At 36.5% G+C, this 72,089-nt stretch overlaps 1 protein-coding gene, 2 long non-coding RNA genes and 1 pseudogene across 4 annotated transcripts; 2 read left to right on the top strand and 2 right to left on the bottom strand.

Annotated features, from left to right (window-relative positions):
* Positions 1–538: 538 nt before the first annotated feature.
* Positions 539–30,496, bottom strand: LOC115991222 (annotated as a pseudogene).
* LOC115991696 (beta-galactosidase 16-like) lies at positions 3,964–5,280 on the top strand. 2 transcript variants are annotated; one of them, XM_031115554.1, is made up of 4 exons: positions 3,964–4,244; positions 4,327–4,429; positions 4,636–4,730; positions 4,833–5,280. In XM_031115554.1, exons 1-4 carry the CDS (start codon positions 4,161–4,163, stop codon positions 5,013–5,015), a joined length of 465 nt encoding a protein of 154 aa, XP_030971414.1. In that variant the 5' UTR covers positions 3,964–4,160; the 3' UTR covers positions 5,016–5,280. The 2 variants fall into 2 exon arrangements, with proteins under 2 accessions (XP_030971414.1, XP_030971416.1); XM_031115556.1 differs by having other exon boundaries at positions 3,964–4,429; positions 4,596–4,730; positions 4,833–5,279.
* LOC115991702 lies at positions 23,916–25,726 on the top strand. The gene is made up of 3 exons (XR_004092293.1): positions 23,916–23,933; positions 24,028–24,081; positions 25,398–25,726. It is a non-coding gene; the product is annotated as an uncharacterized LOC115991702 (long non-coding RNA).
* LOC115991703 lies at positions 26,527–28,654 on the bottom strand. The gene is made up of 3 exons (XR_004092294.1): positions 28,467–28,654; positions 28,196–28,281; positions 26,527–26,587 (listed from the first exon to the last, which is right to left on the bottom strand). It is a non-coding gene; the product is annotated as an uncharacterized LOC115991703 (long non-coding RNA).
* Positions 30,497–72,089: the final 41,593 nt, after the last annotated feature.

Below are 72,089 nucleotides of genomic sequence, written 5' to 3' on the forward strand. Positions count from 1 at the left end.
TAATGTTTTGAATGATTCCTTAAATTTAATGAGTCCAACAATTGTCACAGGTTTCTTTTAATATTTAAGAAAATGTCAATTTTTTAACTGACAAAATTAAAGTCTTTAGAAAGACTCTGATTCATCTGCTAAGTCTTTATTCAGACTTTGATTCTTCTTCTTCATTAACCTTAAATTAGGATTGATAGATGTGTTGGAAAATTTTGGCACCAAAACATTTTAGATTTGGGTTTATACTAATTGTGTTATGGTTAAATGTAGGCCAAAAGCTACTATAAGATGATGAGGTTAAACTCAAATTCTGAGGAGAAAACATAATTATGAGGAGAAAAGTTACCATATCAAATTCTGAGTAGAAAAGTTAACATATCAAGTTTGGCTAAGAACAAATCTTCTTGAGCCTGAATAATTAGAAAACCCTATCTCTATAGTGTTCTCCATGTGAGATCATTTTAGAGTTTTTCACCTTGAGCCATAACGAAGAGATTATAACATAGTAAGTGTTCTTTCAAACCACAGAAAACTTGAATTTCTGCTAATAAGTTTATTGGTAGAATACCATTAGAGTGTTCTATTGAAGAGATTATAACATAATAAGTGTTCTTTCACACCACAGAAAAGTTGAACATCTGCCAACAAGTTTATCAGTAGAACACCACTAGAGTGTTCTATAGAGTACCATAAGCATTGTATTTCTTCAAATACGAAATTGTAGTATAAGTAATAAGTGCATACTTCAACGAGCTTCAAGCTCAGAAATGGTTACATCATTGATTGAACCAGGTGCTCCTGCAGAATTTGATGAGTCTTGACCATTATTTATATTTTTTCTATTGATAAATGCTGGCTTGTTTGGTGCGGGAAGAGTTGTTTCATTTCCCAGCATGAATACAATTTCTACCATGGTTGGTCGATCTGTCGCTTGTTCTTGCACACATAAAAGCCCAATTTGAATACATCTTGAAATTTCATGAGTAGGATATGCTTGACCCAATGATGAGTCGACTATGTCCAAGGCTTTGCCTTCCATCCATAAGTCCCAAGCCTGAAAATTTAACAATATCATACTTGACACTTCTACGGTGAAGTTCATTAATTCAAAACAAAATGATAATATATTTTACTTACATGTCCTATTAAATTTAGGCATGGACTTGCAATATGATAGTGATTGTTTCTCTTGCCACTAATTATCTCTAGAGTTAAGACACCATAGCTAAAGATATCTGATTTGATATAATATAATCCTTCCATTGCATACTCTTGTGCCATATATCCACTGCAATTGAAAAAAAAAAAAATAATGATTGTGTGATTTTTATTTTTAACATTTTTTGTCAATGTGTTTGTGCATGTGTAGCCCACTTATCTTATCTTTGGTACAAACTCAATTCGTGTTCCTTACTCTTGAGTTTGATAGGCTGTGTTAATTAAGGATATGAATGCAATTGAGAGAGAGAGAGAGAGAGTTACTAGGTGCCAACAACTCTATTTGTATTTGCTTCAATTTGGCCATCTCCAAACATTCTAGCCAAACCAAAATCTGAAATTTTTGGATTCATTGCAGCATCGAGTAGTACATTGCTTGTTTTTAGATCTCTATGGATGATTTTTAGTCTTGAATCTTGATGAAGATATAAGACTCCTCGAGCAATACCAGAAATAAATTCAAATCGCTTACTCCAATCCAACAATTGCCTTCCTATTTCGTTTGGATCAAAAAAATGAAAGTTTTTATCCGTAAGGCATAATATAAAACAATTGAAGTTAAGATCATCATCTGTCTTGAACTTGATTTTAGTTATACTATAGTTATAATAATGCCTGAAAGAAAGAATCAGATAGTTGAAAGCCATAAGTGAAGGAAGAAATGCTATACCAAGGATGAAAAAGTGTAGACTTTTGTTTGGCATGTATTCATAGATTAACATCTTCTCTTCTTTGTGGATGCAGCAACCAAAAAGCCTCACAAGATTCCTATGTTGGAGTTTGGCTATTAGCATGACTTCATTCTTAAATTCTTCTGTGCCCTGCCTTGAACTCCTTCAGAGTGTTTTTACTGCTATTTCCTGCCCATTGGCTAGTTGACCCTAAAATTATAAATGAGACTTGAAATTATTAATATATTAATTGATAGTTACAAATATTAATAAATTATTATGAATTTTTTATACTATATATCACTATGCATGTGCCACTTTTACACCACGTCCATCACCTCCACCAAATATTATCTTACACATGTGGGGCTATTAGAAATTAAAAATAACAAATTGTGAGAGCTTCCTCCCAAAATTTTGTGCAATTATGATACTAGCTTTTCGACCTCAACATTGCCCCAAATGTACAAAAATTGTAGTTGTACAATAATAAGCATTGCTTCACATTTAACAAAGTTGTATAGTTATCTTAGATGCTTATCGTGTATAAGGTGAAAGTACCTTGTAGACCGGACCAAAGCCACCTTGACCAAGTCTTTTAGTAAGAGAGAAATTGTCTGTTGCTGCAAGTATGGTGCTTATATCGAAAAATGGTAGATCCTGTTTTCTTCTACCTCCATCAAGCTTATGAGAATCTTGAAAAGTTGTTGAACTTGCAGTAATATCGTTGAACATTTTGAACTTTCTTTCCCTTGTTGTTCTCATACAAGAATAGTTACAAAGGATGGTTGTAAATTTATAGCCATGTTAATCATTTATTTATAACTAGATAAATTACACCAACCTACCGAGAAATGTATTGAAATAAATCTTTTCCCAAACGTTTGTGTACAAAACTCCCCTCCTTGAAAATTTTGGAGGCTATTATTTTGTGAATCTTTAAAAGATATTGGTGCAATATTAATTTTTCTAAAGCTTTTAATGATTATTCAACTTTGAAGAAAATTGGTGATTTCAAGGTTAAAAAGAGATAAGTTTATCACTTCTATTCCAATGAAATCCAACTTGTCTCAGCTTGTCTTGTGTAGGTTTTTCCTATATCGAAGAGGAATTATATTTCTTAGCATGGTATTATAACAACTATTGGTATTTTTTGCGACTTCATTCCTCCATTTAAAAGGAATGGTAGTGCACTTACCTTGCCCTTGACTAGTGATAACTTTTACAGTTTTACCTACCCTACTAAGTCTTGTTCTAGCCCACCCAATCTCAAGTGTGCATGTAGGGGTAATATGTGTATAATATTTTCTAATATAAATTTATATTATTTATTTATATATAATATAACTTTTTATACATATTCTAGTACCCTCCATAAAAAAAAAAAAAAAAAAAAAAAAAAAAAAAAAAAAAAAACTTACCTCCCTCTCTTGATATTCTCAAGATCATCTCTCCCAATTCTTTCTCATTTCTCTCATTTTAATCCATGTCAACCCCACATATCAATAAAGATGAAAAATAACTCTAACTTGTCTTGCTCCTATCTTGCATGAGTTTTTACCATCTGGAAGAAAGGACAGGATGCTTGGGATCGATCCAACCCCTTCTCAACATGTTATAATCTATATATAAAATAATAGGTGAAGTAGAGAGAAACTCAAATTGCAATTTCAAATTAGAATTCTAATTTTGTGTCACGTGTCCAGATTGCAATTTCAAATTAGAACTCTAATTGTGTGACATGTGCCTAGATTCATGTGAGGATCACACCAATTTCAATATGAAATTAGAGTCTAATTTTGAGCCATGTGTCCCAATATATTTTTCTAAATTTAGGTGTCAAGTGAAGACCACACCATACATACATATACAAATTTCCTCAAATCACGTAGGAGTCTTTAATGACTCTCTCGTCTCTTGGCTTTTCACGTTTGTTTTTTTTTTTTCACATCAATCCCAATCACTCTAAAATCCTTTCTTAATTTTTGTGCCAAAGGAATTTTATATATATATATATATATATTTATAAAATCAAAGCTAAGAGAAAATATAATTTAAATTCTAAATTGGATAATTAATTTTGCATCATGTATCTTATCTAAAATTTTAAATTTTTGTGCATGCATTAACACCTAACACGGAAGTTAGAAAACCACAATAATCAAGTTCATTCACCTAAGCAAAAACATTTAACTTGCACACTATAAAAATCCCTACCATCCCATTCATTGTTCATATAAGCATAAACATACAACCTTCCAGAAACATTCAGCCACATGAATGAGGAGAATTAAGTTTTCGTTAGATTCCATTTTTTCAGAAAATTGCATCCAGTCATGCCTTTATTGTTTCATCCCCATCAGTGTATATTCTGTAACATTTATCTTATATATATGCTTTCGAGTTCAAAAATTGTATTGAGTTACTTTTTATTTGTGGCATGAAGGACTCAGGATCATTTCTTGAGAGAAGAGTTACTGGATTACGTAGAGTAAGGATACTAAACAAAAATGATGCGAAGATTTCACAGACTATACATGGGATACCAGGTTCATTTCTTATATCTATATTTGTATTTTCAATCTGTAATGCTTTATTTATCCACAAATTATATTTTCATATTATTCTTTCATATCAAGTGCTCACTCAAAGATTGTCATAACCCATTTTTCATCTACAAAGTTTATAACTAATGAGATTATGATCTCGAACTAGCTAATTCCATGCAATAATTTCATGGAGGTTGGGCTGTCAGGAGAGAAATTAAATATTCACACAGAACAAGGGTCAAGTAATATTCAATGGAGAAGGTTTGGAAACTCTAATCATCAAAGACTCACATGGTACAAGGTATAAATTCTGCTAATGCTTTGTCATGCTAATTATTCTTGCCTGAACTATTTCTGTATACTTAATCAGCACTAACCTTATCTTCATGGATTGTCTTTATAGACTCAATTTGATGCACCCAAAGGAAATGACCCTGTTGCATTAAACCTTGGTTCTATGGGAAAAGGGGAAGCTTGGGTTAATGGACAAAGTATTGGGCAATATTGGGTCTCATTTCTTACCCCAGAAGGGAGTCCTTCACAAACATGGTATGCCTTAGAACTTATGTTTGGTACTTTTGTTTGAATACTTAAAATAACAATACAAGCGATTAATTAGTAACAATACACATACAACTATTGTCACTGAGCAATAAAATGCAATTTTTCGTTTGTACTTAATAGTAAAAAGGAAGCCATTAGTTCTATGCTAAAAAATTAAAAATTTGGTCTTCCACCTTTACTCTTATTTCAAACCCATTCTTATACAGTAAAATATTTCTTCATACTTTCAGTCGTCAAAGTGACCTTGGCTTCATGAATTTCATTTACTATATATGTCAACATTTTTCATCAATTAGATGATGGTAAGGATTTTTTAAAATATTTTTAAATAGGGTAAAATTTATGTACAATATCTTAAGTACATTACATTAGATTTTTCAATTAAATTCAAATATAGAATTCCAAATTAGAGTTCTAATTTTAAGCCATGTGTCCCAATATATTTTTCTAAATTTAGGTGTCAAGTGAAGACCACACCATACATAAATATACAAATTTCCTCAAATCACGTAGGAGTCTTTAATGACTCTCTCTGTCTCTTGGCTCTTCACGTTGTTTTTTTTATTTTTTTTTTTATCAGTCCCAATCACTCTAAAATCCTTTCTAGATTTTTGTGCCAAAGGAATATATATATATATATATATATATATTTATAAAATCAAAATTGAGAGAAAATATAATTTAAATTCTAAATTGGATAGTTAATTTTGCATCATGTATCTTATCTAAAATTTTAAATTTTTGTGCATGCATTAACACCTAACACGGAAGTTAGAAAACCACAATAATCAAGTTCATTCACCTAAGCAAAAACATTTAACTTGCACAGTATAAAAATCCCTATACCATCCCATTCATTGTTCATATAAGCATAAACATACAACCTTCCAAAAACATTTAGCCACATTTTCCACAAAAAATAAAAAAAATTCCCACGCCTTCACCACTTAAAAGTTAAAACTAACACAAACTTTCACTCTCGCATAGATCTTCACATTTAACTTTCATCTATTTCTCAAATGCATAATCTTTTCTCTGAGTTTTTAAAGGCATTGAAGGTAGTTTCTCTCTATCTCCCTTGCTTTCATATTCTTTTGTTTTCCCCAATTTGGGCTGCAATTTGTGTAATCGTTTTTTTTTTTTTTTTTAGTGGTATGATGAAGATCAAAAAAGCAGAGTCTCCATTAACAAAACAAATCACACACTCCTAAGAAAAGGTGAGTAAACGTTTTCCTTTCTTTTTGTAAATTTTTTTTTTGAATTATATATTAATAATAATTAAAAAAAACATTATGAAGCAAGCAATTATCACTTAGAAAATAAGCAAGCAAAAAAAGAAAAAAAAAGTGCTTCACAATATAAAAAATTAAGAATTAATAAATTTTTTTAAAAAACAATATGGACAATTTACATTTTCTACCTAATAATATTCTTACAAGATTTTTTAAAGAGTTAACAAAAAAATAAGAATAACTATATATCAATAGCATTTAAATTATATATATAGGAATTATACTATGCACCTCAATGTGTATTTTTTAAGTATATCCATGCATATGCATGGGGTTACAGGCTAGAACCATAAAATTTGAATCATCTGCATTTTCTAATAAAGTTTGCTAAATCATAAATTAGAACCATCATTTGGAACTTAAAATCTCCAAATTTATACATATAATCTACCAAACAATACCTACTAAATAATAAAGCACAATCTTTCTTGTCCAAAGCATATTTTATGTCACTGTGATGACACTGAACCATACTCATGTGGAACCACACAATAATAATAAAAAAGTAAAAGGAAACCATCCATTGATCACACATCACATACCTCCCAGAAATCAATTATATGAATTCTATCAAACTATACTCATCTAAGCTAGAAGATAGACAATACAAATAGCATTTCATATATGCCCAACATACAATCCACCTATACACACAAACCACTCTTATGCCAATTATTTATAAGCAATTACAAGTAAAGCCCCAGTTGATAAGCCATATCATATAAGGTTTGTTGGTCTGCTCAACTGAAATTGTAAAAAAATTACATAATGCTAAGTTTTGTTAATAAAATTTTCTGGTTAATAATATGAATTTGGACTTAATTAAGCCTTCTAAACATGAATAAACTCATGATTAATAATAAAAAATAAAAAAAACCAATAGTAACACTTAACTAATAAAATGCAATTTTTTTTTTCATTGTCTTATTTAATTATATCCATTCCCGTGCGGTAGCACGGGTTACATACTAGTTCTAAAGATAAAGAGTAATAATTATAGAATGAAGGTCTATCTTATGGTTTTTTTTTTTTTTCTATTAACTTTTAGTCAACCATCAGATAGGCTAATAACTAAGATTGGTAATCCTTATTTTCTTTTGCTTTTTGCTAAGTTCGTAATTTTTTTAATCATATTGTTTTTTTTAATTAAAAATAAAGGGTTTTATATCATATTGTATCATGGAAGAAAGAGGGGGAAAATACAATATATATATATATAGGGTGTGTTTGTATTCGCGTTTGCTACGTTGCGTTTTACTTTCTACGTTTTCTCCTTCTTTTTTTTTTTTTTTTTTTTTTTTTTTTTGGTTCACGCGTTTTCTCCCTCACAAGCGGCTACTGTTCATGTACTGTACATGAACAGTAGCCACAATATTTGACCAGTTTTACGTGAACAGTGCATTCGTGCACTGTTCACGGACCCACAAATTTCATTTTTTATCAATTTTTTCATTAAAAATGGGTCCCACGATACTATTCACACATTTAAAAATTATTTTGCTACAGTGTTTTCAGTTTTCAGTTTTCAGTTTCAACAAAATAAGTTCTATCCAAACACACACTATAATGGTCAAGGTTCTTATTATAAATTGATTCAGCCAAGTTATTTATTTATTTATTGTTGAAAAGCTAATTTTTATTTTTTTTATTTTAGTTGGCATGTTTGACAAACAATTTTGAAAGCAAGACTTGGACTCAACTCATCAGTTCGATAAAAATAATGAATTGAGTTTTAAATTAGCCAAACCCAAGCAACTTGATTTGTTTATAGCTAAATAATATGAAAAAAAGGCATCTATGAGTTAAGAGTCATAAAATTTCAATAGTATTTTCAGCTTCCCATGAATGAGTAGGGCCACATGTACATGTCAATGTCATCGTTTCAAGGTCCATATTTTCCTTATTTCTAAAAGGAAAATGTTAAATTTATTAATTTTACTTAGAATAGAAAAATAATTAAAAATTTATACTATAGAGAGATTATAAGACAATAAAAATAAAATTACTTACAAGTCAAATCAGGGGCAAAGGTATATACAAGCCTGGGGGCTATGACCCCCAAACTTTTCAAGAAATGTTAATAAGAAAACATTATATTTCTATTTGTGGGTGCACAAAAAAATTTGCATAAGTAATTAAGAGATTTACAAGACTCATGAGAATCTTTACCATGCATCATCGTCCTTCTAGAGTATTCGTTAATTCATCATTTGATTCTGTTTGATTAGAAGAAGTTGCCTTGGACTGGTCTCTCCTTATGAAAAGGCTGGTCCTTTGGTAGTTGGCAGGTTCACAGTTTCAATATCAAACATCTTGATAACCTTCATCATAGTAGGGCGATCACCTGGATTCTCTTGTACACATAATAGACCAATATTTAGGCACTTTACAAATTGATTTGCAATACAAGTATCTTGTAGGGTCTCGTCCATTAAATCCAAAACCTTTTTCTGTCCACAGTCTCCATGCCTGTGACAATAAAATTGGTATGAATAAAAAAATGACCAAAGCGTAGCTGGTACACAATCTAGCTAATATAATGAAGTGAAAAAACCAAGATCCAATAATTAAGAAAAATTATGCACACTTACATAACCTAGAAGGCTCATTGCTTGTTTTGACTGATAAAAACTTGTGTTCTTTTTTCCACTTATAATCTCAAGTAGAACACTACCAAAACTAAAAACATCAGATTTGATTGAAATTCCTTCTAATGCATACTCCGGGGAGATATAGCCATTGCATTGCAACGATCATAATAAATTATAATATTAGCAAGGAAACTATGTGCATATTCTCTAAATAATGTTTTAGGACTCAATATTTTCAAAATGTTTTTTTGATATATAAGATATGCCATAATGTGTAATAATATAAACATCCAACTACGTTCCAACTATTTTAGTTGTGTTTGCCTTAGTTTGTGTGCCACCAACAATCCTCGCCAATCTAAAGTCAGATATTTTGGGGTTCATTTCCTGATCTAGAAGAATGTTACTGGTTTTCAAATCTCTATGAATGATCCTTAATCTAGAGTCTTGGTGAAGATAAAGAAGCTCTCGAGTGATTCCCCAAATGATATTGAAATGCATCTCCCAATCCAAAAGCACCCTTTGCTTTTGATCTTGCAAGTTTCCATTTCCATTTCAGAGAATAGGTTTAGCAACTATAATAAGCAATTGTTTACTAAAATAAGAAACAATGTGAACATAACATGGATAGTAAAATATTAGGGACACGGTTTGAAAACTAACCAAATATGAAAAGGTCTAAACTTTTATTCAGCATGTACTCATAAAGTAAAATTTTTTCAGTCCCTTTTATGCAATATCCATAGAGTCTAACAAGGTTTTGATGTTGAAGTCTTGCAATCAATACCACTTTGTTCTTAAATTCTTGTAAACCTTGACTCGAGACACTTGAAAGCCTCTTTACTGCAATTGCTTGACCATTTGGAAGTTTATCCTGTGACCAAAATTCCAATGAACAATATTACCATTAACCAAAAACAATTTGCATGACATGAACATTAATGACCAATAAATGTTGCTGAAATTACCTTGTAAACAGGTCCATAACCTCCTTCTCCAAGCTTGTTTTCATTTGAGAAGTTATTTGTAGCAATTAGTATGCTTTCCAAATAAAAAAAGGGCACATCTATGCCTTTTTCATCTTCTTCTTTGAATTCACTTAAGTCTTTCAGAGCTTGGACATGTCTTTCACTGTTTAACATGCTATGTGCTCGATTTCTTTGATCAATTTTTCTATTTTCTAAATTCAAAAGATACTTCTATATCTTAGTTCACATCTTAATCACATGGAAGAACTTATAAATATTTGTATTCATATTCAAATTAACAAAAAACTATAAATTGTGCATAGCATGCATTTTGTAAGGTAGTTACCTTGTCTCTTGGCTATGTTTCTACGCCATTTGTAAATAGAGCTAATGGCACAGAGAATAATCACACTAGTTATTCCAATAATCAGAAGCAATGTCATCCACTTTTCCGATGAAAAAAAAAAAAAAAACTTGTCATACTTTAATAAAATGAATGTGAACAAAAGCCTCTTAAATCATATTTTGTTATCGTGAACATGCGCAAATGATTGGTTTAAACGATAATAAGCAGGATTCAATTGATGTTGTTTTCATCAATTGTGTAATTATATTGTTACTGTTGTGCAAAATACAAACTTTGCAGTGACATAGCCAAAACTCTTTTTTATGGGACTGACTTTTAGGACCAAAATGAAATTTTATGAAACTCAAATTAGACATATTGTTTGCGCACACATACACACAATATATACTATCTTTCATATAAAACTGAATAAGTCATATATTATTGAGTAAGGAAAAATCTGTGAGTTTTATTTAAAAAAATTGATTTTAAATTGAGCATTTATATGGTGTTTGTAATGGAAAGACCAGTGAGTTTAATTTAATAATGTGTTATGAGATGATTTTTTTTAGACGAAAACACCATTTTGGTTCCTACATTTTGAGATCACGATCAATTTGGTCCCTACATTTTAGTAGCAGTCAATATGGTCTTTGTTATTTTCAACTTCCAATCAATTTGATCCCTACCGTTAACTCACTAATGGAAAATACTTAGGTGGCAAACGGTTTGCATGATTGGTGTCCATGTGGCTAACATAATAATATAAAATTAAATAATTAAACATCAAAAATCCAAATAAGTATTTCAATGAAGAAAAAAAAGGCCATGTCAGATAAACAAAATCTAAAAAAATAATAATAATTGAAAGAAGAAAAATTAAAGAAATTTTTTTTTTTTGGTTGTATATCTCCTATTTCTTCTAATTTCTTTTGTATTCTTGCACTTTCTTAGGTACCAAACATAGTACCCAGCGACACAACAATAAAAAAAAAAGTTCCACTATATCTTCAACAAATACCAAACACATAAAACGTAAAGAAACTGCAAAAAACTTGGACAAGAAATAATTCAATAAAATTGTCCAAGCTAAGAAAAGACTCATCTCTGAAAACCCAAGCACTAAAAAGATTCAATACAAACTATATAGTACATTATTGAACATTCTGAAGTTGACCCAAATCCTAAAGCATCATATAGAAACAATTGGAGAAAAGTCTCTATTTTTATAACGTTATTGGTCTCTCTCCGAATAACAAAAGTCACAGAATCAAAGGCCAAAAGGCTTTTGCTTGAGATTCCCAATGCCTTGCACTTCGATTAGTCAATTCACACCAACAGACAACCCAAATCAAATTCAAACGGCTTTTTTCCTTTGAATTTTTTGCATCAATGAAATCCACTATGGAGGCTGATTTGCCTTTGTCCTCAACCCAAGCATGTCGTACCGTCGCAGTTTAGCGTCGTTCAACTATTGGGCTTTCTTGTCGTCGTTTATGGCCACATCAATTTGACGTTGCCCTTTCTCTCTTTGACTTTAGGGCGAGGGTTTGTGCAAATGATGTGGATTTTGTTTTGTTAGGTTGTATTTAAGAATTTGGGTGAATGGTAAGGGGTTGGGGCGAATTTGTGCAGCCTAATATTATTGTTTTTTCCAGATTATTGTCTTTCTGGGTAAGCGTTTGGTAGTTAAGAAACTGGAAGAGTACAAAAGAAAATTAAAAAAAAAAAAATTGAGAAATTTTTTTTTGAATTCTTTTTTTTTTCTTTCAATTTATTTTTTTTTTTTAGATTTTGTTTATCTGACATGGCCTTTTTTTTCTTCATTAAAATGCTTATGTGGATTTTTGCTATTTAATTATTTAATTTTATATTATTATGTTAGTCACATGGGCGCCAATCATGCAAACCATTTGCCACCTAAGCATTTTCTGTTAGTGAGTTAACGGTGGGGACCAAATTGACTGGAAGTTGAAAATAACAAGGACCATATTGACTGCTACCAAAATGTAGGGACCAAATTGACTGTGATCTCAAAATGTAGGGACCAAAATGATGTTTTCGCCTTTTTTTTTTTATTGAAAATTTTAACTTCTTAAACATTTAAATTTTTATTTTTGAAAAATAGTGAACATTTATTATTCATAATACTAATAAACTTATGGAACACACTAGCTGCCTTGCATACATAAAAAGTATTTGACCCACAAATAACAAATTAAGAATACATCAATTAAACATCATCTTAGGAAATACTATTATTACAATCTATCTCTCAAAAAACTCAATTTTCTTTTAAATTGACGTGTCATGTAAGATTGCATTTTTTGCTATCCCAAATTTCAACAAACTACATACTAGAAAAAAAAATAACAATAAATAAATTCAAAAAATTATTTTACTCAAGAAAATTATATATGTTAACTAAGTATGATAAACACGCAAACCAAAAAGTGCATCGTTGGAATTTAGTTACAAAACCTAAAACTCAAGACAATATTTTATCACTCAAATCAAATAGGAATTTTATTTTAATATTGGCATTGAAATTTCTTTAGCTAGTGCCTTAAGGAAAATTATATTAAAACCACTGAAGATTTGTTATGCATATTTTCATAAAAATAGTGAATTTAAGGACTTTTATAAAATTTGTATAATTTACTTAGTAATCTTATTAATTTGTATGTGATATTACACTTTCTTAACATTTTTCAATTCCCTTTAAAGACTGTTTTATTTTTCTTAGGTGGGGTGACTTCATATCTTTTTATTTTTTATTTTGAGAAAGACTTCATATCTTTTTAGAGCCAAACTCTTAAAATAATAATAATAATAATAATAATAATAATAATAATAATTTTGATAAATAGCATGACACTGTAAATTATTAAAAATTATTTAATAACATGATATATAAATATATATATATATATATATATATATAAATTATTAAAAATTATTGGGACTATGGGGCCATTGCCCCCCTTAGTACCAATATAGTTCCATCCCTTACAAAACTATTATATATAATAACATATAACATTTATTACCTTGGTACAGGCAATTTGACCTCCCAACTTCTAAGTTTAGAATAAAAAGTGATTATTGGTAAGTAAATGAAAACTTCGGCAAAAAACAGGACTTATTCTTACATAAAAGATATTATATTTTATATAGACAAAACCCTTCATCATATAGGATTTATTTTTACATAAAACATAGGGAAAAATGCTCATACATCCTCTAAACTTTTAACTATTGGCTAAAACACCTCCTAAACTTTTTTATTAGCCAATTTACTCTTTAAACTACACACGTCCAACAAATCAATACCTCTATTAGTTTGGTGTTAAAAATCTAACAGGCACGCGTGAGATTTAAAAATTAACTCAAACCTTTCAAAGCTCAAATACCCATCTTCAACCTGAACCCCAAATCTCAAAAACCCAGTCAAGCTCTACCTCCATATCGCTGGAAACACCCCAATAACCAAATTGGTCTTCTCCAATAAACTCACTTCTTACTCTTTCATCAAGTCCTCTCAGATTTCAGATTGAAGAACAAGGCGATGGTGATGATGAAGAAGAACAAGAAGGTGAAGATTCTTGGTGGGTTTTGAAAGTTGGGTCCAAGATTAGAGTCAGGGTCAGTTGAAGACTTTTTGAGACCAGCGTTGTGTTGATTTTGTGGCTAATGGTGTTTGGGCAATGAAGTTCTTTACCAACGACAATGAGGACTATAAGGGGTTTGTAGCTAAGTTTCAAGACTGTAAGTCTTTTTGTTTGATAACCTTCAAGACTGTTTGTTTGAGAACACGTATGGTACGAGTAGAATGTGGAATGAGAAGAACAAGGTTAAGGTTTACGGAAAGGATTTCTAGTACGAGTTTGCTAATTTTTAAATCTCATGTGTCTCTAACGTGAGTGAACTGTTAGTTTTTTAACATGTTTGTACACCAAACTAACAGAAGTATTGATTTGGCAGCTGTGTATAGTTTATGAAATAAATTGGCCAATAAAAAAGTTAAAGGAATATTTTGGCCGGTAGTTGAAAGTTCAAGGGGTGTATAAGTATTTTCTCACAAAAGATATTACATTCTATATGGACAAAACCCTCCATCATTTGTGGATCCAGTTCGTCACTATTTAAAGGGTAGGATTTAAATGAAATATATCAAGGATTTAAAGGGTGGGGTCTATTTTTTGGTTCCTTTGATACCCTGGATTTTTTATGATTATTATAGTTAGATTTTGATGGAATGATGTAGATTAAATGACTTCTATGTTGGTTCTTGAAGATTTCCTGGTCAATTTGAGTTCAAAGTAATAATGTACGATATAAAATAGGGACTTATTCCACATATTTTATAGAATTTAATCTCTAAGTTAAATAGGCAAAGTCCTAAGAAACAAAGCATCCAATATCACAATTTAGAAAGAAGAAATGCAAAGTAAAAAAATCACTGCTTCCGCAACAAGGCAAACGACATAGAATTCTAACCTTTTCTACATTTTAACATTGCGCCATCCCATTGATAGCTAAAGGTGCAAAGACACCTCCTCTTCCCATCTCTTGCGGATTTGCAAGTCGAATGTGACCAATCATTGCAATTTGCAGATGAATTACAAATAGGTTCCAGTGGTGGCTCCCAAGCAATCTCAACCTCATCTGTAACTTCAGATGAAAGTTCAGAACTAAAGTTTCTTGGATTACTTAAATCAAATGGCAATGAATGGTTGAGCAGCAAATTTCCTTTGTCATTAACTTGGATTAAAAAGGTTCGTGTATCTGGATCAATACTACTGACTCGATATGTGCCACTTGGTGCCATGAAACTAACCTGGCGTGAGGTAGTATTGCAGTTGAAACTGAAGTAATTAAGATCACCACAACTTGGTCCAGTGCTCAATGGATAGGGGATCGTGTTTATGCCACAAGGCTCACAACTTTGTACAGTCGATTCTACAAACGTATCAAGTGTCAACAATCATTAAATACATACGAGTTATAATTAGCCCTATTTAACATGATGAACTTCAAAGTTCAAACTTATGACTTGTCTAGCTTTGTAGTACTCCTTTGAGGTTCCTGCATATCAAATCCATAAATGTTTTTTATATGACATGTCAAATCAATCTGTTGACACATTTGACAACCTATCAGCAGATGGGTGAGAGATTAGAGTAGTTTTTATATATTCCGGGAACGGGGAGAATGTTGCTCCCTCTTCTTATTAAATTCATGGTGAGGTCCACCATAAATATAAGAGGAAGAGGTACCATTTCACTATACTCAAGAAATAACTAAGAATTTTTCAAAAGATTATCATATAATGATTAAAGATAATGTTATTGTATTCAATTATCAACTCATCTTGACAAAATTTAGGTAGAAACAAGCTTTTGTAAAATTCATTATAAAGGTTGTTTTGTAGTCAGTACTACCATCATTATTTCTTCAGAACATCCACAGAGTGTGGCTGTCTCTTTAACAATTTGTCATTAGGCAACGCCCGAAAAATAGTTTTCTAACTTTCTTTTATGGGGGAAATTTTTTTTTTTTTCTCTTTTAGTTTGGTCTACTTCACAATTCTTTCTCTAAACTTTAAAATCAATCAAGTTCTCCCAAAATTTTTGGAAATAAGCAAATATCCTCTATTGTTACTTTCTCACTTAAACCCTAACAAAGTCTTTTGATTCCTAAAAAGACAAAGTTTAGCTACAACTTCACTCAATATTATTTTTTATTGGATGTGAATGTTCGCAAATCCACTATTGGATTACATTTCTTCTTATATCCTTCATGCTTGCAAAATTTACTAAAGAGCTATGTCAACAATCAAGTGTTTAAATTTTTAGTTTTTGTACTCTAAAATTATGAATAAAAAATAAGCTTAGGATTGAATAGTAAATAAAATTTGATTAACACAAAATTTTAGTTGTGTTAAAAATATTTTAAAAAAAACATGTAATTTTAATCCAATGGTTAGATTTTCAAAATTAAGGGCAAAGTTTGGCTATCAACTTGGTTTTAACTTAAGTCTACTACTTCACTTAATATATTTTTTGGATGTGAATTTGGTACATCCATTATTGGAATATATTTTCTTTTAATATTCTCCATGCAAACAAATTTTTTTAGAAGATTAAAGATTAATATTCATGTCATCAATTAATTGTTTAAATTGCAAGTTTTTTACTCATGGTTTAAGAGTATAAAAAACATGCAATTCAATTATTACATTTTCAAAATATATAGTTATATTAATTTTTTTTAATGGAACTTGTGGGGCCAGAGAATTTGTGATCCCGACCCACTTTCCATTATGGCCTAAGGCCCACGCCGAGAAGAGGTGTTGCTGAGGACATGCAACGAAAATCCAAGTGGCTTAGAGATATAGCCGACGACGATCCTGTCCTCGGCGTCCCAAAACCTCAAAGGAAGAGACGGCACGCCATCAAAGGCGGCCCTCAGAGCGCTCCTAGAAGAAAGGGCGAGTACATTGTAGGAGTAGTTCAAGGAAAACTGTTACCTCCGCATTGAATGCGCCAACAAACGCCCTGTCCGCCTTAATGGGTAAGGGACCCCTGAACAGTATGGCGACAGAGAACAAAGGAAAGATTGTCATTACTGTAATTAAGTACTTTGCGCTTGACAGAGTCATGCTCTTCAGCTTTTACAACCACCCTCAACTACTTTGGGTATGGGCTGATAAGACTAGTATCAGCCCTCTAAAGCTAAACCTACACGTGGATGTTCGAGAGAGGAAAAAAGCTAATATAAAAGGAGGAGGAAGCACGCCAAAAGAGGATGGTCTCTAGGGCCATTGAAATCTAGCGTAAAAAGAATAATAAAAACATTAAGCTCCTCGGACGAGGTCCAAGGACCGGAGCCACTCAGGCCATGCCGAGGAGAGAGTCTACTTGGATACGCTCAGCTCACCCTTGTGTAATCATCATGAACACCATGATTAACAACCATCCGTTCACCAAGGCCTAGCCTTTTCGCCCACTCTCTACAAATTTATTATTTGGGCCTTTAACGTTCGAACCCAATACCAATTTGGGATCGTTACAAATTGAGTCCTTACAATTGGCGTCGTCTGTGGGAAGGCTTGTGGGTTGGCACAGGCGGTGGTTAGTCATGGTGGGATCAAGCCCTTGCCAACAAGGGTCCCTCAAGAGAAATAGTTTTGGCAGTGGTGCAAGCTATGCGAAAGCTTCTCCATCATTTCCAGCAGCACGAGGTTGTTGCTCTAACTCAGCTCCCACTTAGGGCTACACTTCGAAGCGCCAATGGCACGGGCAGTCCTAGGGGCTTCTAACATCAAGTTTATGCCCCACACACATGCCAAGGGGCTAATCCTCGCAGGTCCAGTAGCCCGATTCATTGAATTCCCAAAAGTGTTGGACAAAACTAAGGTCTTGCATGGTTCTCGGACTCAAACCTGTGGGGAAACCAACTACTTTAAGAAAATATAAGTTTTGGACAGAACCAAGGTCTTGCATGGTCCTCGAACTCAAACCTATGGGGAAACCAACTACTTTAAGAAAATATAAGTTTTGGACAGAATCAAGGTTTTGCATGGTCTTCGGACTCAAACCTATGGCGAAACCAACTACTTTAAGAAAATATAAATTTTGGACAGAACCAAGGTCTTGCATAGTTCTCGGACTCAAACCTATGGGGAAACCAACTACTTTAAGAAAATATAAGTTTTGGACAGAACCAAGGTCTTGCATGGTCCTCGGACTCAAATCTATGGGGAAACCAACTACTTTAAGAAAATCTGAGTTTTGAACAGAATTAAGGTCTTGCATGGTCCTCGGACTCAAATCTATGGGAAAACCAACTACTTTAAGAAAATCTGAGTTTTGAACAGAACCAAGGTCTTGCATGGTTCTCGGACTCAAACCTATGGGAAAGCTAGGTACTCCAAGAAAATCTAAGTATCAGGTCTGGCCTAACAACACACATGGCACCTTGGATGATGCCTTTAGTTCCCCAGAAGTATGTTCAGATACAAGGTCAACGCCCCATGGGTGCGGGTAAGTTAGAATTCCGGGATGTGATCCTGAATATATCATATGCACAACCATTCATACATGTTAAGATAACTAGTTCAAAAATCATGAGATTCGCAACAATAATAAATATCGGCAAGGGCAACAAACATGTAATTTAAAGGAAAAAGGAAGAAAAGAATTTCATACATATGGTCAAAGAGTTTAATTACAAGCAAACTCTAAAGTCCTCAAAATAAAAGGGAAATTAATTAACAGTTAAACTAGAAACAAATACAAAAGTTGGCCAGGGCTTCTACTTCTTCAATTTCGTTTTGGCCACATCTTGGGAAGGCTGAGCAGGATTAGCTTCGGGGTCCTGGAAGACATCCCCTTCCTGGGAAGGCTGAGCAGCATTAACCTCGGTGCCCTTGGAGACATCAGCAAGGGGAATGGCCTGAAGGGGCTGAGCAAAGATGGCTGGCTCCTCGGCACCAGAGATCTGAGCACTGACTGTAGACTTGGCAGCCTCTTGAGGCATCTCAGGATTCAGACCTCCAGGTGCTTCTATGGCCTCATGAGGCTCTCCTCCCTCAGTCGACTCGCGAGGAATGGCAATGATCTGAGCAGCTTTTGACTGAACAGCCTCAGCCTCCTGTGGAACGCTCATAGTCTTGGAGCTGGCAGAGGCGGTCTCACGGATGGCTAGAGGATAAAATACGTTCTCCGCCTTCCACAAGTCGGACGAAACCTCCACGCCAGCTCGTTTGAGGGCCTCATCCCAAACCTGGAAGTAGTATAGCCTGCATACTCCAGGGATTTGAGCTTTAAAGAGGGCCTGGGTTTCAGCCACCCCCGCCTCGTAGCCCTTCTCCTCGGCCTTGTCCTTAGCAGTTTCGGCCTCAGTCCTGGCAAACTCAGCCTCTGTCTTGGCCCTCACGGCTTCATCCTTGGCAAATTCTGCCATCCCTTAGCATTGTCTGCCTCGATCAGTTTCTTCTTTAAATCACTGATCTACTCCTTGGCAATCTCTAATTGCTCCTCGGCAGCAAGTAAGCGCCTCGTCTGTTCCTTGGCCTGTTTTTGGGCACTAGTCAAACCTGCATCGGCACTATCCTTGGCTCTGGTAGCCTCCTTTAAGTCCTCCCTGGCCTTCACGAGGTCAGCCTTGGAAGTTTTAAGGGTTCGCGCAGCATCTATATGTTTATTGCGCTCAAGCTCTGCGGTCTTACTCTGCCCCTTAACTTCTTCCTCCATCCTATAGGTAACTTGGATAGCCTGCCAATTGAGACAAACACATTATGAACGAGAATCTAGGAGCAAAAATCGATGGAGTTATAGGTTTTAGGAGCCTTACCATACCCAGGTACCTCTTCATGCTGAGGGCAACCTCCTGCATCCTCATATTCTTCAACTCTCCCATATTAGTGGGAAGCAGCAGGGCCCTCTCTAGTGCGTCGGCTACATAACCGCTTTCGCCGTCTCCATGGTTCCTTATGGATGCATCTTCCAGCAATGGCTCCCCGTGGAGCATTGGGGCAGGAAGCCAAGCACTCGGCGCGGATTGGGCATTGACCCCTTTCCCCTGGCCTTGATGCCCGATCTTTAACTACTTTTTAGCTCGCAGGGCTTCGTCCCCCTCCTAAGAGGATTGGGATTTCCCCCCATCCATTGGTTCCTTACTCTTGGGACTCCTCTTTTTCTTTGGGTCAATGGGTTCAGGCCGAGGAGGCAGAGCTGATTGAGGAGGAGCAGGAAGTTTCGGGCATGGAGATTGTTGCTGCGACTTGGAAGAGGAAGACCTGGTCTAGACAGGCTGGGGTTGGGGTGGGGGAGTTGGAACACTGGATTGCGGCTTTCCCTGTGCACCATTCCCCGGCTGACCCTCAATGAAGTCGAATAAGCTGGTCGGGGGCTTTCTCTTAAGACCCATCTTGGCTCGAGAGGATGTTCCCACTGACAACAATTCCACTTCGGACAAGTCAGGGTCACCCAGATCACCAGGAGGATCCTCGGATGGGTTAGCTTGGTCAAATACTCCAAATCCCTCTTCAGACAGACCCAAATCACCTTCGTCCTCCGCTGCTTGGTGAGACGAGGAAGAGCCCGCCAACGAGATGCCCTCCGGGATAGGAGATCCTTCAGATATCAAAAACTCGTGCTCGACTACAGTGATTTTCGGAAGCCAAGGATTGTTAGCGCTAATCACGTGCTTTGGGACGGCAAATGACTTCTAGATGGGATTGTACCCTAAGATTTTGTGAGCGACTCTGACTTGACCATCTTCGTCATTTACAAAAACCGCCGTTTGAAGAACAGTCTCCAAATCCACCCGGTTGACCAGATGAAAGTGTCGGTGAAAAGTGTGTGGATCTGCAAAAAAAGGCATGTACATGGTTAGTAACCGAACCACACAAAATTAAGACGGCGCAAAGGATTGGCACATTCCTACTCTCTACACCCCACCTGGTTCTCCCTCCACAATTGGGCAAGGAATGCCATCGTGCCATTCCCTAGATACAATAAGAAAGTCCTTATTCAACCTTTTGTTGGACTCGGGGAGGCACGTGATTAGCCAAACCTTATCGTCTCTCGCCTTCATGTAGTAGGATTTGCCCCTTAAATTTTGGAGATTGTAGCACCAATTTACGTCATGATGGGTTAGTCTTAGTCCCATTTTTTTGTTTAAGGCATCCATACAACCCAAAATCCTAAACATATTGGCAGCGCACTGGGTGGGAGCTAATTGGAAATGCCTAAGGTAATTCCTCATTACCGGCCCCATGAGGATTCTCATACCCCCCTCTACGAAGGCGAGAAGGGGAATTACCACCTCGCCCGTCCTTCTCTTAAGATGCCACTCCCCCTTCTTGCAGTGCCTCAAACTTACGTTGGGGGGAATCCTATAGTCGGTGATGAACTTTTCCATCGCCTCTTCGGTCTCAACCAAAATTTTCAATTTAACCATTTCTAGGAACCACTAAACAAACTCAGAGGGTGACGGGAGAAGGAGAGGAACAAGAGAAAAAGAAACCCAGAAAAGAAAAAGTACGAGTTAGTGAAGGCAGAGAACTTACAGAAAAGAGGAAAGGTTCCTCGACAGGCTTTTTGTGCTAGAGATAGACTTGAATTTGGATGAAAGTTTGACTGAACCCAGGATATGTGCGCTAGAACTCTTAAGTGCAAAAGAAAAGAGACAAATCAGTTCCAAAAATTATTTATACCTCCCATCGAAAGTAATTGCACGAATTTTCCCGCCTATAAAGGTAAGGAAATCTCCATTGTTAGATCACCATCGCGCCGTTGAACGTGGGAAGCACAGAGCCGCCCGCATTTAATGAGGACACGTTTCACCTTCCAAGGCTTCAAGAACGTGTCTCGGGCAGACGAAGAGTCTCTGGAACTGATAGATGACAAATATTGACAAGCTTTGACAGAGGCCTGATGTCATCAAAACCCTCCTCTCCATTTGAGGATCCGGACATCAGGATTTTGAAGGGTTATTGGGGGGCCAGAGAATTTATGGTCCCGGCCCACTTTCCATTAGGGCCCAAGGCCCGCATCGAGGAGAGTAGTTGCTGATGACAAGCAGCGAAAATCCAAATTGCCTAGAGATGCAGCCGAGGATGACCCTGTCCTCGGCATCCCGAGGCCTAAAAGGGAAGAACGACATGTCATCAAAGGCAGCCTCCAAAGCGCTCTCATAAGAAAAGGCGAGTAGAATGAGACTCGCACGGGGGTACATTGTGGAAGTGGTTCAAGGAAAAGACGTCATCTTTGCATTGAATACGCCAACAAACGTCCTGGCCACATTGATGGGAAAAGACCTCTGAACAGTGTGGCTTCGATTATTGCTACTAACAAAAAATGGGGGGAGGCAGCCGATGGGACAGGTACTCGAGTAGTTACTTGCTTGATCGACAGATGGAAGGTCAGGATCAACTGAGAAGGACTATATAATGTAAGGGTTCATGCTCCAAAAAGAGGGGTCTCCCATGCCATTGAATCCTAAAAAAAGGAGAATAATAAGAACACGAAACTCCTCGGACGAGGTCTAAGGACCGGAGCCGTTCAGGTCGTACCGGGGAAAAAGTCTTATTAGATATGTTAGGTTCATCCTCGTGCGATTACCATGAATTCCATGACTAACCACCGTCCGGTAACCAAAACCAAGTCTTTCAAACCACTCTCTACAAATTTTATTGTTTGGGCTTTTAACGTACGAACCTAAGACCAGATTGGGGTCGTTACAAATTGAGTCCTTACAATTCCATTATGTAATTTCTAAATGACAAAGTTTGATTACAAATTTGGTTGCAGCCAATTACTACAACTCTATTTAGTATCTTTTTATTGTTTATGAATTTTGAAAAATATACCGCTGGTTAACATTTTCTTCTTGTATCCTCCATACTCATAAAATTTCTAGAAAATCAAAGATTGATAATTATACTAAAAATTAAATGTTAAGTTTTAAGTTTTTTTGTCTAAAATTATGCATAAAAAATAAATTTATGGATTGAATAGTAAATAACATCTGATTAGTACAAAATTTGACATGCATGCGTGTTAAGAACATAAAGAGCATGCAATTCAATGAGTAAGATTTTCAAAATATGTAATCATGTTAATTTTTTTTTTTATTGAATGTTGTACTCATTGGCTTATGACTACAGTCAAGTTTGTAGTTGAACTTTATCTATATCTAAAATACACCAATCTATATAATATATAAAATTCAAAATGTAGTATTTAATGTTGCTAGACTCCTATTACGCCAATTCATTTGCCACATAATCATTTTTTTCTTATTTATTTTTTACTCCTAATTTTGTTAACAATATTATATATAAGAATAGATTGATTTTACACATTCATCTTGGGATGGTTTTAACTTTATATATAATTTTTTATTTATTTTATATATTCACCTACTTTAATTTAGATGTTCATAACTTTCTCCAAAAAAGTAAAAAAGATGTTCATAACTAAAAAATGAAAGTAATGAAGAATCAAGATCAAAAAATTATCTATACATATCTATACTATATAAAATGGATCCGGATCCTCTCCATTTCCCCTTGAAATGGAGAGGCTCTAGTACACGGACAGGATCACCTTTGCATTATATCAAGGGCAAAAAATGCCCACGTCATAACCTAACCCACTTAACCCAAACCACACTTAACTACACTTAAACTAGAGGCTCTTTAACTCAACCGGACAAACCACAGTTTCTCTCTCACCAAACCCATCTGAACATTTCAAATTCAAGCTCTCTTTCTCACTCTCTTCTCCAAGGTTCTCTCTTTCCCCGCCGTCACGGTGCCCCGACTTTTTAACTCAGTTCCTCGCTCACCACACAGATTGAAATCCCTAACCCACGAACTCAGCTCCTTGCTCTCATGGATTCAAGCTCGATCCCTCACCCACGAACTTAGCTCCTCGCTCACCTCACACTACGGGTTTCCTCTATCTCTCACACGGCCTCTCACATTCACACACACAACCCCGCCAGTGCCGACGAGCAGAGCCGAGCCCAGCGCCGACGTGTCGAGTCTAGCCCAGCCCAGCCCAGCGACGACGCCAATGAGGCTGAGCCCAGCCATCGACTCCTCTCCTCCCATACCCATCGGCTCTCTCTCCCTCACCACAAGATCCTTTCTCCCTCTTTCCTCTTGCCACCCCCATACCCATTCATTTTTCCTCACCATACCCATACCCATTCTGATTTTGCTTGGTAAGTTATTTATTTGATTTTTTGTTTTGATTATTGTGAAATTTTGGGTTTGGATTTTGATACTTAACATTTAGGTTATTTATTTAATTTTCAGTTTTGATTTTAGCCCAGCATCATCAAATTGCTCCGCTGGAACAGCCACTGCCTCGTAAGTTTCTCTCTCTGTTTTTTTTTTTTTTAATTGATAAGCTCTGTTTGGTTGTTGGAAAAATGAAGGGGAAAAAAAAAAACTATGATACTGCTATATTTTTGATTGACTTGTTGGTGTTGAATTTGGTTTTTTTTTTTTTTTTTTTTTTTTTTTTTTTTTAAAGCTTTTGATTTTAATCTTGGTGGGGTGTTTCAGATTTTTAGGGGATTTATGGATTTTTTTTATCTGAGTTTGTTCTTAAAGCAAAATCGGATTTATGGGTTATATTTTTGATACCACACCCAAGTTTCTTCCTTCTCTTTTAGTGTCTCAGAAACAAAGTTCAACAATCCCAGAAACGTTACAAAATATTTTAACCCACAAAAGAAAAAAGAAAAACACAATCTTCTTGCTAATAAAAACAATGGGTTCCAATTCAGGAACTCTAAAGGAAACGAGAATCACAAATTCACAGCTTAGCTACACAAAAATTTGTCAAAAGCTGTATTGAAATTTGAAGAAAAGGGTTTACTTTATTTTATTTTTTTTACAGAGTGATAGTGAGGAATTATATGAGTAAACGGTTTGATAAATGTGATTTAGGAAATTTTAGTTCCTATAGCATATCAATCAAATGGTGTATGGGAAATGAAAGTAAAATAGGGAAAACTAAAATAAAATGAAAATAGGAAGAGACAGAGACAGAGTCAGAGACAGTGCATTCATGCTTGCTTACTAGATAAAAGGATGAGTGAAGAAATAATTATTGCAAAATACTCCATATGCTTTGCATAAGTTAAGAAAAAAGGCGTGACACATAAAAGAAAGGCATGAGTGATTTTTTAAGCACCTAGTACGATTAGCCTTGTATTATTATGAAAAATAATTACAGGGGAGAAAGTATCATTAGTGTTTTTGCATATACTAGGGAAAACTCTCCTTTTATCTGCCTCATGTTCCAATTTGTTATGTTATCGTAACTTTTCATTTAGTTTGCGTCTCAATCTGATTTTTAATCAATTAAGGGGTAAAGAAAAAGGAAAAATTTGACAATTTTATCTAGTAAGCAAGCATGAATGCACTAATTCACCTTACAAGCTTAGAGCGTTGTCAGCTATAAGGTCAATTATATTGGCTTGAGGATGCATACACTCAGATGTAAGATATTGTGAATGTTCAATTTGGCTTTCAATCTGTTGTCAACTATTTTCTTTCTTTTACCCCCTTAAAACATGGTATTGGGTTGTGAGCAATCATCAAAATACAAGCTCTTTGTTTTACTTAATTATTATAGCTCACCAGTTGGAAATAATGGGGAAGTTTATAATATGCAGGATTGGCATTTTTTGGATATTGCATGTAGGTTTCATCAATCTTTGGTATACTTTCTGCGTTATTTTGAATCATCAATTACTTGAGGAGAAAGACTGTCAAAGTGTCAGGTATTCTATGGGACTGCATTTCATGTGTCGTGAAACTTCAGATTCTAGAGTTTTGATATCAAAAGGACTTATATAATGAAGAGACATCATACCAGGAAAGGGTGGGGCAAGTTGAATATCATGAGAAAAGTCAAAGTGATCAAGCTGTGAGTCTTTGACTAAAATTTGCAGACTATGGCGGGAATGTGTAATCAAGAAGTAGGAGATACTTGTAGTGCAGAATTATCATTATATTATGACCTTTGTAATCAAGTGTATATTTCAATAGAACTCTTGTTACATATGTCTATGTTTCTATCTCTTTTTTTCTTTTTTTGAAAGTGGGCTTGATTTTCATTAAAACCAGAAAGAGAGTTACAATCAAACAAGGATCTGCAGAAGTAGAACCAAAAAGACTAAGCACTACAATACACCTGATTGGATTAACAAAGAAATAAAAGGAGTAACATCCTTCCATAGTTGGGAGCTTTCTGTCCTGCGAGGATGTTGGGCTAACTCGTGTGCACCTTGATTGAAGTCTCTACATATGTTTCTATCTCTTATACTATTACTCTACAAGATATGGAATTACCCTTACGAAGAAATGAAAAATTTGCCGAAATATAGAGTTAAAAATGGCCCAGCCATCCTCAAACGATACTACTAAGAAATTACACAGAAAATAGAAATTCATTAAACGTATTTTCATAATGTTAATAATATATCACATATATGATCACTGTTCAACTAAACAAATATTCAAACATGCACACACAAAACCAACATCTTTAAGTATCTTCTAAGCTAATTACAAAAAATATCAAAAATTTGCTACAAACTTCGCAAATAAATGTCCAAGTTGCCCTACAAGCTAGATTATATCAAATCTCAATCAATAGTTAAACTGAAAATTAGCGAATTTTGCATTGCTAACTTCAAGATACATTTTTTTTTCAATCAGTCATGGGATACTTCAAAACCTTTTCTTCTAAACAAATGGGCAAAAATTAGTGCATGGAACTTCGCATAAAGCTTGATTTTTTGAACAACACTTGTACCCGTCTTTAGACCTTTTTCAAGGTTAGGCTGCTCCAACTCATTTTCTACAAAAAGAAAAATCAAATGCATAATGTACATCAGAAAGGGAAAAAAATCCACAAAGAAAAATTTCTTAAAAATCCATACCATCAAGTCAAAAGCTCTACATTTTTTTAGCAGATACACTGACAAACTTCAAGTGGTCCAAATACTTAGTCATGAAACTGAACTAACATAAGAACAAAAGCATTATCTTCTATTAAACATACCTTCTATTTGAAAAACTGAACCAACATAAGAACAAAAGCAATATCTTCTATCAAACATACCTTCTATTTGAAAGGGAATTGGGTAAGAAGCTAAGCAAAATTCCAAACACTTTTGTGTAAAAAGAACATGAGTTCAAAAGGCTTGTTCCTACATGCACATTGCATCAAGCCTGAGCCTTGAGGTCCAATAAAAGTTTTTAAAATTATAGTATTTATTGAAACTAACAAAATGAAAAAGGCCATTTAATAATAAAAATTTAGATGACACATATTTCTGCTTTTATATGCAGTAAACCAAATGTTCAATGTTTCAAACCCCCTTCACACAAGCATTTTTACCTATCAACTCAAAAGCCCATTTAATAATGTGATGCATACAAACATTACAAGATCAATTGAAATCATATAAAGTTACAAACATTACAAGATCCACCTCATCTTTGGAGGATCCCCCCAAAAATGTGGACATTAGGTTTGTAAGTTATAAAACCACCATCTTTTAGCTGTTATATATTGTAACATTGATCATGACTGATGTGCCATTTGCCAAATATTGAAGCCACAAAAATAGCCTAAAGAGATTTATCAACCAAGAGGCATGTCTTCACTTTGAGTAAGTTTTCCAAGCATGGTACAATATGTAAAACTTAGGTGAGTCAAGCAATTTTAGCACATAGTTTATAAAAGACTCTCACTGAATGAAGTGAAACGAAAAAAGAAAAAGAAAAAGTCTATTAGAAAAAATGAGCTGTTTTTTCCCAGTGGTACAACCATTAGAAACTTAAATAAATATTTATAAAAGATGATACTTTAGAATTTAAAAAGGAATTAACAATGGTGTTCCAGTGACTTCTTTCAGCTTTGAAATTAATTTTCATTGCAATTCAATAATATAATGAATGGCCAAAATTTTTGTGTAAACTAAAATGTAGGAGTAGAGGAAAAGTTAGAGTTTTCCTTGATCATTAAAGTTTATGCATATTTTAATACCATACTAGAACAACAACAAAAAATCCCAACTAAGAGATCTTGCAGGCTATTGTGATTATTCTTTCATGGAACAGATGTACTCTCCAATTATTCATTCCCACTAACTGGAAGTATTATTGAAATACAATATTCCGCCACCACTTGGCTACACTTTAGTAAGACCCCATGCCATAAACATATGGATTGCATAATTTTTAATTATCTGATAAGCTCTTTCCCATAATTTCTTAAAAGAAAAGTAATACTAGAATTTAATAGATTCTTCAAAATTATAGCAACATAATAAGTCTCTGAATGGATTGACTACTATATGAAATCTAGATCACATAAGTTAAGAATGAAAATTACTTAAAGTACATGTCATCACCAGAAGTATCTACGTGTTATAGATGACAAAATTGCAAGAGATGCAACCTTGCAAATGGTTCCTTTGAATCAGCAGTCTGCAATGTTCCTCTTGAAAGCACAAGAGGCTTAGCATCAACAATTTCTGAATCACTCTGAGATTCTCAATTGTACATAAAAAAAATAAAAAAAATTATCTACATATTACACCACAAAATCCAAACCCAAATTTCACAAAAATCAAAACTGAAAATTAAGTAAATAACCTAAATGTTAAGTATCCAAATCCAAACCCAAAATTTCACAATAATCAAAACAAAAAATCAAATAAATAACTTACCAAGCAAAATCGAAATGGGTATGGGTATGGGTATGGTGAGGAAAAATGAATGGGTATGGGGGTGGCAAGGGGAGAGAGGGAGAAAGGATCTTGTGGTGAGGGAGAGAGAGCCGATGGGTATGGGAGGAGAGGAGTCGATGGCTGGGCTCAGCCTCATTGGCGTCGTCGCTGGGCTGGGCTGGGCTCGACTCGGCACATCGGCGCTGGGCTCAGCTCTGCTCGTCGGCGCTGGCGGGGTTGTGTGTGTGAATGTGATAGGCCGACTGAGAGATAGAGGAAACCCGCAGTGTGAGGTGAGCGAGGAGCTGAGTTCGTGGGTGAGGGATCGAGCTTGAATCCATGAGAGCAAGGAGCTAAGTTCGTGGGTTAGGGATTTCAATCTGTGTGGTGAGTGAGGAACTAAGCGAGGGGCTGAGTTAAAATGTCGGCGCATCGTGACGGCGGGGCGAGAGAGAACCTTGGAGAAGAGAGTGAGAAAGAGAGCTTGAATTTGAAATGTTCAGATGGGTTTGGTGAGAGAGAAGCTGTGGTTTGTCCGGTTGAGTTAAAGAGCCTCTAGTTTAAGTGTAGTTAAGTGTGGTTTGGGTTAAGTGGGTTAAGTTATGACGTGGCACATTTTTGGCCCTTAATATAATGCAAAGGTGATCCTGCTTGTGTACTGAAGCCTCTCCATTTTAAGGGGAAATGGAGAGGATCCGGATCCATATAAAATAGGGTTATGCTAACGAGTGCCTTTAGGACACTTTCTTTAATTGGATTCTTAACCAGTGTTCTAAGGATACTCGTTAATATTTTCCTATAAAATAATGGAAGCTTTGCAATAGAATAGCAGGTGGTTGCAATTTTAAAATCTCAGTAAAAGCGAGCAAACTCATGTGGAAAGGATTCGTACCTATATCAGATATCGCCACACGGATGAAAACGGTACGATAACCATCGGCATACTCTCGAAGATCAACTAGATCTTGCGTCAAAATATAGCAATCATTAGTGTCATTGTCATAGGAACAAGACTTGCAATCGCAGCTTTTAAGACACCTTTTTGCAAGCCGATTCGTCTACGACCGAAACTGTATTTAAGGTATTGTCCCCACTCAACATGTTTACGGGAAAAAACACATCGTTTTCGCCACATAGCATCGAGTTTCTGTCGCACCCATTTGAAAAATCTCCAGAATGCCACTTCTCTGGTGCATTGGGCTTGAACCCCGGCAAACACTTGCACTCCAATTTATTGTTTGGATTGCAAACGCCATAGTTTCCACAATAATTGTTCAAAGCACATTTGTTACCAGGCTTTGCCATTATCAAGGACCAATTCATACCTTGCACACCCCATCTGCAATACTCAAGCTTCCCACTAAAATCCATCACAAACCTTGCACTAAAATCCCTTGAATGATTTCGTAATTTATTATCCATTTCGTCTGAACTAAAGTGATTACAGTAAATAGTATAATCGTTGTAAATGGTCCCGGAACCATCTGGACCTAGATAAAGCCTAAAGCCCCCTATTGCAGGGTCATCACTCATCAGGGCCTCTCCAAGAAGTCAAAACCATGTTTTCATTCACAACCATGCCTGGAAGAAGTGTATCAGTTGTAGTGTTAAAGCTCTCCCACAGAATATTCTTCAGCACTCCATAATCTCCGTAAACCAAGTTTCCAGAATTTGTGAGAGTCACGGTCCGGTCACACGGACATAAGCGTCGAATATTCGTAGACCAATATACCTTTCCAGTCGTATCCAATACCTTGAGCTCGCCATCTTCTGTAAGGTTGAAAACTCCATTGGCATTGATAATTGGTCTATCTCGGTTGGCAACCCATACAACTGTTCGGTTATCCCACTCGTGGTACCATATTCCAGCATATCTTTTGTTGCCAGAGCTTCCAGTAGGACTAAAGAATCCAAATTCAAACTTCCCTCCAGCCGAAACCAGAGTTTCTCCATTGTCGCTAATCCACTCTCCTTGCCTCAATGTGTCTCTAGCTTCGCAAAATGCATAAAAGGAACACAACAGTGGCATGTACAAGATCAATACGGAAGACAGCATGCAGTTAGCAGATCATCTTCTACTATTGGTGCTTGTTCTTATTTTTTCTTTTCTTTTACGGACCATAATGATTAAGAATAAGAATATACCAACTGCACTTTGGGCGTTTCGCACATTGGATTATAATTTATAAGTTATAAAGCATCCTGTAGAGCCTAGGCCTAAGGTGCCGTTTGTCCTAAAAATTGCCTAAACAAAAGTCCTCTCTAAATTTTAAAATAGTAATTGATTTTTTAAATGAAAAAAATATAGGTTGGTTTTGCCATTTTTTTTTTTTTTTTTCTCTAATACCTCCAAGAAGACCCAAAATATTGAGCCAATAATAAAAATTCAACACAATTGAAAATATAACCTATTTTACCCCAAAAAAAAATTTATTATGAGTGTACCAAATAATTATTGACAAAATTTTCTTAACAACTTGTGAAAAAAAACTTAATTAAAAATTTTAAATCTCAAAAAACTTGAAGAACAGTTTCAAAATATAAAAAATGTATTTAATATAGAAAATTGAATAAATTGAATTTAATTGATATTTAAATATTAAAACAGCCCACTAAATAATAATTTAATTGAATTTATTGAGCCGCCCTGCCTATGTCCGTTAGCATTTTAGAACTTTGTGAGGACTTTGGGATCGATAAGGGTCAATAATAAATATTCAGCCCATTTCATGTCCTTTGAGAACTAAACGTCATTGTAATTTCCGCGAGGCTGCATTTTCCAGTTCAAAACTAACACAAATATAAAACTAGCTATACGCGTTTTTTGTAATCTTATAATATACTAAGGGAAATGTTATCAGGTACCGTACGGTGTCGGTTAAGCTATAGAACAAACTAGTCGCTAACCTGTGCGATGCACGAGAAAGTTCTTAGAAATGCTAAATATTTTTTTAATCAAATTAAATGCATTTTTAGTCGATTTAGTTAACTTAAATGAACCTTTTCGCTTTGGATTTTAAGGAATAACCTACACAAAAAGAAATATACAAATTTCATTAGGATTTGAGCCGGTCAACCAAGGTATGTGTGTGTGTGTCTATATATATATATATATATATATATATTTCTTAATTTGCCAACAAAGCAAATTATTGCCCATTTGAAGCAATTTACAATATTCATTCTAGGCAGAAGCTTACATATTTTTTGTTGTTGTGATTCACAATTTGAGTAGATGAAAAATAATATGATGTTCTATCACTGGTTATTGCCTTCACAAAAAAAAAGGGTAAAATTTCAAATCAAAAGATTACATATCACATTTAAAAGAAACACTAACAGAAAGTAAAATATATGACATGCACTAATAACAAATGATCTTAATATTCAAAGAGTTTTGTAAATCAACAACAAAATCTTATTAAATTGCTGGGGGCAGCTTCACTAACTATATTTTATCGATAAAAATAACCTTCTTCATAAGACTTGTTTAAGTTATCATATTAAATATGAGAAAACAGGTGCAAGCATATTGTTGTTGACTCTACACTGTATCAGAAAGAGTCTCTCTTGGATTGCTTCATTCTTCTCTCTGCTCTACAACTAAAACCCCCCCATCATAAGCTTCCTGCCTTACAAAACTATCAACCATCAATAACACACCCAAAATGATAAAAATCTAAATAGATTAAAATGTTAGATTGAGAAAGAATTTAACTGTTTATTTATAACTGCCAAAAATGTTTAAAGATTTTCAAAACTACTAAAGTTTGTTAGGGTTAACAAATTTTATACACCTATGGGAATCTAATTCTTTTCAATCCAGTCAAAGAATTAGATAAACAAACAAAAAGAATAGAAAGATTTAATACCTGTTTTCAAAGTTTTCAAGGGCTTTAACTAATTCCTCATACTTATATTCCTTTATCTCCACCTCTACCTCTACTTTCTCCACCACTCCTGCACCTTTTCAAATGCCAAAATAACCCAACGACGTTGTTTAATGCAATATCTTTTAAATTAAAGCATGGACACAATAAAAATGAGTGAAAAAGATCATAAATTTATGTAAACATTCAAAAATTTGGGAATTTAGATTTAGATTATGTGATAAGAACAAAACAGTTGGGTATATTATCTTAAAGGTGCTGTCTAACACAGAACAGATTGGGTTGCCAAGCTATTTGGCTTTTCCTTTACAGATGATTTATGGTAGCTGTTTTTCCTTTCTTTCCCACTAACAAAAGTAGTATTGTTTATGAGAAAAGTTTGAGTTGAAGCCAAGAGAAGAATTTTTATAGATACAAAATATTTAAGGGCAGGTTGTATGATTGAAAACAAATATTTTACCCTCCATATTTTACATTCCAACCATTTAAAAGAATTATTTTACCTTCTCACAATGAATTATTGGAAAAACAACTAAAAAAAATTATAATGAGTATAACAATCACAATAAACAATATGTTCCAACCGTTTAAAAGAAATATTTCCTTTATTCTGTATAACAACTCAACTGAGTTAAATATACTTTTTAAAAATTTTTAAAATGACAATAGTCTAAAAACAAAAGAGTCATTTTTTTCTTCTTCTCTTTTTTCTTTTATTTAGCAAGTAAACAGAATAATGAACAAATATAGATTCCATAAACAAAACTATCTACATCAGACAAATAGTGCAATACGTGTATTAGTAGCAAAGCAGTAAATGATCTGATTAATGGTTTTATATTGACTATTTATATATAACTTTTATGCAACAAGAACCTCTTTTTTTTAATTTTTTTTACAGAAATTGTTAACAAACCTTGAGTCGATGTAGTTAAGGCTGCGTTTGAATTGGGTGAAAACCAATTTCAGAAATCGTTTTCCGGAAAATCCATGGGTTTGGCTGTCACGGAAAACACTATTTTCCGGAAAATGATTTTCGGTTGACCACTAATTTCACCTTTGACCCAGAAATCATTTACTCCCCTCATTTTCACTTCAAATTACTTTCGGAAAGAGAGAGAGAGAGAGAGAGAGAAAGAGAGAGAGAGAGAGAGAGAGAGAGAGAGAGAGAGAAGAGAGAGCCCAGATCAGAGAGAGAGAGAGGGACGATCGCGCCTCGCCGGACGAGCGGCGCGGTGCACGATCGCGATCGTCGATCGAGCGGCGCGATCGACGATCGCAATCGACGAGCGCGCTCGTCGGACGCGCACCAATCGTCGATCGCGCGATCGACGATCGCGATCGACGAGCGCGCTCGTCGGACAAGCGGTGCGCGTCCGACGAGCGCGCTCGTCGATCGAGGAGCGGCGCGATCGTCCGACGAGCGGCGTGATCGCGCGCCTCGGCGGACGCTCGTCGAACGAGCGTTTTGCCGGATTTGATGCATTTTCTGGTAAAATGATTAAATGAACCAAACACCAAAATTAATTTTCCGTAAAATGAATTTTGTGACAGCCAAACACATGAAAACGTTTTCCTTTCCGGAAAATAGCATTTCCGGAAAATAGAATATTTTCCGAAAATGGTTTTACGCGAACCAAACACAGCCTAAGTATGCAGCTCTTTATCAAAAAATGAAAGTAGAACCTGCAAAATAAGTATTTTTTAAGTTTTTTTTAATTAAAATAATTTGTAAAAAACAGAATAATGAAAATCAATAATAGTGTAGTAAATGACCACCTAAATCAAGTTAATACCTACTCACAAAAACAACAGTGAGAGAATTAACTCCTACATCCTTTGCAACTCCAAGCACGCAAAAAAGAAAGTAACATAATATATATTTCTAAACCTAGACATGGATCAATGTATGTCTGTCTGTGTGTAGTGCCAAAATGTTCAGTTTCTCAAAGAAAATAATTACTGGCTTTGCAATCTTTAATAGTCGGAAATTGATTCACACGCTCAGGTGCATTATGATTATAGAGGTATAGAACTACAGAGATTGCAATCTTTAGGAGGCAGCAAACAAATGTGCAAGATCTGGAAGACAGCATCGAAAACAGGTCATTCTAAGCTTTAGTAATTGGAAACAGATTCACATGCTTAGTAGCTAATGTGATATTAGAACTAAAATCAAAAGTCATATCAATAGAGAAACAAAAAAGAAAAAAATAATTCTTGACAATATCCAAGGACCTTAAACAATCATATATTATGAACATTCTCTGTTAACAAAATGAATTTTTCTTTCAAAAAATCACATGCCCAAACATAAGCCTAATTTTTTTTTAAATCCAAACATAAGCCGAAATTAAAACAAATTTAGATAAAGATCGATATTAAAAACTCCAGCAACCCGAAACTGAAACAAACCCCGACAGCAATGCAAAACTAAAACAAACCCTCAACAACCATAGGAACCAAGCCCAACAAATAGACAAGCTAACTATAAACTATTGACTCCTTGAGAAATATGCCAGAGTTCCAAAGATTGGTCATTTAGTTGCATCAATGATTCAGATATAAAAAAAAATAAAAAAAAAAAGGAGAGAAAAGAGAAGAACAAACAATCTATGGAAGAATATAAAAGAGAAGAAAAAGAATCTGTCCAATACTAGAACAATCTCATAGACAAAACATTCGGCTCCATGCTTCATTCGGTTATGTCAGATCAGCAATTAATGTAGCAATCTCTTCATCAATATCAAAGGGGACCAGTCTGATAGTAGTGAAGGGCCTCCCGTAGATCTCTCTCTCCAACTCTTTCTACACAACACATTCATTATAGGAAAAAAAATGAAATCAAGAGGTAAACAAATCAACCGTGCCTAAAATTATTATTAAACCCCATAACTATCTGCAACACACAGCCCATACATATCACTGAATTAATTTTTTAGCCAAAATCAATTAATCATCAGGCGGACTCTTAGGCCTTTCAAAAACACAAAAACACAACAACAACAACAACAAAAAACCATTAAATCGATACGATCTCCACTATGAAACCATCGATATTTAGAATATTTTCTTACAAAACTTGTAGAATTTGAAATCCCTAAATCGATAGAAAACCTAATTGAAGACATATAATTAAAACATAACTTTGAGGCTCTGTTCCATTAAACCAATTTCAATCTGAATTTTAACCCATATCAATCAAATAAAATTGAAACTTGAAATAGATCAGATTAGAATTCTTCATACCTGAAAAATCATCCAACATCAGAAACAGAAAAGGATCCAAATTCATCCAACATCAGAAACGGAAAAGGATCCAAATTCTTCAAGTTAGTCTTGAAAATCAAATGCCCAGAAAGGGGGCCAAAAAATAATCAATTCCCAGATGATAAAAACTCAAGAACAAAATAACCATGAATCAAAATTGACATAAGCTAGAGGAGTTATGGCTGAGAAAAGAAGGAGGGAGCTGCATTGAATGAGAGAGTTAAAGAAGAAGGAGATGGGAGTGAGTTTGAAATAGAGAGAGTTTGTCGAGGGTTTTGTTAGGGCTGAGTTTGCGTTTGAGAGATAGCTGCGGCTGATTTCTGCGTTTAGGCTCCTTTTGTAGTTGGGTTTTAATAAGAATCGAGTTTGTAATCTGAATTTGATGGGGAAAAAAAAAGATTTATTATTATTTCGGGTTTGTAATTTGTATTTGATGGAAAAAAAATATTTATTATTATTTATATAAGTATGGTTGATGTGGAAAATTGTGGGAGTTTCAAAAGTTTCGGTTATATATATATATATATATATATATATATGACCATTTTTTTCTATTGTTTGAGCACAATGAGATAGAGCTAGAGCTTCAAGTTAAGAGGGGCAAAATTCTTCTAAGATTAAATCTCACAAAAGGGCTAATTTTTGTTTTTTAAAGAACAAAATGACTAATTATTATTACTAAATAAAGAAAAATATATGAATTTGGACAGTATGCATAAGAAATTAATTATAAATTTATTACTTATCAATTCATAATTTAGTTTTCAACTTATAAATTTATTAGCTTGTTATAGCTAATGCATGTCCCTCAACAACCCATTAGCCAACCAAATGTTTTTATTAACTGTACAATTAATTTTTTTTCTTTAACTTTACTTCTTCTTCTTTTTTTTTTTCTTTTTTTTTAAGTTTCTTTAACTTTACTGAGTAACTTTTTAGTAATTACTCACTCTATCTATTCTCTTTATAAGTTATAATAGGTTACACTCACACACACTCAACACTTCACAGTATTGCAACATATTTCACAAAGAAAAATTATTAAAAAAAAAAAAAAAAACAACAACAACAATACAGTCACAAAAAGAGACATAAATAACATAAATGGGTATGTTAGGCACTTTTTTTTTTTTAAAGGGGCCAAGAGTTTGGAGATAGGGGGCAGGTTTAATTTTTCTTGGGCCTAAATTGTAACTCAAGCCTATTGCATATATATAGCTGTTGGTTTTTTCAAAATCCCCCCGGGGGGGGGGGGGGGAATGGCCCCCCAATGCCAAACTGTAGCTCCGTCCTTGGCACAATCGATAAGGATGTTTTCCTTAAAAAAAAAAAAAAAAAATTGATGGGTATGATTGTGAATTTAAAATTCAATGAATACACATATAACTTATTAAGAAAAATAACAACGTCATTTATAGATGCTCACAGAAAACTTTCTTGTGCTCTATATCTGGCTTTTATTATTGTGAGAATAGAAATAGGATATGCATAACTCTTTGTTCGGTGATCCAGGAAAAGATAACTGGAAGGTAATTCAACTAAGCTTAATCTGGTTTTCAAAAAAAAAAAAAAAGAGCTTAATTTCCTAAAATTGAATTTTATTGAAGATCTTTTGGAATTAATCTCCATTAATGATGAATCAAGGACTCACATCTAAAACTGATGTAAAAAGTATCCTAAAAACTGTAGAGGATATATTCAAGATTGTCAACAACAAATTCCTGGAGTGAAATTCATCTTTTCTTGGTCTCCCATATCGGGTAATAATGCAGGTGGTGAGCTCATCGCATCATGGTGTCTTGCTCCTCCTAGTGTCTTTAAAGCTTTGAGGACTGACTTGCTGGCTCAGTAACGTTTTCAATGTCTTTTCTTTTGGTCTGTGTTAGTTTTCTGGTGTTCTTCTGTCTAGATGTTTTTGTTTTCTTCTAATCAACTGTTGTTTAGATGTGTTTTTTTTTTTTTTTTTTCTAATTGGGTCTTCGTCTTTGTCTACTAGCCTAGCAAAGACAAAGGACTCGCATCTAGGAAATCACAGATATTCAGTAATCCGGAGTACTGTTGTTTAGATGAGTTTGTTTTCTTGGGGTTTTTCTATATAGCCACGTTTTTTAACCGCGGCTATAGGCCCACCTATAGCCGCCTTTTTAAAAACGCGGCTATAGGTTTTTTAAAAACAAATAAAAAAAAATTTCTGGGCTTTTTTTCCCCAAAAAATTAAAAATTCAAACAAAAAAAATTAAAAATTAAACACAAACCCAAAAAATTGAAAATCAAACACAACATACTAACAATACAAACACAATGTGCTCCAAAATATAAGAACACAAATCCATGAATCTCATCCCATTCAACAAAACCAACCCAAATTTAATGCTAAATCCATTCAAGGAATACAAAAGAACAAGTTCAAGAACACAAACCCATTTAAACATAAGCACAATATCAGCAACACAATAGCACAAATTCAAGCACAGATTCAAAAAATTCAAAATCAAATAATTTCACCAATGTAAAATCCATACATATAAACACATAAATATTACTCCTAATGCTCATAAATCACATGGGTATTATTATTAAAGCTTAGATAAAAAATAACCTCTAGCAAAAGTATAATACCCATAAAAAGATTAGAAATTTTTTACCTCAGATAGTAGAGATGAGTGAGTCTTAGCTTTTACTATGAAGTTTTTCAGTGATCCTTGCCAGAAAAATGAAGTATATGGTGGTGTGGAGTGTACCGGTAGGACAGTGAGGGAGAGGATGAGTGTGTGCATTGTATTGAGAGAAAAAGAAAAGAAAAGAAGAACAAAGAATGTGTGGCTATCCCTTTTTGTGTGTTACCTATAGCCGCATTTTTAGAAACGCGGCTATAGGTCCTCCTTTAATTTTTTTTTTTATTTTATTCGGCTGTACATATATTTTGACTGGACCTATAGCTGCGTTTTTAAAAACGCAACTATAGGGCCTCCTTTAAAAAATTTTATTTGACTGGGCCTATAGCCGTGTTTTTTAAATGCGGTTATAGGCCTTATTACAAAAACGCAGCTAAAGACACTTACAAACACGGCTACAGGTCATCCTTTAAAAAAAATTTATTCGACTGGACCTATAGCTACGTTTTTTAAATGCGGCTATAGGCCTTATCACAAAAACCCAGCTAAAGACACTTTCAAACGCAGCTATAGGTTAAGTCTATAGCTGCATTTTTTTGTAAACGTGACTAAAAAAAACAGGGCTATAGCCTGCGTTTTTTGTAGAATAGACCTTGCACAAATTATTAAAAAAATAAATTTGAAATAATAAGATTTTTTGTGTAGGGTTTGATTTGATCAAACATACAATTTATATTTCTCATAGGAAATGAGAATGTTCCAAATTGGTAGATTGGTTGGTCAACTCAAACCAGATATCTGACCACAAAGGCCACAACTCATTTGATTTCAAAGATTCACCATTCACATACCCCTATGAAATCCTACCAAAATGATACAAGGAAAGGGTGCTCAAGTGTTTACATACATATGTTTAAGTTTGTACTCTTTTTGTGCTAAATATGTTTAAGTTTGCACTTATGTAATTTACACTTGGATCATAACATGTTTAAGTTTGCACTTGTGGTCAACTTCTTGCTGATTTTTATCTAGATCCACAATTAACCTCATTTTTTCATTTACTAATAATCACTCACCACATCTGCGGTTTGTAAATTTTTTTGTAAAATAATTTGTAAATCTAGCATTACTTAAAAATAAAAATAAAAAAAAATCCATGGCCAATCAAATTATGTAATCTATACTGTAGGGTTATGTTTTTTAGGCCAGACTCAAGATGGATGGGACCTTAGACCAGTGAGCCTAGTACAATGAATTTGTAGAGAGTGGGTCAAAGAACTAGTGTATGGACAACAGTTAACACGGTATTCTTTATGATCAAACTGAGATGAGCTGAGTTTACCAAGGAAGATTGGTCCTTGGCACGATCCAAGGAGCTTTTTCTGGGGCCTCTGATGTGACAGGGGTTTTTTAGCCCCCTTTCCTGTCTCCCTCCACCCCCTTTTTATAGTAGTTTCCTTCCTCCTGAATTGGGTTCCCAGGGTAGGTACTTGTCCCATCAGCCCTTCCCTCTAGTTGTTGGGAATGGTTGTAAAGACAGAAAAGCATGGCTATGTCAGGTTCCAGGCACTGAATGCAGTAATAGCAGCCTTTTACTCAAACATTTCCCTTTTCTTTGTTGTCCTTTTATGTTTTAGTACTTTTCCTGTTCCGTGAAATAATATGGAGTGTCACTACCAGTAGCTGGTTGCTCCCTTTGTCCTCGACTACATCTATGGTTGAGAAGGGTCCTTCCCATGGCCGAGGAGGGGTTTTTCCTTGGATTGGGCCCTTGGCCCAACGTAGACATTGACATGGGCTTCCCGGTCTTGTACCCCCCACAATAGCCCCTCAAAATCCTGCTATCCAACTCCTCAAACGGAGAGGAGGGTTTTGGTGACATCGAGCCTCTGTCACGGCTTGCCAAATCTTGTCCTCCATCAATGCCAGAGTCTCTTCGCTTGCCTGAGGCACGTTCCTGGTTGTGAGACATCCTTTTAGTTTATCCAAGCCGCGTTTCTGCTGTTTCGATACACGAGGTGCGCTTTTATTAAGGTCTCTTCACGAGGTGACGCAAATCCAACGGCTGAAGACTGCTTTGGAAATTGAGTGAGATTTATCTCGCTTGTAATTCCTTCTTGGAGATTTGGGCGAATTGATTGCCACCAGGTTTGCCCCCTTATATAAGACACATGGGGGGAGATAATTCTCTTTTATTCATAGACCCTTGAGTTTTTCAGGTTTTTAACTCTCCAAATGTTCCCAAAGTCCCCACCAAGGTAGTGATTGAGATTTAGGGAGTGAAATGGTCAAGGATAAGGGTGATGGTGAAGGAACCAAACCCTTTTCAGAAGCCACGGGTGTCTCCGAGATTCAGAATAACACAATTAAGGCAAAGGAGACAGAGGCCACAGATGTTCCTCCCCTTCGACTGGGCAAGAAAGAAGTCTCCCTTCCTTCAGTCAAAATCCGAAGCAGGTGTAGGCTGCATCAGATTTTTGGTGCGACAAAACTTGGATTCTCATCCAGCGTCGTATGTCACGCGTGTGTGGGTTTGGATTTCTCATCGCCGGTACCATCCATACTTGCTCGATTGCTGCTAGAGCAAGTATGTGGATTTGGCGTTCCTGCTTCTTCTTCTCTTCCACCGCCGGTGCCATCCATACTTGCTTGATTATTGCTGGAGCAAGATTGAGGATTTATCGTTCCCGTGGACTACTTTTTATAGTTAGCTTCTGATATAGGCTTGTCTAAGCCCTTTTATGTACACTGTACTTCTTCTTTATCTAATAAAAAGACGATTTTATTTCATTTTGCGTACCTTTTCTTTTCTGCAATAATTATTTTATGAATGGGTGTGCTGGTGTCTTTTCTTTTGAATAGTACTTAGAACTGATGCCGTTGATGGTAAAGAGTTGTCATCCTGAACTTATCAAAACTGAGGGGCACAATAATGCCAACTTTAAGTAAGTTAATAATATAAGACTAACCAGGAAAACACCGCATGTTCTGCATTGCGAATAGGGTGACCGCCCGAGGACGTGTAACCTAAAGTAAACATTCCGAGGGGATCGCCGGGTATTAGGGTTCTCTTCCACGTTTACGATGATGCTTATAGCTTCAACTTGCTTTAGGCGTCCGGTCCTAGGACCGAGGCATGATTGAATTTAGCTTAAACGCTTAGAAAGGTGCCAGTGTGTGTTAGTTTTCAAAAAGTACCATGCAAGACCTTTGTTCTGTCTAGGACTTAGGATTTTTCTCGGAGTAGCTAATTTCCCATAGGTTTGAGTCCGAAAACCATGCAAGACCTTGGTTCTGTCTAGTATTTGGGTTTCTTTTCTCGGAGTAGCTAGTTTCCCCATAGGTTTGAGTTCGAGGACCATGCAAGACCTTGGTTCTGTCTAGTACTTGGGTTCTTCTTTGAAGTAACTAGTTTCCCCATAGGTTTGAGTCCGAGGACCATGCAAGGCCTTGGTTCTATCTAGTATTTGGGTTCTTCTTTGAAGTAACTAGTTTCCCCAAAGGTTTGAGTCCGAGGACCATGCAAGACCTTGGTTCTGTCTAGCACTTAGTCATTTAGAAAGTCGTCAGTGCGCGCTAATTTTCCCAAACCCGGAGGTCCGAGGACCCGACATAGCTAAGGTTGTATTTAACCGCTTTAGAAAGATCCTGGTTTGGCACTCGGCTTCTTTCTCCGAAGGGAATTTAGCGAACCGGACTACTAGACCCGCGAGAATTAGCCCTTTGACAAATGCACAGGGTACACACCTAACATCAGAAGCCCCTAGAACCACGCTCCGATTAGCAACCGTTCCCGCGTAATCAACACTTCGAAGTGTAGACCTAAGCGGAAGTTGAGTCATAACGATGACGGTGTATTCTTGGAAATAATGGGGAGGCTTTCATGTAGCTTGCATCACCGCCAAAATATTCTTCTCGAGGGACTCTTGCTGATCCCACTGTGATTAACCGTTGCATTCACCAACGCACAAGCTCTTCGCATAGACGGCGCCAATTGTAGGGTCACGTTTTTCAAGCCTGGCCCAAGATGGATGGGACCTTAGACCAGTGAGCCCAGTATAATGAATTTGTAGAGAGTGGGTCAAAGAGCTAGGCTTTAGTATATGGACAACAGTTAACACGGTGTTCTTCACGATCAAACTGAGATGAGCTGAGTTTACCAAGGAAGATTGGTCCTCGGCACGGTTTGATTAGCTTTTTCTGGGGCCTCTAGTGTGACAGGGGTTTTTTAGCCTCCTTTCCTGTCTCCCTCCACCCCCTTTTTATAGTAGTTTCCTTCTTCCTGAATTGGGTTCCCAGGGCAGGTACTTGTCCCGTCAGCCCTTCCCTCCAGTTGTTAGGAGTGGTTGTAAAAGCAGAAAAGCATGACTATGTCAGGTTCCAGCACTGAATGTAGTAATGGTAGCCTTTTACTTAGACATTTCCCTTTTCTTTGTTGTCCTTTTATGTTTTAGTACTTTTCCTATTCCGTGAAATGATTTGGAGTGTCACTACCAGTAGCAGGTTGCTCCCTTTGTCCTGCTACATCTATAGCCGAGAAGGGTCCTTCCCATGGCCGAGGAGGGGTTTTTCCTTAGACTGGGCCCTTGGCCCAATGTAGACATTGACATGGGCTTCTCGGTCTTGTACCCCCCACATATACCATTACCATAAACATTTTGGATAGGCTTAATCTTAATTTTTGGGCTCATGATGGTATTTCTCAAAGGTACAAAATTATGGCAATACATTTCTGGTGAAATGTCCTAGCTTGTGTTGTGGTGTAGGCTGCTGAATTTAAGAACACAGTTGAATTTAAGGATGTCTTTGCTACCCACTTTGAAGATTGGGAAAGCACTTATTGCCAAAATTTGGGAATGCCAACACTTTTCACTTCCTTCTATAAATCTTAGGCGTAAATGCACTTTTAGTCCTTACATTTTGACTTGATTTCTATTTTGATCCTTACTTTTTATTTTTACCAAATTTAATCCCTATTTAGAAAAATGCCATTCATTTTAGTTCTTTTTGTCAGTGCCCTAACGACAAAATCCTAAGTGGCAAATGGAACTACTAAAATACTAAAAAAAAAAATTTATGTTACTATTAAAAAATTCCACGTTGGCCTCTAAAATAAAAAAAATTAATTTATTAATTTTAACTAAATTTAAAAAAATTAAAAACAGATTATTTAAAAAAGAAATTAAATTAAAACTCTCAAAACTCTAAAAAATACTCAGCCAAACTCTTAAAACTCTCTTAATCTCTCAGTTGAAAACCAAATTCCCCGGCCAAACCCTCTCTCTCTCTCTGCTGAAAACTCGAAGTCCTTTCTCTCTCACGGATTAGTGGGTCTCTATTAGATCGATAGGTCTCTCTCTCAAATCAATGGGTGGGTCTCTCTCTTTCATCTCTCAATCTCTCAGCTCGGTGGTAGAGATTGCAGTGGAGATATGTGGTAGAACCGAGCTCAATGGTGGAGATAGTGGTGGAGATAGGTGGAAGATTTGTGGTGGAGATTGCAGTGGAGATTTGTGGGTTAGTTTCTCGAATTTTTCTGGGTTTAAAATTTCTAGGTTTCTCGAATCTATGGGTTAGTTTCTCAATTTTTTCTGGGTTTGATATTTGTGGGTTTGTTTTTGGGTTTCTTGAATTTGTGGGTTAGTTTCTCGAATTTTTTTGGGTTTGAAATTTATGGGTTTGTTTCTGGGTTTCTCGAATTTATGGGTTAGTTTCTCAAATTTTTCTAGGTTTAAAATTTTTGGGTTTGTTTATGGGTTTCTCGAATTTGTGGGTTAGTTTATGTGTCCTTTGATTTTACGTGTTCCATGTTGGTATGTTCTTGATTTTTTAATTTCCTTGGTAACCAAACATATAATTTGAGGAAGAACATGAACATGTTCTTCATGATGACTGGGAAGAACATAATGTAAAGAATTTTTTTAAATAATCTGTTTTTAAATTTTTTTTATTTAGTTAAAATTAATAAATTAATTTTTTTTAATTTAGAGGCTGACTGGCATTTTTTAATAGTAAAATAAATTTATTATTATTATTTTAATAGTTCCATTTGCCAACTAGGATTTTGCCGTTAGGGCACTTACGAAATGGGCTAAAATGGATAGTGTTTCTCTAAATAGGAACTAAATGTGGTAAAAATAAAAAATAGGGACCAAAATAGAAATCGAATCAAAATATAGGGACTAAAAGTGCATTTACGCCTAAATCTTATTACCAAAATTTGGGAATGCCAACACTACTGAATTTCTCGCCAAAGGCTATAATTGCACTCACAATGCATCAATAGAGTATCAAATCGAGACCATACTCTCTCTACCAAATGTGTTAAAAGCAAAAGGCAATATATATCTAATATTTATTCTCCTGTGGTTGTATCTAAACCTGCCTCTAGGTATATATATCATCTTGTCTTAAAGTGTTGCAAGTTGCAACTTAAAAACTAGTTTTGGGCCCCTTCTCACCAAGCAAATATTGTTAGGATCCTAGCTTCTGAGTCTTATACCAATCGTCCTCCATAGGCTACTGAAGAGCCACATTTGATCAGCAGACCTTCAGTGAATTTGGTCGACTATAAGCTTGTAGACCATCAATATAATAAGTCGTCAGTAGTACTGACGGCCGTTACACACATTAATGACTTGGTCTTAAATCCTTTCCTCAACAAGCTCTAAACGTTATGGACTTTAGCAGACAACCTCAGACAGCTAAGCTGATCGTTGTAAAAACGTTACAAGACTTTATACAAGGACATAATGGCATTCAACAAGATAATCAAAGCCTCCAATGTCTAGCACAATAAATGCCCCGAGCATTTATTCAGAGACATGCTATATAAAGGCAAACAACAACAAGTAAAAGGGGGGGTACGCATACACTTACACACTATGCTTAGTCTGTCTCTTACATTACTCTGTTTCTCAAGGGGATAAACTGACTTAAGCATCGGAGGCTCCCTCGGGACCTCAGGTGCCCTCTTACATTGTTTCTTTGAAACAGGCACTAACGATCGTCCATCCCAGTGACAAGGAACATACTGACGAGCTGCAGTTTTCTGCTTCATCAATTTGGCGTCGTCTATGGGAAAACAACTAAGTTGCAGTTTTCTTAGGCAAATTATTGTATCTCTACCAACAAAGTTCCTCAAGACACATGGACACTTCCACTTCATCACCGCCTATGGACCTAACCGTGATGGCTGAGTAGATCTGAATTCGGATAGCCAACGTCCAAGAGTTAATGAAGCAAAATGTAGAATTCAAGTAACGAGAACGTCTCGAGAACCGAGGACATCCTAAAAACAGCAATATTTCTCTGGTACAACGTAATCAGAACAATGACGAAGACCACAGTCCAAGTAGCAGCAGAGCCACCTCTGAATGAACTGGGTAGGCCACACCCGATAAAGATCAAATGATGGAAGCCATGAGACAAGAGATAGATGAGGTCAAAAGTTCCATAAAAGGGAAAACTGCCGTAAACCTTGCTGGCATGCTCAAGAGGACAAACTCACCTTTCACTGCCAAGGTACTCGAGTGTCCTCTTCCCCCCAAGTTTAAACTTCTACAATTGGAGGTTTATGATAGCACGAAAGATCCTCTTGATCACATTGGTGCATTCAAGACAATCCTAAACCATCAGCAAACACCAGATGAGGTGATACGCAGATCCTTCCCAACCACCCTCAGGGGGGCTGCAAGAGAGTGGTTCAGCAAGCTACCAGCGACCTCAATTGATAACTTTGAACAATTAAGCGACTCCTTTGTTTTTCACTTCATTGGAGGCCAGCGGCACAAAAGCAGTAAGAGGGAGAAACCCTAAGGGAGTATGTGGAGTGCTTTAACAAAGCAGTACTAGAGATTGACAAGGGCGATGACCAAGTTGTAATGACGACCTTCCGGGCAGGGCTAGTCAATCCAGATCTCGTCTTCTCTCTAGGAAAGACCACACCAACGTCAATGATAGACTTGTTGTTCAAAGCCCAGAAGTATGTAAATAGGGAAGATGCCTTGGCCACCAAGAGCCTAACAGGTAAACGAAAGAAGGATGAGAAGATTGATTTGCAGAACAGAAAGAAGGATCGTACATTCAATCCTTCAGACAACCGAGCTAGCAAGACTAGTCCAGAGACGGCCAAGAAGAGATTGAACTTTACTCCTCTACTAATGCCTGTTAATAAGATTCTTATGCAGATTAAGGATTACCCAACCTTGAAGTGGCCAAAGCGCTTAAGCTCAAGGCCAAAGGGCAAAAATTATCAGAAATACTGCCGATTCCACAAAGGTAATGGTCATTCCACTGACGAATGTCATGAATTGAAGGAGCAAATTGAGGAACTCATCCAGAGAGGCGAACTCCAGAACTTGCCGAAAAGGATTATCAGTCCAAACCAAAGACAGACAACATGTCTAGTGACGACCAGAAGGAAGAAGAATGGGATCATCCAAAACCACGGTAGGAGGAATCTAGATGATTACTAGAGGACCATTTATTGGAGTTTCATATAGGTCCCTGAAGAAAGCTTATCAGAGACAAGTCAACAGCATCCACGTGACTTAGCTAGTGACGAAGTGTCGTTGTACAGACGACATCATCTTTTTCGAATGAGATGCAAGAAGAATCAGGCTGCTGCACAACGATCCTCTTGTCATCATGTTACCCATCGAGGGATTCAATACAAAGATGGTATTGGTGGATAATGGAAGCTCTGCTGATATCATGTATATGACAGCCTACCTACAGATGAAGTTGGATCCAAAATGACTCTAGTCACTTGAGTCTCTTCTAGTAAAGCTTCAGTGGAGGTCAAGTCTACCCAAAGGGTGTCATCTCCTTATTCATCACAACAAGCAATTTATCCAATGCCAGTAACAAAGCAAGTAGATTTCTCAGTGGTCGACTATCCTTCCACTTACAATGTCATCCTGGGACGACCAACTCTCAATCGTCTAAAAGTAACCATCACCCATTGCCTCAAAGTGAAATTCCCAACTCCCTATAGGATTGGAGAAATCAGTGGAGATCAGCTCCTAGCCAAAGAATGTTATCATACTGTGTTGGCTTCCAAAGAAAACCATGCTTTGCTAGTAGAAGAAAATCAAAGACGACCGTCAAAGAATCTAAGCCGGTGGAGAAAACCTTTAATGTGGAATTGGTTGAAGGTGACTCATCAAAGGTCACAACGATCGGTGGAGAGCTCGAGTCTCCTTTGAAAGAAGAAATCATAAATTTCTTAAAGGGAAATTTAGACGTCTTTGCCTGGAGCCATGGAGACGTGCACAATATTGACAAACGAGTATTCACCCCAGCGCGAAACAAAGCAGTAATAGAGGAAGTAGACAAGCTCCTCACAGCAAGTCTCATCTGTGAAGTCTGCTATCTAGAATGGCTTGTAAACATCATCATGGTAAAAAAAACCCAATGGAAAATGGAGGATGTGTATGAGTTTCACGAACCTGAATAGTGCATGTCCCAATGACAGCTTTCCTCTCCCCAAGATTGGTCAGCTCGTCGATTTCACAACAGGACATGAACTACTAACGTTTATGGATGCCTTTTTAGGTTATAATCAGATACTCATGAGTGAGAAAGACCAAGAGAATACCTCGTGTGTAAACAGTCAAGATCTATACTGTTACGAAATCATGCCCTTCAGTTTGAAGAACGCAGAAAATACATACCAGAGGCTAGTAAATCACATGTTCAGTAAGCAAATTGGTAGAAATACAGGAGTCTATGTGGACGACATGCTCGTAAAGAGCAGGGAGGCAAAGTCCCATCTTGACGACCTCCAGGAGACCTTCAATATTTTGAGGAGGTATCAAATGAAGCTAAACCCAGCCAAATGTGTATTTGAAGTCTTTTTGTGAAAGTTCCTCAGTTTCATGGTCTCTCAACGTGGGATTGAAGCAAACCCAGAGAAGGTGAAGGCTATACTGGACATGGCTTCACCAAGAACACTGAAGGAGGTACAAAGACTGACGGACGAATTGCAGCTCTGAATAGGTTCATCTCTAAAGCTACAGATAAATGCCTACCCTTCCTTAAAACCCTTAAACAGGTCTTCCAGCGGACAGATGAGTGCGAAATAGCCTTTCAAAGCATCAAGGAGTACTTAGCAAAGCCTCCATTCCTGAGCTTGTCAATACAAGGAGAAGATCTGTTCTTGTACTTGGCTATATCCCAGACAGTAATCAGTTCAGCCTTGATTCGTGAAGAGAACAAGATCCAATGGCCTGTCTACTACACAAGTCAAGCTTTTCAAAGGGCTTAGATGAAACACCCAAGGATGGAGAAATTGGCATTTGCTTTGGTCGTCACTTTGAAGAGGCTTCATACTTTCGAGCTCATGCCATCATTGTAATAACGGACAGCCCATTAAAAAGTCTGTGAGCAGGCCCGATGCAGTAGCACACATGGTTCAATGGGCAATCGAGCTTAGTCAACTTGTCATTGAGTACAAGCCGAGGACAACCATCAAAGCTCAAGCTTTGGCAGATTTCATTGCCGAATTCACACTTCCAGAACCCGACCTTAAGACAGAATACTGGATAGCATATGTAGATGGTTCGTCTGTTATAGGCCTTGGTGGAGAAGGTGTAGTTATCATCTCACCAGAGAAGGACATCCGCAAATATGGAGTGCAGTTACAATTCCCGTCCTTACCAGTTAGTTGACTACTTTGATGATGTCAGGTTTGAATAGATCCCAAGGAAAAGCAACTCCAAAGTTGACAAAGCTGGCTAGAATGACCTCATCTAGTGATGTCACAAACCAGCAAGGAGTACACTTGGAAATACAGATGACCTCAAGCATGGAAGGACTGCAGACCTTTCCAATTCGAGGAAGATCATTGTTTGCAGGTTTGAATCCCAACAGTGATTGTCTCATATAATGGTCTTCAGTACGACAACCATAAGTTTAGAGAGTTTTATGGAGATTTAGGCATTAAAAACCATTATTTGTCACCTGGGCACCCCCAAGCATACGGCTAGACAGAAGTCACAAATAGAACTTTGTTGAAAATCATCAACGCTTAACTTGAGGGGGTAAAGGGGCTATGGCTAGAAGAATTGCCCGGAGTGTTATGGGCCTATCAAATGAATGCAAGAACACTGACAGGAGAAAATCCATTCAGGCTAGTCTTTGGTACCGAAGCTATGATTCCTGTTGAAGTTGGATTGTCACGTCTAAGACGAACTTAATATGATGAGGCCCTCAACACTGAAGCTAAACCTGGACTGCCTACTTGAAGTCAGAGATGAGGTAGCTCAAAGAATGGCTCGATACCAGCAAAGGATGTCGAAGTATCAAATAAGCAAACATTTTATTAATGCATTTATTTTGAGCATTTCTTTTTAGTCAAGATTATTCCCCCTGTAATTCCCTTAATAAGGTGAATGAAATAAAAGAACTTCCAAGCTACTCAAATACTTGATTGTTCAAAAATAATATAAGCTCCTAGGATAGCACAAAGCTTCAGTAGCAAGTCTATGATAAAGATTCTACTGATGAACATTAGCTCAGGTAGTCAATCTACAACAAATCATCGATACAGATTCTGTTGATGAGCATAAGCTCAGGTAGTCAATCCACATTAAATCGTCAATACAGATATTGTAGACGAGCATAAGCTTATGTAGTCAATCTACATCGGACCAACGATATAGATTCTACTGACGAGCATAAGCTCAGGCAGTTAAGCTACATCAAAATAGATTCCACTGACGAGTATCAACTCAAGCTGGCAATCTATGATACCAACTCTACTGCTAGGATCAACTCTGAAATACAAACCCTATTGTGAAAGAGCAAATCTTTAGTAGCCAGTTTAAATCAACGCAGTGATACGAACTCCACTGTCAAATCTTCAGTAGTCAATTTACATCACCTCAAAACTTCAAACTTCACTAACGAGCATAAGTTCATGCAGTTAGTTCACAAGATCTTTATGAAGCTTTAACAGCATGTTATCACCATAGTTGATGGTACAAACTCAATTGGTAAGCTAAACTTCACGAACAAGCTTGAACTATGTCTTTTATTGACAAGCTTAAAGCTCAATATACATCATTTCAACTCCATTGGTGAGCTTAAACATGGTTAACTTACATTCCCTCTATAAAGCTCTGACAACTTATTTGCAACATAACAATGTGACAAACTCTATTGATCACATAACAAACTACAAAGTTGTAAAATTCCTAAGGGAATGATACCAAGGTTCAAACTGCAAGCTTTAATGCAGATAGTAGAGCAAAAAATCATGATAACAAACAAAGCACGAAATTTAAAAGCTTCAAACAAAGAGGCAGTCGTTGTTTTCAAGCAAAATAAGACTCAAAATATGAAGGCAATCACTATTTGGAAATAAAAGCCTCAAAACAGGAGGCACCCATTGTTCATAACTTTGAAATAATGGAAATTTAAAAAAAAAAAAAAAAAAAAAAAAAAAACTAAGCTTGCTCTGAAGGATGATTTGTAAATGCAATGATGGTCTGTCCATCAACACCCTTGTTAGTAGCCTCACCTCCTTCAGTAGTAGCAATCTCTGCCCCAACAGTAGTAGTTTCAACTTCAACTTCAACTTTAGCTTCAATATCAGCAAGAACAGAAGCAACCTCTTTAACAGCTCGTCTCTCCTCCTCCTTGGCTTCATTAGTAATCATCTCTGTGTCAACGGTTTCAAAATCCAAAGCTGAGAGGTCAATGGCTTCACCCTGATGCTTCAGCATCCACCTATGGAGGAGCTTAAAGCCCTTGAAGTACTGGGTGAATAGAAGGTCGGAGTAATGCTCGAACTCTTGGAACTGAGCGATCACCCCGTCTCTGGCCTCAACAATCCGAAGGAAAGCAGCTTGGAGTTCATCATCCTTCTGAGCGACGAGCTTCTTCTCATCCTTTAAGACCTTCTTGAGCTCATTTACCTTCTCCTTGGATTTCACGGCCTAGTCCATAGCTTCCACCAAGTCCTTCCTCAAACGTGAGCTTTCAGCCTCAGTAGACTCGGCCTTAGATTAAGCGATGACCACTTTTTCCTCAATACTAAGGTAATCAGTCCTCAGTCTAAGGGACTCACGAAGGACCTAGAAGATAAAGACATGGCTGAACCTCACATCTCTGTGGAATGAAATCCAAGGAAGTGCTAAAGGAAAAATAAATAACATACCTACACTAACTTATGGATATGGCGACTGACAAGCTCGTGCGAAGGTATAGCAAAGAGGCCTCTTAGCTCCTCATCGATGATGACATTATGGGCTTAGCCAACGGCGGTAGCTGGGTCCTCCCAAATGCTCTTCCTAACCTTGCCTTTCCCTTTAGAATGAGTAACGGGAGGAGCGACAGCCGACGAAGGAAGTGCAGCCACCACCTCCGTAGAAGGAGTTGGGGAAACAGAAGCCTAGAACAAGGCCAAAGGGGTAGGCCCTTCAAACTTTCCTTCACCAAATTTTTGCCTCTTTGCATCAAGGGCCAGCGAAGACAGAGGCTCACTCTTCATGCTCCTCAGACAAGCATACTTATCTTTTCTTTGCCTAGTCGCTATCTCTGCAAAAGACAGACATTCGTCATTATAAAGAAAATTGCTCGTCACTACAAATCGTCAGTATAAGGAAAATTGCTCGTCATTAAAAAGTAAAAAGAGCGTACTTCTTTCTTCAAGAGCAATCTTCTCTAGCACCAATTCAGAAGGTTTGGGTCCAAGACAGCACTCGTATAACCGACGAGCACCAACAAGACCCTTAAAATCCTCAGACGAGAGAGTAAGAACAAACTCTAGAGCAGCTTCAACACGTCCTTGGTATTGCTCCTCCAACTTAGGTCGCTCAACAACTGCAAAACAAATAAGAAAGAAGGTTAGAGAATCAGAAATGAACAAAATGAAAAGAAAATAGAGATGAGAAGAGAAAAAGAGTGCACCAAGAGTGGGTATTTCCCATCTTCGCAATAACCTTGAGACCTCACCCCAAAGGTCATTGCTCGATGTCTCAAATTCTCCAGACACAAAAAAAAAAAAATAATAATAATAATAAAATAAAATAAAAATAACACGATTTCCAATCATGAAAGGAAGTAGGAAACTCATGGACTATCTTGGTCTACTTATCCCAAGGAGAGAGTTCAAAGTACCCGTAGTGGGTAGAAGGCTTCAACCTATATAAAAACAGGAATTCATTCAGGGTAATCATCTCCCCGCCATGAACTATGAACCATATGGCCATGCAACCGACGACCATCCTCTAGGCATTGGGAACAAGCTGCCCAGGAGCGATATTAAGATTGGATAGAAGGTAGTGTATGAAAGGGTGAACAGGGAAACCTTAGTCCACAGGAGAAAGTAGCCTCATAGAAGCTCACCTCCCCATGAGCAAAGCTACATGCCTTCTCACTGGTATAAGACAATCTAGAGACGGCCTCATCAGGAATTCGAAATCTCCACCTAATAGATTCCAAATCCTTGTCATCTAAGAAACATTCCTCAGAAAGAGCATGGAATGGAGTCACAAACGAGGGTGAAGAAGCTTGCAGAGAAGAGCAAGTACGCGAAGAAAGAGTCGAGGACTTGAGAAGTTTAGAAGAAATTGAAGGTTTCAAAGAAGAGGATGGCTTCATTGGAGTAATTTCAAAAACAGAGTCACTACTAGAAGAGGAACTAGACTCGGACTCACTAACCCTAGCCTTAATTTCTCTATCACCCATCTCTACGCAATAAGAGATCAAGGAATGTTGAATCAAGGGGTAAAAATCAAGAAGCATAGGCCTAAAAGCAGCACAATCATGGGGAAGAAATGACCCAAATCGAGGGCGTTTTCCACCAGACTTCTCAAGAAAAACTCCTAATCTAGCAAAGAAGAAGGAAACAAAAGGACACTCACGCCGAACTAAAGACAAATCAACCATAAATGGAATTCTAAGAAGAAGAATCTTACTGAGATTTTAAGAAGCAAGGAGTTTTGATACTTCATACCTCAAATATGAAACTGGCGCAGAGAGAGGAAGGAAGAAGAAGAGTTTTTTTTTTTTTTTTTTTTTTTAAAAAGGAAAGCTTGGTTTATGGCGCCAAAAAGCACAAAACACATAAAAACCCTCACATGCATAACCAAGGCATGAGCTACACGTGGCCAACACTTGACAAAAAATCATGTCTCCATCAATGTGATGGGACAAAAATTTCGGGAAGAGGAAAAACAATCAAAAACTGCCAGAGTTATTCCTTTACTCATATCAAAGAAGTAATGACTAAGGAATAAGGGGGCAATTGAAGAGCCACATTTGATCAATAGACCTTTAGTGAATTTGGTCGACTGTAAGATTGCAGATCATCAGTATAATAAGTTGTCAGTAGTACTAACAGCCGTTAGACACATTAATGACTCGGTCTTAAATCCTTTCCTTAACAAGGTTTGAACGTTATGGACTTCAGCAGACAACCTCAGACAACTAAGCTAACCATTGTAAAAATGTTACAAGACTTTATACGAGGATATAATGGCATTCAACAGGATAATCAAAGCCTCCAACGTCTGGCATAATAAATGCCTCGAGCATTTATTCACAGACATGCTATATAAAGGCAAACAACAACAAGTAAAAGGGGGGGGGGGTACGCATACACTTAGACACTATGCTCAATCTGTCTCTTACATTACTCTGTTTCTCAAGAAGATAAACTGACTTAAGCATCGGAGGCTCCCCCGGGACCCAATACATTGTTTCTTTGAAACAGGAACTGATGGTCGTCCATACCAATGACGAGGAACATACTAACAAGCTGCAGTTTTCTGCTTCATCAGCTTCTACCCTTATTAGCTGACTTTGAGCATAGATTGACCAAAATTGGTCCATTCTTCTACTGCCTGTCCATCGCCATAAGTACAACCTTTTGGTTTTTTAACCATGCACGTTGCAATTATATGAACCTTGTAAGGTTGAATTTATTTAACCATCTAATTGGCTTTATTCCGTACCAAATTTGCTTGTATTTTAGCATTTAGTAACCCTGTATTTAGGTGGGTTTGTTGTAAGGGTAGTGAGTGAGATAGAGTGAAGTTTGCTCAAGAGTGTGCAAGAAAACAGAGACTCGCGGCTTGGCCTCGTGGGTGACTCGCGGCTGCAAGCCGCCAAACGCAGCACACGTGCCAAGCATGCTGGAAGATGAACAGCCATGCTAGCTGGAGCACTATAGGACAAAACAGGATAACTGGCTATACGGTTATCTCGCGACTGGATCTCGCGACTTAGTCAAGCCGCGAGGTCAAGCCGCGAGCCACCCCTGTTTTGTAAATCCTGACGTTTCACATTCCTCTCCCACTCCAGTATAAATACCCCTTTTACCCACAAATGTAAGAGAGCTTCTAGAGAGAATTTTGAGAGAGAAACCCTAAAGAAAAATAAGATTGATTCACCCACAATCTATACATTAGAGTCTCTTCAAATTCCTCAACTCTCTTCCTCTCCATTGTCAAATCCTTGAGAGGCATCTTACCAAACCTTGTTCTCACCATTTTCATTACTGTGAGAGAACTGTTTGGATTTCTGGGAAGCAGTTAGGAAGGAACCAATCTTCATTGGTTGATGCTACGGTCTAGTAGCGGAATCCGGGAAGCTAGAAAAGAAAAAGGTTCGGCGCAACCTCGTTGGAGCAAGAAGCTTGGAGGGCTTAGGTGCACTGGGTAGATTAGGCTTGGAGGGTCTATTGATGTCCATGTATCCCAACTATATTTTCTAGTGGATTGTTTATCGCTTGGAGGACGGCGGAGAGGTTTTACGCCGAGGGCTTCGGTTTCCTCTTCGATAACACATCGCGTGTTGTCTTTGTGTTTGCATCTTCCTTCCTTTTTATCTTTGCCTTTTTTATTATCTGCTGTGGGTTGTGATTTTAATTTGGTTTAGATAGTTTTACCAATTCCATATTATAGCTTATGTTAATTTTCCGCATACTAGTTGTTTGACATAATACTTGAATTGGTTAAGTTGTAATTTGGGGGTCTAAACGTTCAAGGGTGTTTATACACATATTTGAACTTTCACTTGGTATCAGAGCGGGTACACTTTTATTGGTTTCAATACCATTGTGTGATCCTTGACTCCCTTTTGAGATGGATCGGTCTCAACCCCTAAATGCACCTCCATATTTTGATGGTAGTAATTATGCTTTTTGGAAGGTTCGCATGAGAGCTTTTCTGTGTTCTATTGATGAATCTGTTTGGGATGCTGTTGAGATTGGTTGGACTAGACCTGAGGTAGCCAAATCCACATGGGATAATGTAGCACTTGCTGCATCTAATGCTAACAGTAAACCACTCAATGCTATTTTTTGTGGTGTGTCTCCAGATGAATTTCACAGGATTTCTCACATTACCTTTGCCAAAGAAGCATGGGAGATATTGGAAACCACCTATGAAGGCACGAAGAAAGTGAAAGACACCAAGTTGCAAATGCTGACCACTCGGTTTGAGGAGCTCAAAATGAGTGAGGATGAGTCCTTTGACTCTTTCTATGGGAAGCTAAATGTGGTGGTTGTCAGCAAGTTCAATTTGGGGGAGAAAACGGAGGATTCTAAAATTGTAAGGAAGATCCTTCAATCTTTGCCGGAAAGTTTTCGTGCTAAAGTGACAGCGATTGAAGAAAGCAAGGACCTTGATGACATTAAAGTCCAGGAGCTGGTTGGTTCTCTTCAGACTTATGAGATGTCGATGCCCAATCAACGGAAGAGTAAATCTCTTGCTCTTAAGACCATTAATGAGAAGGTGGAAGATCAAGACTCATCGGGAGAAGATGTGGTTGACAAAGATGTTGCATACCTTGTCAAAAATTTCAGAAAATTCTTGAAATTCAAAAATAATGGCAAATTTGGTAATAAAGGAAAATTCCAAAGTTCAGGAAGGGAGAAAAAGGAATTCAAAAGGAAAGATGGAAAAGAATCTCAACCTACACAAGGTGTCACTTGTTTCGAATGTAACGGGCATGGACACTTTAAGAAGGAATGTCCGAATTATTTGAAATCGAAAGGCAAAGTGTATGCCACGACATTGAGTGACTCAGATTCATCCGACTCATAATCTGAAGAAATCTGTGATGGAGAGGGGAACTACTCAGCTTTTATGACTATTGTTTATGTTGAGTCTTCAGACGAGTTGAATCTACTTATACGAGACCTTGGAGAACATAGTGATGAAGAATCACTGGGAATTGTTGAAGAATTAGATGCTGAAGAAGATGAAAGCACAGCCAATCTTCAAGAGAATTATAACTCACTCCTGGAGAAGTCGGGTGAGTACACAAGGGTGGCCAAGGCTGCTGTGAGAAAAATGAAGAAGGTAGAGGAGGATTACAAAAGTCTCCTAATCCGATATAGGGAGGCCAAATGTGAGATAGAAACACTGAATGGTGAGCTGTCCGAAGCTTACACAAAAGTGAGATTTCTTGAGCAAGAGGTTGTGCAAGCTAATGCTAAAATAGAGAGGGTCACCACCAAGAAGCTAGATGATGTTATTTCATCTCAAAAGAGTTTTTCAGACAAATCCGGGTTGGGATATACCGGAGGAAGTAGCTCATCTGGAAATGTCACTAAAGAAGTGAAGTTTGTAAAGGCTAAAGATCCAGTTGTAGTTGACCTTACTGCTGAGAAGCTCAAGATGGAGGAGAAGAAGAATGTGGAGAACCAACGGTTGTTGAATCCCCGCAATCAGTATGTGGGCAGGTCTGAATCTCGTGCCAAGTTATGCCCACGACCACAAAGAGGTCCTAGAGCAACTTATGTGTGTCATTATTGCGGACTTCAAGGGCATACTCGACCAAATTGCCAAAAGCTGAGAGCAAAGAATAGTGCAACTCCTCAAAGGTCAGGAGGACCTAGAAATGATAGAAGAAATTGGGCAGGTGAACAATCTAGAGATCAGAATGGTGATCCCGGAATGATGAACGTGATGAAGATGATTGGTGCATTCACCAACTGCTTGGAAAGCTTCTCACGAAGGTTTGAAAGCCCTAACTCCCGTACCCAATCCTATAAGGAAATCACCCCAAACGCAAGTGACGTGTGGGTGAAAAAAGGTACTCATGCATAAGCATTACAACATGTCCATGCATTAATACTTCCTATGCTTTGTGACGATGTTTGTTTGTTTGCTTGGTGTTTTTGCTGTTGGTTGGTTTGCTTGTCTACTTGTGCATACTTTTAATTTATTTCGTTTTTTATCAATCTTTTTCTTCTAGTGTCAAAAATCCAAAAATCACATAAAAATTAGAAAATCAAAAAGTTTGATTGACATTGTTGAGCTTTTATCTCAAAACTTGTTTTGCCTTGTACCTTTGTGCTAATGGCTTTGTGCATTTTCGAGCATTGCTTGTTTCTTTCCACTTATATCATTGTGGGAGAAATCTTGAATTCTATGTGATTGTTGTAAATAGATCTTCAAACTTGTCATGAATGATTAGTGAATGGTTATGATGATCTTGAAACATGCATAGACTTGTGTCTATATATCTTCCCACTCTTTATTTTTGTTTTTACTTAAAAAGCTCACCAAATGTAAATCTCCAAATGAAAAGAGATATTGAGTTGCAAAAGCCTGTCGCACATTCTAGTATTCGACTAGGAAAAAGGGTAAGCGACCATTATATTAAAGTGAATGTTTATTCAAAAAGCCAAAGGCTTGTTCATTAAAGTGAAATATCAAATATCACTCTCACAATGAGAGGTGATTGCCTCAAAAGATCAAAATGATCAAATGTTATGATTGAAAGTGGAGTCAAATGTAAAGCTCCATGTTATGTTATCAAGTTTTGTGAGAGGTCATATATACATATTTCTATAATTGAGATGGGTCACATGATCTAGTGCTAATTGTGTATGCCTTGGTTGAATTGATCATTGAAGCTTCACATTAGACTAAGGACTATCTCATTGTTGATATCCACACACAACACACAAGTTTATGTTCAATAAATGCCATATTCATTTGTGTGATTATACTTGATGAATTGTGTTTTCACATGCTCAATCTTTGTTAATTCAAACATAAAAAGATTTTTGAGTGTTTTAGGTGTTTTTGGAAAGTATTTTGTTTAAAAATCTGAAATTTTTCAAAAATCCAGTTTTGCCCTGTTTTGGCGGCTCAGTCGCGGGTAAGTCAAGTCGCGAGCCTCAGTCGCGTCTTCGCGGGTCATTTTTGGCGACTGTTCACGAGTGGAAGATCCAGTCGCGAGGGTTACTCAGAGATTTTCGCGGCTCAACTCGCGACTCTCTCGCAGGTAGACCTTCCAGTCGCGAAAAACACTTAGAAAAATTTTTCAAACTTTTGTCTTTGAGTGTTTTGGCGGTTTGAACTGGCGACTTGTTGGCGACTCTCTTAAGTCGCGAAAAACGCGTGTTTGGCAAAAATAGGGGCAGTTTTTAAATCTTTTTCAATTTTTCCCTCGAACTTTTGTGACTGTTCATCTTCTCTCTCAACTGTCTCCTTCCCAAACACTCCGTGCTCCCATTTTCAAACCCCATTGTTGCTTCTTTTCAGCTCAAAATCTTCAAGAAATAGGTATGGGTTTTCATTCTTGAACTCCTTTCTACTTGATTTTGTGTTTTTCCCCCTTGATTTTTCGCATTAGTTTATGTTTTTGAGATGGGTTTATGTTTCAGCTAATGCTCTTTGTTCATGCTTAGCTTGTGGTTGCTGCTGCTTGAGTTTGAAATTATTTTAGTTATTGTGTTTGGTCTTCATCATGTGCTTAGCTAAATTTTTTTTGGTTACTCATTTTGTCTAAACTTGTGCTGATGAGTTGTTTCAAAATGTTCCTATTGTGGATGTGTTGCTTACTGTGCTAAATGTGCATGTTCTATTGTGTGAATACTTTGGGAGCATCTGTTAGTTTTACAATGCTGATTATGAGTCTTGTCATTTTCATTCCATTGTATGTCTCATTGACATATATCTGTCCTTAAGATGTTTTCTATCTCTGCTGATTTAATTCTCCCCTACATTCTCCCTATTGATTCTTGTGTTTCCTCTTTTAGGCTTGTTTATCCATGTGGTTGATCTAAGTAGCATAATGTTTAAGTGTTCAAGTTCATCTGTGTGGCTGACATTTCTTTGTTAATTACATGGTACTGACTAGTTCTACACATGTATTGTTCTATGCTGTTGTGGCCTCTTCTGATTGTTCACAGATGGCTTCCTCACCTCCAAAGAAGAAAACTCCAGCAAAGAAGGCTGACAAACGATTGAAAATGGATTCTAATCTGTTTAGGTCAGTTCAACACTTTGAGAGATACAAAGATTTCTTCTTGAAAACAGGAATTATTCAAGAAAGATTTGTAGATTTGGAGGATTTAAGAAACTCCTTTATCCCCAGCTATTTTGAAGGGAGAGGATGGGAAAAGCTTCTGAGTGATCTCCCTGTAGTGTGTGAACCCATGATTAGGGAGTTTTATTCAAATGCTGTAATAAGGGAGAATGATTTAAGCTGCTGGGTTAGAGGTAAAGAATTCATTTTGGATGCACATGTCATTGATGATGTGCTAGGGCTTGAAGGATTAGAAGATCAGGAGTTTGTCAATTACAAAGATAGAATTGTATCTATTGAAACTGTTTAACAAAGGATAGGTGGACAGAGAGAAAGGAAATGTCTGAATACCACAGCTTTTCCAGTGGACATGAGGTGTCTAACAATAATCATGATGTTTAACCTCTACCCTATAAAGAAGTTGACTACAATCAACTGTGCAAGAGCAATTTTTCTGATGGATCTCAAAGAAAAGAATTTCATTGACATAAGTTCCCACATATATGACACCATTGTGGATGAGACAAGAACAACCTCTAGGCCAAAATTGATCTTTCCTAGTTTGCTAATGAGGATCTTTAGAAAGAAGGGTGTTCCAATCCCTCAAGACATCAGTCCCATGTCCAGACCCTCTGCAATTAACAAGCTTACCTACAAAAGGATAAGTGTTAGGCTTCCAGGAGAAGAAGATAAAGGTGATGAAGGAGAGGGTGTCCCAATGGAAACTGAGGCAGAGGCAGCAGGGCATGCATCAACCTCAACACCCATGAGGAGTGGCAAAAGGTCTAGAGCATCAACTTCTTCAGATACACCTCCAGATGCGTTTCAAATCATTCTGGAACGACTTGATGGGATCAGAGGAGTCCAGACTGAGCACTCTGAGAGGATGAGAGCCATGCAAGACCAGATTGAAATTTTGTCTGCAAAACTTGACAGCTTCACCACCCAACATGGACAGTGATCCTTTGGCCATTCCGGTAAAAAAGGGGGAGATGTTTCTTTCTATTGTTAATGACATTGTTGATGAAGCAGAAAAGCAGCTCTTGAGGGGGAGTAATGTGTTGAGGGGGAGTTGTCAAAATCAGAGACTATGTTTATATATGCTTATGTTTTTGGACTTTTAGTGTTTATATGGGTTTGATACACTGTGGTTTTGGTGTATATTTGTTTCTAACTCATAACTTATACTCTTGGTTTAATCTTTTATATATTTTATTGATGTTATTCATGATATATTGTGTTTTGTAAACTGTTATATTGGTGTTTGTACCCATGTGCTTATGTAAGCTTTTAGGGTTAATATTTTTATGCATATTCTGTAGGCTTTATGGTTTGTACCTTGCTTAATGCAGCCTTTTATGCTATGTTGAAATCAGTACTTATATCTAAATGTCTTGTTTTTTGATTTATGTACTGTCACTCTTGTGCCCTTGTAGGATTGTTCCTAGATGCATATACTTTGTGTATTATGCATTGGTTGAGTGTTGAGCATGCAAGTATATTGCCTTGTGCTTGTTAGCTTGTATGTCCTTGTGTTCATTCCAAGTGTGAATGAGCACTGTGATCACTATCTTGTGGTGTTCACTTGGTTGATCAAGCCATGATTTGATTCTTCTCTTCATCTTTGCTTGATCACCTTTAGCTTGTTTCATATGCATTTCATGTTTTTCTGCATACAATGATCATGGTGTATTGTTGTGTTTCAGGAGTTTCATGTCCTTATGATTCAAGTGCTTCACAGCTTCTAGAGTTAGGTGTGAGTGAGTTTTGTTCAACTGTTCCCAACTCACATGTTAAGTCTAGAGTCTGTTTTAGGGTTTTGTCACGGAATAGCCAAAGGGGGAGATTGTAAGGTTGAATTTATTCAACCATCTAATTGGCTTTATTCCGTGCCAAATTTGCTTGTACTTCAGCATTTAGTAACCCTGTATTTAGGTGGGTTTGTTGTAAGGGTGAGTGAGATAGAGTGAAGTTTGCTCGAGAGTGTGCAAGAAAACAGAGACTCGCGGCTTGGCCTCGCGGGTGACTCGCGGCTGCAAGCCGCCAAACGCAGCACACGTGCCAAGCATGCCGGAAGATGAACAATCATGCTAGCTGGAGCACTACAGGACAAAATAGGACAACTGGCCATACGGTTATCTCGCGACTTAGTCAAGCCGCGAGGTCAAGTCGCGAGCCACCCCTGTTTTGTAAATCCTGACGTTTCACATTCCTCTCCCACTCCAGTATAAATACCCCTTTTACCCACAAATGTAAGAGAGCTTCCAGAGAGAATTTTGAGAGAGAAACCCTAAAGAAAAACAAGATTGATTCACCCACAATCTATACATTAGAGTCTCTTCAAATTCCTCAACTCTCTTCCTCTCCATTGTCAAATCCTTGAGAGGCATCTTACCAAACCTTGTTCTCACCATTTTCATTACTGTGAGAGAGCTGTTTGGATTTCTAGGAAGCAGTTAGAAAGGAAGCAATCTTCATTGGTTGATGCTACGGTCTAGTAGCGGAATCCGGGAAGCTAGAAAAGAAAAGGGTTCGGCGCAACCTCGTTGGAGCAAGAAGCTTGGAGGGCTTAGGTGCACTGGGTAGATTAGGCTTGAAGGGTCTATTGCTGTCTATGTATCCCAACTATATTTTCTAGTGGATTGTTTACCGCTTGGAGGGCGGCGGAGAGGTTTTACGCCGAGGGCTTCGGTTTCCTCTTCGATAACACATCGCGTGTTGTCTTTGTATTTGCATCTTCCTTCCTCTTTATCTTTGCCTTTTTATTATTTGCTGTGGGTTGTGATTTTAATTTGGCTTAGATAGTTTTACCAATTCCATATTATAACTTATGTTAATTTTCCGCACACTAGTTGTTTGACATAATACTTGAATTGGTTAAGTTGTAATTTGGGGGTCTAAACGTTCAAGGGTGTTTATACACATATTTGAACTTTCAAACCTAATTTATTAATTTCACACAAGTATTCATTAGCTTCCAATCTTTTAATTATATAAGCCACATAGGATTCATTTCCTCTTCACATTTATCTATCATGGTGACACATAGCTCTCTTAATTTTCTTTCAATTAGGCAACTTTGTGAACTTGGTCTTGTGGTCCACTTTTATGAGATAAACTAGGATGTGGAAGATTCGTGGATGTGCCAATTAATTGGGACAAGCTGTAAGGTAGAAGGTTTCCCCTCTGCTGGTCCCTTCCAATTTGTCTCCCCCTATTATCGCTAGTCGCTACTCGCTGCCACTATATATCACACACCATACTTGTGACACTCTCATTCAGGTTATGCATCTTTGTTTCGTCTTCATTTATTAGCTTCTTAATTAGGGTACTTAGATTTTATAAATTTTGAATCTCTTGACATCTTGAAAAACAAATATATTTTTTTTTTTTGATATGATAAACACATTTAATTGTTAATAGTGAGTTCCAGTTAGCTTAACTGGTAAAGTTTTTTGTAGTTGAATAAAAAATCTAAGGTTCGATCCTCGGTTATACCAAAAAACCAATTTGTGTTTTGGTCCGATGATAAAAAATAATAGGGTAACTAATTACACTTCACTCCCTTGAGGTTTAGGGTTTAGGTTTAATTTGGGGGAATAAGTAATGACACTCCACTCTAAATTTGAAGGGAAAAAACATTTACCTCCTTTGAGGTTTGAAAAGATTAACACTCCCCCCCCCCCCCCCTTTGTTTATATTAGTAATTAAATATTCTAATTTTCTATAAGAATTTCTTTTGAAAAGTTTAACCATTATTAGTAAAAAAAAAAAAAAAGCTAATGAATTTAGAATAAAAATGCAAAAATTTATCAATTATCAAAACACTTGCAATGACAAATCTTTCCATAACCTGTTGAAAAAAGAAAGAAAAAATTAAAATTCACACTTGATATTTTAAAATACACTTTTAAAAAAAAATTTAAACAATGAATTTTAATTATGAAATAAAATAATTTTAGAAACTTGCACTTAAGCAAAGGGTTGGTTAGTACGCAACATTTTTAATATCAATTTAATAAAGTTTTGCCAATTGAATGTCTAGGGGGAAATTGTTTCTTTCCTTTCAAGTTTGAGGTGAAGTGTTATTTTCCCCAAATCTTAAGGGAGAAGAATATAATTACCCAAAAAATAATTATCAAGAGCGGACGCCACAGATTGAAACCAGGGTTGTCCCTATGTCATGGCAGAATGTCTCCTAATATAGAAAGGCCCAAACTATGGGGGCAATAACGGTTTTTCCTTTTTTTTTTTAATTAAAAAAAAATGTGAGTTAAGTATACATTTTTTCCCACTCTAAAAACTTTCTAAAATATTAGAGTTATGCTAGTATATTAAAATGTGAGTTTTGTTTTCTTATTATTTAAAAATGGTATTAGAATTGCGTTTCTGTTGCTTTTAGAAGTCCTCTTCGGTCATTGTGCCAAATTCCTACACTTGAGCATGCTTTGGTAGCTCTGCTCCAGCAACACTCGAAACCTACTCTGGAGTCAGGACCATTCCTGTACATTTTTCAATGAGATCGACCATTTGCAACCATAAATGATCAACTTTTGTCCAAATTGATCCCAAAATCAATTCCAAATAGTAGATTGATCGATCAGCTCAAACCAGAGTTAGTTTTGAGGATCTATCATTCTCACAACCCTCTAGAAGATTCTGCTTGTCTTCCCACCCATTCGCCAACTTTAGTCACACACCCACCCATGCTGGTGATTCAAATAATAATTCATATAGCCACCACTCGTTAAGACACAACATTGCTCACTTGTTATCACTTGCTCAGCCACATCAACCATAATTGACACAAAAGTATCTAGGTCAACATTCTTGCCACATTAGTAATATAATGTTAGCATTTTTGTCAATTTATATCTACCAAATCCACTGCTAATCATTGCTGATGAGTAGTGTAAAATGGTCGTCCATAAAGTGACCGTCATTACTAAGGATGATCGTCATTATTAAAAATGATGGTAAGCACATATTAATACACAGATATAAATTTCTCACTTAAATGGCACAAGTGTAACGGATGTACAGCCTTTCCAGCCACCAACTCACAGATGTTACAGCGACCTCAAGCTGACCATTATGCAACCATTACAAGACATTGAATGGGGAGGTTAAATGGCTCTTAAATGAGCCATTTAACCCTCCAGCTCAACCATAATGCCTGAGAAGATAAATGCACAAAGCATTTGAAGGATAGCAGTAAAATGCTCGTCCATATTGCAAACTGTCCAAGTTAATGATGAGTAAAAGTATGGACGAGCGTAAGCGCATTTATTCCAGATAGCATTTAATGACCAAATGATGAATGAGTGCAGAGCCGTTACTGCTGTCCAATGATGTGCATTTAATGGCCGTTATGAACGTTAAAGGGCCGGGATTAAGTGGTCATTATTGAGTCATAAATCTTCCAACTCAAGTACAATGTAATAGAGGCCAACAAATTGGACATTTACTCACACAAATGCTATATAAAGCTAGGAAAGACAAGTAAGTGATTGATATTCGACACACACAAATTGCTATATGGCCCCGAATCGGTGTCATTATCTACTTAGTGTTTTCTCTCATATAGGATATCAAGGTCGTCCATCGCACTGACGAGGAACATATTGACGAGCCAAAATTGCGTTTTATCAGTTTAGCGCCGTCTGTGTGGATGACAGGCTATCAATCAATAAGCTGTTGAATTCTCTATTGAATAACTTCCTTACAATCGATGGACTCAACCACAACTACGCTACTAGACCCGGTGGTGATGGCTTAACAAATCTAAGCACTAACAGCCAATGTGCAAGAATTGAAGAAACAAAATGAAGACTTGAAGTGGAGAGTGCATCCAGAGGGCACAAATACACCACAGTCATGATGTAATCGCAATGACAATGGCGACAAAGCCCATAGTCTAGGAAATAGCAAAAGAGAAACTTCTAAGCACACCGCACAGTTGACTCATGGCAACGATCAGATGATGAAAAACATGGGGAAGGAGTTAGATGAAGTCAAGAACGACATGAAGGGAAAGACAGTGATAAATCTTGATGGCATGATTAAGAGGACAGACTCACCCTTCACTGCCAGCATTTTGGAGTGCCCTTTCCCTCCCAAATTTCGTCTCCCACAACTAGAGGTTTATGATGGCACTAAGGATCCCCTAGATCACATAGGGTCATTCAAGACAATATTAAACCTCTAGCAGGCCCCAGACGAGGTAATTTGTAGATCATTCCCAGTAACCCTCAGAGGAGCAATAAGGGTGTGGTTTAGCAAGCTACCCGTGGTATCTATCGCGAACTTTGAGCAGCTAAATGACTCTTTTGTCCACCACTTCATTGGAGGCCTTGAGAGAGTATGTAAAACGCTTCAACAAAGCAGTGTTAAAAATTGACGAGGTAGACGATCAGGTGATAATGACAACCTTCCAAGCAGGGTTGAACAATCTTGACCTCGTCTTCTCTCTAGGAAAGACTTCGCCAACTACAATGACAGACCTCCTGTTCAAAGCCCAGAAGTACATGAACAGAAAGGATGCATTAACAACAAATAGAATAGATGGCAAGTGAAAGATGGAAGAAATCGATGAGTTCCAACACAAAAAGAAGGGGAAGAAGGATCGTTCCTCTAGTCAAAAGAATGACAACGAAAATACATAGGCTCATACAAGATCGTCAAATATTCCAGAAGGAACTTGTTACCTCGAATCACTCAATGACAAACAGTTACCTCATCCATGGAATGTAGAGCACTTCAAGAGGTATTATCGCTAGTTAGATGATGTTTTCAATTTTCTTTCATTAAACTGTTTTCTAAGCAAGAATGAATAAGGGGGCATTTTTCCCCACATGAATAAATGTCGTTCTCTTGAAATATCTAAAAGTATTATTTACCATACAAAAGAAAAAAAATTCTAGAAGAAAGCCTGTCATTAAAGTCCAACATGTAAAACCAAGTTGACGATAAAAATCTCGATAAGAGTAAAATTGTCACATAAGGTTCAATTCGAACGAGTACGATCATAATGACGATCAAATTCTCAAAGTGAGAGTAAGTCATATGATTAAATTCGCATGGTTAAAAACCAACGAGTACAATCATAATGACGATCAAATTCTCAAAGCGATAAAAAGTTGTATGATTAAAGTCACAACTATAAAAACCGAAGGGCATAACTACTTCAGCGAAATTTTCAGAGAAGCAGGCAAGATCAACAAAACAAAAGCTCTACCTAATTATCAAGATTAGCAAGAAGCATGTGCTATAAATGGCATCCAAAGATAGGAGTCTTCATCAAAACAGGTGTAAATCGTCAATATTCCTACAGCCATCCAAAAGGTTAATGCAGGAATAAGGGGGCAACTGATGAGTAGTATAAAATGGTCATCTATAAAGTGACCGTTATTACAAAGGATGATCGTCATTAGTAAGGATGATCGTAAGCACACATTCATACCTAGATATAAATTTCTCACTTAAATGGCATAAGTGTAAGGGCGTACAACCTTTCCAGCCACCAGATCACAGCTGTTACAGCCACCTCAAGCCAACCATTACACAACTGTTACAAGACATTGAATGGGGAGGTTAAATGGCTATTAAATGAGTCATTTAAGCCTCTAGCTCAACCATAACGCCTAAAAAGATAAATGCACAAAGCATTTGACGGATAGCGATAAAATGCTCGTCCATATTGCAAACCGTCCAAGTTAATGACGAGTAAAAGTATGGACGAGTGTAAGTGCATTTAATGACCAAGTGATGAATGAGGCGGAGCCGTTGTCATTGTCCAATGATGTGCATTTAATGGCCGTTACGAACGTTAAAGGGCTGCGTTTAAATGGTCATTATTGAGCCATAAATCCTCCAGCTCAGGTACAACGTAAGAGAGGCTGACAGATTGGACATTTACTCACACAAATGCTATATAAATTCAAGAGAGACAAGTAAGTGATTGATGTTGAACACACAAATTGCTCTACAGATTATAGATTTCTAAAAAGTTTAAGCTAATTTAAGTATCAGAGGGTCCTTGGCAAGCCCCAAACCAGTGTCATTAACTACTTAGTGTTTTCTCTCATACAGGATATCAAGGTCATCCATCGCACTGACGAGGAACATATTGATGAGGCAAAATCGAGTTTTATCAATTGCCATGCCAGCATCTGCACCTTCAATACTATCAAATCAATACAAGCACGTTGTTGACATATGATTGCCATGCGCATGATCGGACACCACTGATTTTGAGCTTATATATGATCTGCGTTTCTTTCCTCACACCATGCGTTAACTTTTTTCAAGTAAAGATGGTTAATTTTCACCAATAAGATTAATAAAATTCAAATAAATGAATAAAATATTAAGAAAATAAATGTAAATCATTTGTTTGTTGTAAACAATTTTTGCTGTGAGCAATTTGCAATTAAAGGAAAAAAAAAAAGAGGGGGGGGGGGAAGCACCATAAGATACAAAATTTAATATGGTATGATAAATTTTATGACTATACATTCTTTTTGAAAATTCAATAATTGAAAGTGGCAAATTTGAACCTAGGAGATCTTTGTTGAGAACACCAAGAGGTGTTAGTTGAGCTACAAAACTCTTGATTTCTATGACTATATTAATTAGCAACACAAATCAAAATCTACCATTAATAATATTGATTACAATACAAACTCTCACAAATATAAACTAAACCCTAATTCAGAAATACACCAAAAGTGCTCCACACTAACACACTAGACAAAGTCTTGTCTTCTAATACTTCCACACGAATATATTTAGCCTTAAAAGAACTAGCAAACTACTATATATTAAAAAAAAAAAAATCATTTTGTTTTTTTTCTAAGAGTTTTCGTCTCTTTAAAATCAAGAATACCTCGTGGGTCAAAAAAATCAAATCATTCATAGGACATTCCAACTCCTACTTCTTGATGGACAATGAACACTATATTACCTCCTTGATAAGAGATAGACTTTCTTTCCACATTAAAAATACTTAAATTCCTAACTATGCCCAATTATGAATATGAGTTGATTTCCAACAAATCTCCACAATGAATCAACTAAACAAAACTTCGTATTCTACCTCTCACACACATATTTCAACCCAAAGCAAACTAATAAACTCTTATAAGAGTCTTCTCGTCACCCCATGTAGGTCACAACCTATATATTTAATTTCAAACTCTATTTAACTTATACTTCAATTCCTCTTAGACAAGGAATATTAAAGTATTTATTTTATAAGCAACAATTTTTCCTTCTACACAAAATTTGAATCAACTTCAGAAAATTTTATTATTGATATATGGTCAAGTTTCTTATTATAAATTGATCAACCATGTTATTTATTTATTCATTTATTGTTGAAAAGCTAATTTTTATTTATTTATTTTAGTTAGCATGTTTAAAAAACAATTTTGAAAGCAAGACTTAGTGAGCGTTTGGATTCAAATTATTCTCCTGCGTTTGACCATTTTTTTTTTTTTTTTTTTTTTTTCCGAACTAGTGCCTCTTGGGACATGAACAGAGCATTTAGGCCAATGAACAAACCCGCGCCTCTACAGTAACTTTTTTATTTTTTTTTTTTTTTGTTTTCAGTTTTCAGTTTTCAGCAAAATAAGCAATATCCAAACGCACCCTTACACTCAACTCATCAGTTCAATAAAAATAATGACTTGAGTTTTTTTTTTTTTTTTGAGAAACAAACACACATACAAGAGAGAAGGAAAGGGGTTCTAACACAAAAGCACACCACAACTCCACTTAAAAGCTATGATAACTTTTAAGGGATGGTGGGATAAGTTATACTACACACAACATACTCTCTTAAGCAATGTAGGGCAATTGCCTTTTTTTTTTTTTTTGTTATAAACAAACACACACACAAGGGAGAGGAAAAAAGGTTTTAACACAAATGCACACTACAATTCTACTCAAAAATCATGATAACTTTTAAGGGATGGTGGGTAAGTTATATTATACACAACACACTCTCTTAAGCAATGTGATACAATTACCAATTCTTTTTTTTTTTTCTTTTTTTTTTGAAAAACAAACACACACACACACGTACAGGAGAGAGGGAAATGAATTTTAACACAAAGGCATACCACAAGTCCACTCAAAAGTTATGATAACTAACCCAAGCAACTTGATTTGTTTATAGCTAAATAATATGAAGAAAAGGCATCTATGAGTTAAGAGTCTTAAAATTTCAATAGTATTTTGAGCATCTCCCCATGAATGAGTATGGCCCAAGGAAGTCGATTTCGTACCGTACTGGTTGGAATGGCCGGTATTTACCGTAACGGCACATACACTGGTACAAGAACACTGGTGTTTCATGCCGGTTCAAATATCGATCATATCAGACTCATTTTGGCCGTACCGGGTTGTATACTGGATTTCGGCCAAAAAATGAAAGTTGGCCAGTAACTAAAATTCAAACAAATAAAAAAATATATAAATGGAAAAGAAAATAAAAATAACCCACATATTGTTGTTGCCACTGATTTTCTAGCACTGGTCCCACTCTGCCGTCGTCCTTGTCTACTCTTCTTCTTCCTCTTGCACTTCTCTCGACTCTTGCACTTCTTTTAAATGCATACTAAGACTTTCTTTTGTTTTTATAAAAAGCAAAGTATCTTTATTTCGTGTGGTGGTGTGGCGAGTGTGCCTTGACACTTACCCACGTGAACAAAGTACTAACATTTCAAAGTTACAACTTCCAAAGAGTTTTTTTTTTTTTTTTAGAACTCAAGTTTCAAAAAAAATATAATGCAAAACTAATTAATTTTTTTATATACATGTGATCTGCCAGTGACTAAGGCTGTCCATGCGGCCCACCAACCTGCTCAACTCGGTCGACCCGCCTGCGTCTGACCCGCCGTCACCCAATCCGACAACTTCGGCTGTCGAACGTAGGTTCCGAACTCTCTAACTCGACCCCACGTGGGTCAGTTGTCGGTTTTTTGTTTCAAAATCCATGACACCTGACCCAAACCGAAACCTTTATCCTTTCCGGTGAATTAATACAAATTTCAGACCAAATCCGGCGAAATCTCGTCGAGATTCATCGAGATCTCGCCGTTATCCGACGAAATCTAGGCCAGATCTGACCAGATTAGCCGGGTCGGTTTCGAGTCAAATTTCCATCCACTCAAATCATTTGGGTCAAGTCCAGGTTGGGCACAAACCCAACCCGACCTGACCCATGGACAATTACCAGTGACTATCAAATCTACATCATCATCGTCTTTTCTTTCTTTTTTTTTTTTTTTTTTTTTTTTTTTTTTTTTGTTGTTGAATTACATCATCATTATCAAAGTAGATTGCATATTATTTTAATTAACTAACATTTCAATTAGGGGTTAACATATTAAATGAGACATAGATTTATAATTTTAAATATTTTTAAGGAAATATATTTTTTTTTACTATTGAACATATAAATATTTATATTTATTAATTTTTATATATAATTGTATCAAATTAGCGGTAATCCCAAAATAGTACACTAGTATCAAGCGGTATCAAAATATTTCATTTTCCTAACCAAACTAAAATAGCTTCCGATATGGTATTGACTCCCTTTGTAAGGCCACATGTACATGTCAATATCATCATATCAAGGTCCATAGTTTCCGTATTTCTAAAAGGAAAGTGCTAAATTTATTAATTTTACTTAAAATAGAAAAATAATTAAAAATTTATGATATAGAGAGATTATAAGACAATAAAAATAAAATTACTTACAAGTAAAAACAAGGGCAAAGGTATATACAAGCCTGGGGGCTATGACCCCCCCCCCCCCAAACTTTTCAAGAAATGTTAATAAGAAAACTGTTAGGTTCTAAGTACTTAGGAATTTATGTATTAGAACTCTAATGTGTAATGTTGGCAAACCATGATCAAAACAGGTTGTTTAGTCTTGTTTAGACTTGCTCAAAGTTGTGTCTTTTATGTAAAGTTGGAATTGAGCTGTTGCATAATTAAGTGTGCATTTCGGCCTGGCTCGATCGATCGAATCTTGGGCAGAATGCGTTTTTTTGCAGAATTTCAACTCAACCCTAGCTCATTAAAACGTTTAAGGTTTTATGTTTTGCCCTAGGTATATAAGGCAAATTCTAACCATGTTTTAGAGGTTGCTCATATTGCTGTTTGTGTGAATCTCGTGAGATCTGTGAAGAGCTTTCCTTTACACAAGCTTAGGACTATCAAGGAGGAGATTTCTTTAAGAACTTGATGATCATTCAGTTGCTGTCATAAGTGCTTAAAGATACACAAGCTAGAGTGCTTATACTTGCGGTAGAATCCAAGAAAGAAGGAGTCCGTGGTCTCGGAGCTTGCACGTGATTGTATCAGTAAGTTTCTACTAGTAGGTAGCAATAAGATGTTAGTAATCTAAGTCGCTATTGTAAAATTTCGATTCTTTCATAGTAGATTTGCTTTTTACCTTAAGGATAGTTAGGTTAAATCCTCCCCAGGTTTTTTTACCGATTTGGTTTTCCTGGATCATTATGTCATTGTGTTATTTATATTTCCGCTGCTATACA

Source organism: Quercus lobata, chromosome 5 (assembly GCF_001633185.2).
Source record: "Quercus lobata isolate SW786 chromosome 5, ValleyOak3.0 Primary Assembly, whole genome shotgun sequence".
Taxonomy (NCBI): Eukaryota; Viridiplantae; Streptophyta; class Magnoliopsida; order Fagales; family Fagaceae; genus Quercus; species Quercus lobata.

Bases quoted from the DNA above. Each gene is read 5' to 3' on its own strand.
- LOC115991696 (XM_031115554.1), top strand. From the start codon at position 4,161: ATGAGGAGAATTAAGTTTTCGTTAGATTCCATTTTTTCAGAAAATTGC. The intron at 4,245-4,326 runs GTATATTCTGTA...TGTGGCATGAAG, and splicing joins ATTGTTTCATCCCCATCAGT to GACTCAGGATCATTTCTTGA. The intron at 4,731-4,832 runs GTATAAATTCTG...TTGTCTTTATAG, and splicing joins AAAGACTCACATGGTACAAG to ACTCAATTTGATGCACCCAA.